Source organism: Cupressus sempervirens, chromosome 9, assembly GCF_028749045.1.
Source record: "Cupressus sempervirens isolate cs-2001-9-10 chromosome 9, ASM2874904v1, whole genome shotgun sequence".
Taxonomy (NCBI): domain Eukaryota; kingdom Viridiplantae; phylum Streptophyta; class Pinopsida; order Cupressales; family Cupressaceae; genus Cupressus; species Cupressus sempervirens.
This window is the reverse complement of record NC_143126.1, coordinates 510,597,833-510,669,921: the sequence shown is the minus strand read 5'-3', so window position 1 is coordinate 510,669,921 and position 72,089 is coordinate 510,597,833. Positions and strand designations below refer to the sequence as shown.

At 32.4% G+C, this 72,089-nt stretch overlaps 1 pseudogene; it reads left to right on the top strand.

Annotated features, from left to right (window-relative positions):
• The first annotated feature begins 30,833 nt into the window (after positions 1-30,833).
• LOC149539592 (ubiquitin-activating enzyme E1 2-like) lies at positions 30,834-67,998 on the top strand (annotated as a pseudogene).
• Positions 67,999-72,089: the final 4,091 nt, after the last annotated feature.

Genomic DNA, 72,089 nt, shown 5'->3' with positions numbered 1-72,089 from the left:
TAATCACATATTTAGTTGTATATTTGACAGTTGATTTAGTCACATATTTAGTAGGATATTTAGTAGCATATTCAATCATATATTTGGTCACATATTTAGTATATTTAGTCACATGTTTAGTGGTATATTTAGTAGCATATCTAGTAGTGTGTTTGATCAAATATTTAGCAGTATATTTAATAGTGTATTTGGTCATAATAGGGCATGATGGAATTGAACCACCATCCATCTACTTGTAAATCAGGTTCTCTTCCATTGAACTAGCACCCCTTAAAGAATAAACATACAATGTGTGAGTTTCTGAATTGTCTTGGTTTTTATCTTTTGAGTTAATCTCAATCATTTCTTTAGTGATTTATACCTAGTTTCTATATATAATTAGTGTACCTTTATCTTATTTCTATTTATCACCCTAACATAAACCAAGCCCTCTTTAATAATGGTTAGATGCAATAATAAAGTCACATCACTATTTGGGAATAGATAGAAGTTCCTAAAATATAATGAGGGATGTTATAACATGAGATATATGAAGAAATATTTAATAAATTGAGGTCAACTTGTAAGAATTTTCCTTAGGGAAAAATGACCCAAGATTAAGAAGCTCAAGCACAAGCACAATATGTAACAATAAAGTATGATCAGAATAACAATATGAAATTGAATTGATGTACATACACACTAGGAGTGTTTGTATATAAAGGCCTCTAGAATGACAGCTAGGAGTTAGCAAAGTGATAAGTCTCACAACTAAGCACATGTCCACCAAGAGTGGATTATCCTCCATTGAGCACAGAATTTAGTGCAATGATGAGAGGATAAGCTTACATAGGTGTTTCATGTAAAAAAATGTTGTAGATACCATGTGCTTAATTAGAGTGTGAACAACTATGTTGTCTACATGACAACTTAGTTGATTATGCAAACTCCTATTTTGTAGACACCATGTGCTAAAATGAGTTGCTAACTCCTATGTTGTAAACAAGACAACTCATATGAGTATGCATACTCCTAGGTGTCTAATCTAATAAATAATAACATAATGCATTAACCAAAGTAAATTTAATTAAAGTCTAATAATAATTAATTATTTACACTAACACCCCCCCTTAAGTGCAACTTAGGGGAATGCACTTAAGCTCACGAAAGCTATAATGAAAATGCATGATGGTCCCAACTACTAGGCCATGTTAGGTACCCATGTAAAAATGTAATGCAATCTCTTTGAAAATGGAGAAAGAGGGAAAACCTCATGGGAAAAGCCCTCCCCCAAAAAGACAGATGAAAAAACAAGATGCATGGATGAATGGAGTAATTAAGACCCCCCATTACAACATACATCATGTATATACAATAGAGAAGTATGAGAAGAACACAATCCCATAAGAGGAAAAGGTTCCCCCCCCCCACATAAGGGAGAAGAAGCGGAAGAAGAAAGGAGACAAGGTAGTCACCCCCCCCCCCCCAACAAATGTAGAATGTTGATCAGTGATAGCAGCTCCAAGATGAATGTAGAAGTTGATCCATGATTGTTGAATAATGTTCCTACCTTTAGGAAGAAACAATGTCATAGTTACATATGAGATGCTTCCCTAATGTATAGAAAGAATCCTGAAGATGAATGATGTCTCTGAAAACTGTTCAACTATCCTTGTGTTGATATTGATAGTCACCCCTTCCAACACTACTGAAAAAGAACAAGTTTAGATCTAGCAAGGATGGATGTAGAACATATCTCAAAGAACCAACTTTCTCCTCAAATGATAAAGAGACCTCCTGCAACTTCTGTAAATAAGGATCCACAATCATATCAACCTTGTAAGACTGATCATGTAGAGAATGAACAAGAGGGTTAGAGTTTTCTCTTGCAACAAATGAAGAAGGATCTTCTTCATCAAAGAGAAGATGTATATCATCAATAATGTCTTCCAAATCTACTATGCAGGACTCCACAAACAAGCTTAAAATATATGTCATGTAGTCATCCCCTGATGCTAGAATCAAAAGACAAGGTGTACCCAACTATACTAAATTACATGGACCTATCACTATATCAATGTATGCATGTGGAATGTGTTGATGTTGTGACCTAGTTATGCATCTATCAATAGGATCCCCCATATCTAAACCTATTGAATCACTATCACTATTGTCACTATCGATTTTCACAATGTAAGAAGTATGGAGAGGATTAGAGGATAAGTTAGGTGAACTTTCCTCAAAGTGAGCATTCCTCTCTATGAATATCTCATGAGTCTCAGGATCCATAAGTCTACATGCCTTAACACTATCATCATATCCAATGAAAGTACAAGACTTTGGTGGTGGTGCCTTGCATTCCCTTGAAGATATGTTTGCCCATGTTGGACAACCAAAAACTTTGAAATGTTTCACAACTATTTTTCTTCCACAACATGCCTCAAAAGGATTCATTTCATCTAAGACATTATGAGGAGACCTATTAAGGATGTGATTGGCACTGCTTATACCTTCAACTTCAAGTGATGGATCAAGAGACTTAGCTTAAATCATGCAACTTGCCATTGACTTAAAAGTTCTAATCCTCATTGCTTTAACACTTGTCTTTTGTGCACTAAATGCTATAGGATTCTGAAGATCAATACCCTTAAGTTCAAAAAAGTCTTTAAGTCTTGAGTTCACATATCTACTTTCATTTTCCATACAAAGAACCTTGATGGCTTTACTTGATTGCTTCTCAACATGACTCTTGAAGGCTAGAAACTTATCAAACACTTCATTCTTGTGATTAAGAAAGTAGACCAATGTGTAGCATGAAAAGTCATCAATGAAAGTGAGGACATATCAACCCTTGCTAACTGATGTCACTAAAAAGGCTTAGTGAAGGCACTTCCCATGGTCAACTTATGACTGTTGTAACTTGAAACAAAAGATGCATACTCTAAAGGTAGCCTCTTCAAGATGTGATGAATCAATCTATCATCCTTCATGGGATTACCATAATCATTAAGCAGTGCTCTCAACTCATTGGCTTTGTTGACATAGTCTTGAATTGTGTCAAAATTCTTAGGATCCAATAGAAGTATATCATCCTCAATTTGAAATCCCTTTTCCTCGTCCACCTTACCATACAAACCTTCAAGTTTTTCCCAAGCACCCTTGGCATCCTTAAAGCTATAAATGTGGAAGAAGAGATCTCTATGAACACAACTCCTAATAATTCCTAAAGCCTAGTTGTCTTTATGTTTCCAATCAACTTATGCATTAGCAATAATGGGTTTTACAATCGTACCATCAACATACATATTTAAACATTTTTCTCCATACAATATCTTTCCATGTAGTATAATTGTGTAAAGTTAGAAGTGGATTTTTAGGTGAACCCATGATGCAAAAAATTAAAAGAGCACAAGAGAGAAAGAGAGACACAAGAACACAAGACACCCTCCCTTATTCACTCAATCAAAGAACCCCCCCAAAAATGATGGTATTGGCACTTTGTATGTAGTGTATTTATAATAGGCCACTTGTCAAAATAGACAAAAGTGGACTTCTGGTTTTGCTATTTACAACCTCCTTGTGGAGTTGAAATTTGGTACTTGGCAATGTAACTTAGATAAACAAAAAATTTGAAGTTTAATCAAAGTAATATAAGGCAAAAAATGACTCATTTCTGAAAGTGGTATTTCTATCCACACAAGCCTATAATCTGATTGCTGATCTAGAAAGTAGACAAAAAATTATTCACTTTCAAAAAAATAGAACCTAAAAATGTGTCCATATGAGCTTGTACGGAGTGATTGAATTTGAAAAATGTAGGATTAGATAGGTACAATCACCAAAAACTAAAAATTTTGACAAATCCATGCACCAAAACCAAAAAAAATTGCACCATTAAAAAGTTTAGGAAATTCTAGCCAAAATGAATATTAAAAAATGACACCTAATTTGGAGTCTAGATGATTGAGATATGGCCTCCTAAAGTTGAACTGTCAAATCAAAATTGAATATGGTAAGAGGTTTGATCAACAAAACACTATGCTAAATTTGATGTCCAAATGACCATCACTGAAGTGCAATTTGGCCTACAAGTGATGGTCAAATGGTCATCAAATTTAGGCTTGTGATTAGATGACATCAATGAAAAAGGGCTTGCCTAATGATGTGGTAGGCCGTACTAGTGATGTTAGCTCTTGATTGGTAGTACTATGGTGACATGGTGTATGGATGTGTTGATGTGGCAGTGCATAGTCGGCATCTACATGGCGAGTATAGTTTTCTAAACTGTCATAGTGACTAGGCATATCGACATGGACTGGGTTTCTGCATGGATTTGTAGAGCTGACATGCTATACTACAGTCGTGGCTAGTGTTTTGTGGCAATGACTTGGCTGTAGAGCCGGCAGGATTTATGTGGCATCAGTGATCAGTAGCGAACAGTGCCAGAGAGGGAGATTGGTGGTTGATGCCAATGATTGTCATCATTGGGAAGAAGGGGTCAGCGAGAGGCGGTGAAGGTTGGCATTGAGATTTAAAAGGCCGACGGGTGTGGGATTAATCCCACATCCATTGTGTTGGTGAATGCAAAGGGAGTCAAATGCACAAAGCCACTAGGGTTGTATTGGCTTTGAGGCCACCAATTTTTGTAAATATTGCTCAACGGGTGTGAAATATGGTCAATCATGGAGTTATAACCGTTGTGATGTTGTGTCATTGTCAGAATATGCAAGAGTATGGAATATTTGTCGAGTTGTAAGACAGTTTGCTAGTTGTGGAAATTCCAGCTATGGGAGCCAGGATTTGATCACATGGTTCCTACAAAAAAAAATTCTTCTATGGACCTGATAGCAGAAAAAAAAAATTTAAAAAATAATCCAAAAACTATAGACAAAAATTACTAAGAAAAAATAGATCTGAAAATAAATTGAATAGATCTAAAAATGCTCATACCAAATTTGCAAATTGGGCCTTCGTGTTTCGGTTTGCAAAAAAAATTTGCCTCAATTTTGACTATTGCCTAGGGTAGGCAACATTATAGTCAAAATTTACTGAATCGATGCTCTGGACATAATGGTGAGGTTCGCTTTAGCTCTAGATGCTCCCAATGATTGTGACAGTTTGGATCTAAATCGAGGTCCTCTAAGAGGTGAAGCAAGGTCTCTAATGACTATGTGAAGAGATGCTCCCTCAACTTTGATACCATGTAAGAATTTTCCTTAGGGAAAAATCACTCAAGATCAAGAAGCTCAAGCACAAGCACAATATGGACCAATAAAGTATGATCAAAATAACAATATGAAATTGAATTGATGTACATACACACTAGGAGTGTTTGTATATAAAGGCCCTTAGAATGACTAGAAGTCAGCAAAGTGATAAGTCTCACAACTAAGCACATGTCCACCAAGAGTGGATTATCCTCCATTGAGCATAGAAGTTAGTGTGATGATGAGAGGATAAGCTTACATAGGTTTTTCATGTGAAAAGATGTTGTAGACACCATGTGCTTAATTAGAGTGTGAACAACTATGTTGTCTACATAACAACTCAGTTGATTATGCAAACTCTTATGTTGTAGACACCATGTGCTAAAATGAGTTGCTAACTCTTGTGTTTTCAACAAGACAACTCATATGAGTACGCATACTCCTAGGTGTCTAATCTAATAAATAATAAAATAATGCATTAACCTAAGTAAACTTAAGTAAATTGTAATAATAATTAATTACTTACACTAACACAACTTAGGTGCCTAAGAATCTTAGAATGGGAATGAAAAATGGGGGTGTGCCACAACAATGTTAAGAGGATCCAATATCATCTTGAGAATAGTTGGATTTCTTTCTTGGATTCCAGAGACAATAGTGGGGCATTTTATACCCAATTCACTTGAAAAATTAAATGATGCACTAGCCAGTTACAGAAGTTCAGCTCATCCTTAATCATTTCCATAACAATGCTTTACCTTGACTTTCTAGGTGTTTAGCCACTCTAGATGTATCAAAAAAGGCTTAACTATTTGGTAGTTCAAGCCTTCCTTATTATCTTTAGCCATATGTTATATAGAAAATTGAATATAAATTTGTATGGTTCATCAATTGACAAATATTCTATGCTACTAAAACTCAATTTTTTTTGGAAGTCTCAAAGTCCTTTCATGTGCCTTCTCTTTTTTTGGGGCTCTATTAGGGATAGCATATTAGCATTCACACTTCTGCACCCCAACACCAAGGAAAAGATAGAGAATCTTAACATTTACATTCAAGGTTTGCATCATTTCCCACATTTTTTCACTCTTTGATGCATAAACAACAATTAAAATCTAAATATTTTGTGATGTAAGTTAAGGGAAACACAATGAGAAGCTAGGCAATATTGTAGGTTCATTTTACATGTCAAAAGTGCTCTTTGCATTAGAGTTCCAGACTTTCAAAATATTTCCAAAAAATAAACCAAAAATCTAGCTTGTGGCCACAAACTAGAATTCCATACCATTGAGTAATTTTCTGCATTTGATTCAGTTTTACATGCACAAGAAAAATTTAGAATAGAATCTTCCATCACTTTATGGGCTATTTCACCAACACTAATTGTTATTGCTAGCAAACTTGCAAGAATTTATAAAATTCTTTTGTCTCCCGAATTAGAAAATCTTGTTGAATAGCAATAGAGCTACTATGTAAAACATTTTATAGCAATAAGCTAAAAAGTAATTTACCTATAGCATGTGCAACAAGAGCCACCCTAGAAGAAGACCCTTCTTTCTTCAATTTCATAAACATATCGAGAAAAGTTCCATTCCTACAAGAAAGTTGATGGTTTAGGTGAGTATCCAATTTACATAACAATTATCCATAATTTTAAATATGTTGTATTTTTTAAGTCCATTTTAAATGCTTACAATATTTTTGAAAATCACTTATTTGTAATGTTGTAGTACTGAAATTTAGATTATTTTCTCAATTTAACATTTTTGGTCTATTTTGTCCAATTTTGATTGTTTTAAACCCTTGTATGTCATGGAAAATAATAATTTTGACGATGTTCATAAATATATCAATGGGCATAAAACATAGAAGTAGAAGATTAGTCAAATAAAGACAAACATAAGAATCAAACATGTGTCATATTTGACAAAGATGATATTCTTACTTGCTTTCTACAAATTTATACTACAAATCATTCATGAAAGCATTGATAAACTTTTAGACCATTTTCTCTAGTTGATGCCCTGAAAAACACCAATAAATATTGTCAACGAGTTAATTATTCATTTCATGCATGAAAGCTCTAAATTCCTAATTAGCCACAATAAAACTATTTAAGTTAAACTCTATTTTTGCAATGAACATTCAAGAATATCAAGTGTTAACTAGAGAATAGACTATATTATTTTTAATCCCCTCAATCCAAGATGAGCAACTTAAGCCAATAAGTTAGCCTAAATTCTACTCCATCAACTTCTAGATCTACTGCAGAAACAATTGCTACTACATCAAATAGAATTCAATGATGAATCAAATGTTTATCTAGTGGCCTATTTAAAAATCCTTAGCTCACCCCTATCTCCAAAAAACTATAAGCACCAATAAATAATTGGTTCTTGCATGTTGGGGAGTCATTCTTCATCAATTAAAACTAGTTTAATCCAATAATATAAAGGTTTTGATTCATTGAATTTAATGAAAAACACTCCACTTCAAATCTTCTAGAAGGTGATGATATGAAGACACTCATAAAAATAAAGTATAGGATGTTATAAATTATTCTAAGGAGAATCCAAATATTGACAAAAGGGAAGAATAATGGTACTAGGCAAAATATTATGAAATCAAGTCATGGATGGGCTCAAGGTGAAGCCTTAGAAGTTAGTGATGGTTTGCAATGCCAAGGAGAATAGAATTATAATGTAATGAAAATAGATGTCTCACAGGAAGAAGAGACAAGCAATGAGATGGAAAATATCATGAAGAGTCAAGAGGAGGCTCAAGTGATAGGGTGCTCTCTAATCACAGAGGAAGAGTTGAAAGAGACGGAAGAGTGTTTGGAAGGAACATTGGGTAAAGTTGCAAAGGTATACAATAACATATATGTTGAACAAGATGGTTATGAGGTTGATGGGAAGTTGTGAATTGTATTTATTCTATATGTTACTAATGCAAGGAAAATTAAAAGTCAAGATGAAGGGGATATGGAAGATACAATTAAGCAAGATACAAGTCACAAGAAGAAGACACATGGAGGACCTATTCAAACCAAGTGTTAGGATAAAAAAAAAATTCTAATGCTTGTTGTTGCATGTACTTCCATGAGGACTTAGAAAATCCTCAAAGTTGGGGAGTATGGTGCTAGATCACCTAGCACTTGGAAGGATACCAGAAGGGTCATATTTTTTATCTTGAACACTTACAGGATAAAAAAGATCAAAAGGATATTGAAGCATTGTAATTGAAGCCATTAGTGCTTCTTTTCAATACCAAAGATTCCTCTTATCATGTCACTGCCAACAATTGTGTCTCCACAATTGTCCAAACCTAGAATCTATTTAAGCACATAGATTTTAAGGTCGAGTCTGTGATATACAACTAAGTTGATCTAAAATCACAAAATTTGTCACTAGACATACCTTGAGAATGTAATCAGTCTGAAGGCTACTTTCAACATGTTCCATTGTTTTTTCCTACAAGAAGTATGTAATAATACACACTAAGAATTGGAATGATATTAACAATGATAAAAGTCCTTTCTACTCTAGGTAATGCTTTATAACCTATGAAGGCTTTGAGTATTCTCTGAGGAAGTAGGAATCACTAAATTTTTCCAAAGCTAGGAATCAAAGCTTACTTTCATAAAAAGATCCATTTCAACCTCTAGGAAGATTCCAGCATCCTTCACCCTTCTAACAATCTCCAAAAGAAGCTTTACATTAAGATATACCAAGTTTCCAATAAACAAGCCAATTCATATACATGTGTTTTATAATACAATAATAATGCTCACCATATCTATGTTAACATCTTGGCACCTAGCAGAGAAATCTATTATTTCTCTGATTGTCACCTCTCCCACATGTAAGTCATGTTTACTTATGGAAGTAGATATTTTCCTAGGGAAGAACTCCTCCAACTTATGGCCATTGTAAGTGATTTCTCACTTTACTTGATCATTCAAAGTCAATTCAGTAAACAAATTTTATGAAACAACATAAAATTCAAACACAAAGATAGCATCAAGCTCTCACTTGCAATTTGGGGTGTCATCCAAAGCAAGCAGCAATGATGTTTTTCTAGACCTAGGGGAACCCAACAACAAATTCATCCTTTTAGAAAGAAACACACAAGAATACATAGAATAAAACCCACTGTTCTCAAAAAAAAATCAAATTACACTGCAAATTTTATTTGAATACTTGAAAGAAGACAATGGCCATGATAGTGTTGAAATTTCAAGACTGTTGGCATGGGTTAAAACATATGTCATTGATGTCAAAATATAAAGTGTAATAATGAAATAATAAATTATATGTTTGAATGTATTAAACATCTTTAGTTTTTTGTAGACAAAGAGATGTTAAGAACACTTCCAAAAATAATATATTCAAGCATACTTGTAGTAGCATCCATTGCACAAATCTGATTGTAATTATAGAACTATGAAGCACAAACCTCCAATAATGATGAAACTGGAAATTTTGTTCTGAGGGGCTCTATATTCTATAGATTTAATTCAAAAAATGGTAAATTTATATACAAACTAGGAAGTGATTCTCATGTCTCTACAATAATCATATTAGATGTCCATTTGCCACCTATATTATTGAAATAGTCTTGCAACTCAACTTCTATAAATAGAGGTTTGACTTTCCTTTTGAAATGAGGAACCTAAGGTTCATTTGAAGTATGTGGTGAGCCAAAACTACTACTAGCATTGCTAGTAGGAGCACCAATGTCTTCATTTGTTGCTTTATCATCACTACTTTCATGTATTTTACTAGAATTATGAGTAGGGTAGCCTATGTTCTCTAATGCATTACCACCTACTATTTTAAGAAGCATCTAGTTATTTCCTATCTCATTAGATGTCATAAATTGATAAATTTCTTTCATCTAGCACCCTCTTGTTTCAATCCTCTTTTAGCTTTGTCTAAGCTAGTATTGGTGATAGCCATGCTACCATCACAATCCACTTTACTATTTTCCAATTTTGCATCATCTATGGTCTCCATGGTTGGATCTGCTAGTAACAAAAAAGAGTTACATGTTTCCAAGTTTGAATTTCCCCGACCAGTAGCCAAATTATGCCCTCCAAAAGCTATGTTTGAATTAGAAACACTTGATACTAAATAATTTTGATATTCCTTAATGAGTTATAGTATCCAACAAACTTATTTCTTTTCATTTTTAGTTAATGTTGTTGGAAATTATTGATTAATTTTGTATTTTCTTTGATGTTACACAAAATATCATATCATTACCAATCAGTGTATGTCGAACTCACTCGAGCATTGAAGACAATTTCCTAAGTCTATTGAGCATTCTAGAATTTGCCTAGTTTAGAAGACAGTGTCTACCGAGTTCACTTGGACAATAAATTAAAGCTTACAAAAGTTGAGTATTAACTGAGCTCACTCAGTTAATGAAGGTAATGTTGGATTGAACAAGTGTTAATTGAGCTCACTCAATTACTAGAGGAACTTTGTGAATATGCAGTGTTAACTGGGTTCACTTGGTTAACACGAGAAAATCACTTTGAGTTAGTATGTACCAAGCAAGGTCGGCTAACGAAGGATTTTCATGTTTTGGCATACTGAATTCAATTGAATTGTCTATTGGTTCTAGTTGACTAAGAAGATGAATATAAATTATTCTAAGTTTTATTCAAATCGACTCTACAATGTGTAAGATATATAAGGTTGAGTTGAGGATTGAAAGTGTGAAACATATTTTGAAGATTTGATGATGCTTAGAGGAAGTGAATTAGTAGGATAAGTAGAATATCCTTGTTGAGATGAAAAGATACATTTGATCAAGAAGGATCAAGTATACAAGCCAGAATTGAGATCTGTAATCAGCAATTCAGGTGCATTAGGAATCAAGTCATCTCATTGTTACTCTCTAACCATTGTAGTAGTGATCTAAATCTCTTAATAGAGTTGGCTTAACAGTCATTTGTAAATCCTCTAACAAGGTGGAATTTCTATTGAATTGTCAAAAGACCTCTAACAAGTCCATGCCTAATAGAGTGATTAAATTTTCTAACAGGGTCACACCTAACAGTGTGTTGTGTAACCTTTAACTGGGTTGGCTCCTAACAGGGCTCACTTCAAAAGAGTGAAAACCAGTAACTAGTTGCAATTGGTGGTTTTTTCCAAATTGGGTTTCCATGTTAAAATATTTTGTTCATTCTATTTCTCTTATGTATTTGCAACTAAGTTAAAGTAATCACAAATAATATCTTAATATTTTCACATTAAACATTTACTGAGCTATTTCAATGTCTATCGAGTTAGAACATTTTTCTTATATGTTTACTAAGTTTCAACAGAGTTCAGTTTCTTGGAATTCTTTTAGAATAACTGAGAGGGGGTGTGAATCAATTATTCAAGGTCCAGATGTACAAATAAAACTTTTCACAATTTAATGAACCCATAAAATATTCTTAACCATGCATGCATTCATTGTCTATTAACCAAAACTGATATGTTACTATTAAATCGAAATGCAAAAATTTAAAGCATAAACACAACATATCCATCGGCACATTTGACACAATGATTTAACGTGGAAACCTAATTTGGGAAAAATCACTAGTAACATGCTACTCCTTTTTCACTCTTTTGAAGTGATGCCCTGTTAAAGGCCAACCCTGTTAAAGGTTACAACACACACTATTAAATGTGACCTTGTTAGGGGATTTCAATCACCCCGCTAAAAGTGAAACTTGTTAGATGACTTTAGGCCATTCACTTGGAATTCCACCTTGTTAAAGGATTTTCCAATGATTGTTAAGTCAACCTTACTCTAAAGGATTTACTCTAGGCTAATACAATTGTTAGAAAGTAATAGTAGAGCTTTGATCTGATACAACTTACAACCTTATTTGTAGATTATAGATCACTATTCAGTCCTCAACTCTACTTGGCTTCCAATCTTTGTAGCTCTTATGGCTTGTTCCCCCTTCAAACATTCATCCTCTTTTAGCCTTCTTTCTTAGTACACCATTACAAATTTCTTCACTTGGGTCACTTGATGAAGCAAACCCCTTTCCTTCTCCTTGTTAGATTTTGGCATCAAAACTCTCTAACCTCTAACATCTTTGCTTCATAACTAGACATCCCTACATATAGGAAATTAGAACACTTTTCCCGCTCATTATCCATCACAAAAATTAGGGTTTTCAATGGATTAGGTAGGATACAATGTATCTACCACATATCTTGTCTTTTCTAGAAACTTTTCCTAGAATCCATTTGAATTCACCTCCAAAATGGTTTTAAGATTTTGTGCCTCTAGCTCATCAATCTTATCTTCCTCCTGATTCACAAGTTCCAAGGAAACAAACTTTTTGGCTTTTTAATTGGTGAATCTTTGATCTTTTCATAATGCAATAGCTTGACATTATCAATTTATTGATGCTCGGCACATACTGTGTTACTCAGCATCTACTATAAAATCACTCAGCATCAATTGAATTTTACTAGTGCTCGGCATCAACTAAAAATCACTTGGCATCAACTAACTTGCTTGGCATCTACTAACTTACTCGGCATCCACTAGAAATTGCTTTCACTCAGCTCCAACTGACTTTTTGCTCAGCTTGCACTAACTTTGCTCGACACCTTCTATCAACTTAGTCAAGCTTAGCAAATGAACTTTGTTCAACTTTATTCTTCTAAACTTTCTAAGCGTAGCCAGTCATTTTGTAACCTCAAGTAGATCATCAATACATTATGTTATCATTGTCTTAACTGATTCTTACACTTCAATACATAATCATAACTCAACCTTTCCTCTGGGTAATTTTTTAATATCTAATTCATCAAATCCTCCTCATCAATCACCTGAGTGATAGTGCTTGAAACATATAAGCAATTGTCTTACCAGCATGTAGTAGGTTTGACATTAGTGACAAAGTAATGATTGAAACACATAGTCTTCTTCAACAATCTTTCTACACAAATGATCTTTTCAATCATATATCAACAATCTCCCTCTTTCGCATTGATGGCAAACCAAACTAATCAACTAGTCAAACAAATGATAAAAATCGTGTTCCATCAAACTAACTAGGTTTAAACAATAAGGCAATACCAAAAAGAAAGCTTGTGAATAAAACTTCTCCCTCTGTCAATAACTCCCTCTTCTGGTTAGGTTACAAAATTAAACTCCCTCTTCTTGTTATGATCCTTCCTCTGATTTTTTTCTACTTTCTCCCTCTTTCTTTCTTACCAAACTAATCATCTAATGTACTTTCTCCCTTGATGATCTCCCTTGATCAGTTTAATGTTCTTTCTCCCTCTTTGACAACAATGCCAAAGACATATACTCAACACTTGGCATCTTTGATATATGCAATCATAGGCTTTTGTAGGCTCTTCAATTTTCTCCCTCTATGATTGATTGTAATTCCAGCTCTATAATTACTTAAGGTAGTTCCTAAAGTAAGATTAACTACATCAATTTGTATGAAATGAATGTCAGCTTGTTTGATGCAAGGTATTCCCTCTATCGTTTACATAGCCTTTAATAGGGGTATCACCCCTAGTTTACCTCTTAGATACTCATAAGCATCCTTAGGTAATGCTTTTGTGAAGATATCAACAATTTTCTCCTTTGCGTTGATATATTCCATCTTCACCTCTTTGTCTTGAACCAATTCCCTTACATAATGATACTTTATTACAATGTGCTTTGTCTTTATATGAATTATAGGATTCTTTGATATATTGATAACACTTGTATTATCACAATAAAGTGTCACTGGTTCTGTAATTTCTTCCTTCATTCCCTTAAGTAGTTGTTTAATCCATACAATGTTTGTGTAGTTAATAGCAATAGCAACATACTCTGCTTCAACAGTAGATTGGGAAGTACAACTCGTCTTCTTGCTAGTCCATGTAACAAGTCTTTTGCCTAAGAAGAATGCTCCTCCACTGGTGCTCTTTCTGTCATCAATATTTCCAGCCCAATCAACATTAGTGTAGGCTTTCAATTCAAACTTTTCATTCTTCTTATAGTATATACCATACTCTTCTGTTCCTTTCAAGTATCTCATTATTTTTTTCACAACCATCAAATGATTCTCTTTCGAATTAGTAGAGAACCTTGAAACTATACCTACAGCTAATGCAATATTAGGTCTATTGTGTACTACATATTTCAATTTTCCAATCATGGATCTATATAATGTTTGATTGACCTCAGCTAAATCATCATTCTTTGATAACTTGAGTGTTGCCACCATAGGTGTATTTACTTGTTTTGAATCCTCAAGTCCAAATGTCTTCAATATCTCTTTGACATATTTTGATTGAGTGATATATACACCATATTTCATTTGATAGACATGTAATCCCATAAAGAATTTGACCTCCCCAAACATTGACATTTCAAATTCTTACTTCATCTGATTTGCAAAATCTTCACACAAAGCATCTTGTCCTCAAAATATGATGTCATCAACAAATATTTTAGATAACAATATACCTTTCTCTTTATATGTCTTCATTTACAAGTTGTTGTTATCATGTATCCTTTCGAATCCAATCTTAACAAGATAAGTATGAAGTCTTTCCTACCAGGCTCTTGGTGCTTGTTTCAATCCATATAGGGCTTTCTATAGTCTACATACCATCTTCTTATTATTCTTATCAACAAAACCTTCTAGTTGTTCTATGTAGACTTCTTCTAATATGCCATTCAAAAATGTAGACTTAACATCCATCTAATAAACTTTGAAACCTTTATAAGCAGCATAAGCAAGTAGAATTCTTACTCCTTCCATTCTTGCAACAAGGGGAAATGTTTCACCATAGTCAATTCCTTCTTCTTGTGTATACCCTTTGCAAACTAGTCTTGCTTTTCTTCTTGTCACTTCACCATTCTCATCTAACTTGTTTCTAAATACTCATTTTGTGCCAATCACATTCTTGTCTTCTAGTCTAGGAACTAGACTCCAAGTCTTATTCTTTTCTATCTACTGAATTTCTTCTTCCATAGCCCTTTACTAGTCATCATCTTCCAATGAATCTCTCACTATCTTAGGTTCCTTCATGTTTAACAAACATGATTCACTTCTCAACCTATTTCTTTTCATTGGCCTTGCATCTTTATCTCCAATGATTTGATTTGCAGGGTGGTGTCTTTTGACATATTTCGATAGTTTAGGCTTAGTTCTTGTGGCTGCATTCTATCTATCAGCTCCAATATCATTGTGTGCATATTTGTCATGTGTTTCAGCATCTCTTTCATGTGTGCTAATCTTAGAGTCAAATTGTGCATTTTTCTCATTCTGTAACTTGGCATCTGAATGCAACTTGACATTCATAGGATGTGACTTGGTAGTTGTTGAGACTTGCTATTGGTTTGCTACATGATTTGTAGAATCTTCTTCAATAGGCATTCATTCATAATAGTATACAAATGACTTGTATTCTTCTACTTCTTTTGTAGGTTCAGCTTCATGTGCTTCTGTAAACTCATCAAAATTCACAATTGCACTTTCCACAATTTTGTTAGTGTTAGTATTTAAACACTTGTAAGCTTTACTTCTTGTGGAGTAACTAAAGAATATTCCTTCTTTGCTCTTTGCATCAAAATTTCCACTCCTAATATCTTTAAGAATATAGCATTTTCTTCCAAATACCTTAAAGTATTTTACATTAGGTGGATGACCATACCATAATTCAAAAAGTGTTGAGTGAGTACTTTTCTTGACTTGCACACGATTCAAGGTGTATACAATAGTACTTACAGCTTCTCTCCAATATTTTAGAGCAACATTTTCTCCATCATGAGTGTTTTGGCACAGTCCATTATTGACCTATTTCTTCTTTCAGCAATTCCATTTTGTGGAGGGGTCCTAGGTGCAAATGTCTGTGTCTTGATTACTCTGTTATTGCAAAACATCTCAAACTCATGTAAAGTGAATTCTTCTCCTCTATTTGATCTCAAACATTTTAGACTCTTACCTATTTATTTTTTCACTCTTGCCAAGTACCATTTAAACATTTGAAATGCATCTGATTTTTCTTTTAGAAACATGACTATCATCACTCCAGAGTAATCATCAACAAATAGCATTATATACTTATCTCCTTTGTAGCTTTGCACTTCAATAGGTCCACACAAGTCCGTATAAATAATTTCAAGTATTTCCTTAAAGGTATAGGCTTTACTTTTAAACCTTGACTTTGTCATCTTGCCTAGTTGACATTGTTTGCACATTATGTTTTTTGGTTTTTTCAACTTAGGAAAACCTTTAACTCTTTTCATGTTACTGATACTAATCAGATTATCAAAGTTAACATGACATAATCTCTTGTGCCAAATCCATACATCATCAAATTTTGCAATAAGATAAGTAGCATCTTCTATATCCAAATAGAATAGATTACTCCTAGTTTGATCACATTTTCCAATTAAGTTTCCATTTGTATCATATATCTTGGCTGATTTATTTTCAAACTCAAATTTGCACTCCAAATTATTCAATTGTGACACACTTAACAAGTTATAATTTAATCCTTCAACATAATAAGCATTGTCACATGAAATCTTGTTTGTGAGTTTGATAGACCCTTTTCCTTTTATTAAACATGGTGCATCATTACCAAATCTTACACTATTTCCATCATAATAGGTTAAGGTAATGAACTTACTTTTGTCTCTAGTCATGTGATGTAAGCATCCACTATCAATGATCCACTTTTCATTCTTGTTCACACAAGTCATAAATGCAGTTGCCTGATCCTCATCTGATTCATCCTTCATAGCAACATATACCACTTCATCATCATTTTCATCAAAGTCATGTTCATCAACAATGTAGCATGACTTCTTGCCTTTGTCTTTGTAGTCTCTTCCATCATCTTCTCTTCTGGTTTTGTGCTTGTTCCCTTCTCTGAAGTTCTTCATTTGTGTACATCTTGCTGCAATATGACCAACTTCATTGCAATTAAAACAAATGATAGGTACCTTACCTTTGAATTTACCTTTGCCTCTATGAAATCTTCTTGCCAGTAATGCTTCCAATAGTTCAATGTCTTCCTCATCTTTACTACTGTCATTGGATGCATACTTTATCTTTCTTTTCTTCTTCTTTGGCTTTACCTCCTTAGAATCCTTCAGTAACAACTTTTCTTTGAAAGCTGATTCAATACTCTCTTGTCTATAATTGTCAAAATTAGATAGCTCAAAAGTAGTGAGTCTTCCTATCAGACCTTCAAGGGTTAGATCATTTCCTGGTGTACATCTTAACTCTTGGATTGTAGACACTCTAATAGCATACATAGGAAACAATGTTCTCGAGACTTTACTTAGCACAATATCATCATCTACTTTACCAGTAGCACCTTTTATTGCACTGACAACTTCTTTTATTCTAGAAACATATTAAGCAATATTCTCACCTTCTTCCACTCTCATGTCATCAAAATTACCTTTGAGGCTCTCTGACTTGGCTCTTTGAACATTTTTGTCTCCTCCATAGATGGTTTCTATGGCATACCACATCTACTTTGCATTCTTAAGGCCTTTGATATCATCAAATTCAGCATAGCTTAGGGTGGAGTCAATCTCCAACATCGCCTGATTATGTTCTTTCTTTTTCTTCAAATTTGCAGCAATTAGGGCTCCTGTTGGATCAACATTTTATACAAAAATGCAAGATTATGCATAATCTCCAAGTCCTCCAAGGTGTAGGTTCATCAAACTTTGCCATGCAAAAAAGTTTCACTGTTGAGCGTGGGTACCTCTCTTTTTGACATCTTGATCTTTGTGCTTTTAGTACCTTAAAACTAATCCTCTTAAGCAAATGTGCTCTAATACCAATTTTTGGAATTCTTTTAAAATAAATAAGAGGGGGGGTGAACTAGTTATTCAAGGTCCAAATGTACAAATAAAACTTTTCACAATTCAGTGAACCCATAAAACATTCTTAACCATGCATGCATTCATTGTGTGTTAACCAAAATTGATATGTTACTGTTAAATCAACATGCATAAATGTAAAGCATAAAACACAACATAACCATCAACACATTTGACACAATGATTTAACGTGGAAACCCAATTTGGGAAAAACCACTAGTAACATGCTACTCCTTTTTCACTCTTCTGAAGTGATCCTCTATTAAAGGCCAACCTTGTTAAAGGTTACAACACACAATTTTAAATGTGACCTTATTAAGGGATTTTAATCACCTTGTTAAAAGTGAGCCTTATTAGAGGACTTTAGGTCATTCACTTGGAATGCCACCATGTTAAAGGATTTTCCATTGACTATTAAGTCAACCTTACTCCAAAGGATTTACCCTAGGCTGATACAATTTTTAGAAAGTACTAGTAGAGCTTTGATCTAATACAACTTACAACCTTACTTACAGATTACAAATCACTATTTAGTCCTCAACTCTACTTGGCTTCCAATCTTTGTAGCTCTGACAGCTTATTCACCCTTCCAGCATTCATCCTCTTTTAGCCTTCTTGCTTAGTATGCCATTGCAGACTTACTTCACTTGGGTCACTTGATGAAGCAAACCCCTTTCCTTCTCCTTGTCAGATTTTTGCATCAAAACTCTCTAACCTCTAACTTCTTTGCTTCATGACCAGACATCCCTATATATAGGAAATTAGAACACTTTTTGTGCTCATTATCCATCACCAAAATTAGGGTTTTTGATGGATTAGGTAGGATAGTATTGGAATTTACAAGTGGGAAGATTTACTTCTGAGAGGGTGGGTGAATTAGAAGTAACTAACTTTAACCATTTTAAAAATTCTTTTAGTTGATAACATTCACATGCATCTAATTCATCTAGTGAACATAAAAGTAAAGACATGCATAAAAATAGATAACACAAGATTTGGTAACCCAGAAACCCTCCAAAATGAGAAGGTAAAACTGGGGTGGAGATGACACCCACAAAGTATCGTTGCAAAAATATGTAACTATTCAAGGTTACAAAGTTTGACCACTTCCAATGGTTTGCCTTGTGAAAGGCCTGTCATGTTAAAGACTTTACACCCTGTTAAAAGTAACCTGGTTAAAGGATTTAACTACCCTACTAAAAGTAGGCATGGTTAAAAGACTTTAGTACATTCACTTGGAATGCCACCCTATTAAAGGATTCACAAATGGTTGCTAAGCCAACCTAAGTCCATAGGATTTTCATTCCTAATACAATTGCTAGAGAGTATTAGAAAGTCTTGACCTGATCACTTGCAATCCTCAATTGTTGATTCAAGATCTTTGTTCTACTCTATCTGCTTTGATCCTTGCTTGATCTGATATGTCACTCTTCGAAGTTCTGATACTTTATTCTTGATCAACTAGATTCTGCAATGCTGCTCTGTTCTTCACTAAGTCTTTTCACCCTTCTACACTTTGTTATAATTCACCCATACACTTCTCTCGGGTGCATACACAATGAGGTTTCATCCTCCTTTTAAATATTTTGAAGACTTAGGGTTAGGTATGAATCTACAATCAATATCAAATCTTCATTTCCCACTCAATTCTTGCACTTTTCTTATTGGTTGCATGCCTTATCCATTTTTCTTATTGGTTGCATGTTGATTACATAGGTAATGCAAAAGATTCAATCTTATCTTCAAGATTCTTCGAGATCCATCCTATGTCGGCTTTAAAATGGTTTACATCTGAGTTTGTGAAGATACAAACTCATATGTTGATTCTGTGTTACTTAGTACTTACTAATTTTTGATGCTCGGCACATATAGGAATTTTGTTTCACTGGGCATCTATATTCTACTTGGCACCCATAATGACTTGGCATCACTTATCACTTGGCACTTGAACTTCACTCGGCACCTAAAGATCACTTAGCACTTGAAATTTACTCGGCACCTATTGAATTCTCTAGCTCGGCACACACTATAGCTTGGCTTATGTATTATACTCAACATTAACTTGAGAATTGGTTAAGTGTGCTGACACTCAAATGTCAAAACCAATTTGAGACCAATAGATATAATATATCTACCTCATGTCTTGTCTTTTCTAGAAACTTCTCCTATAATCCATTTGAATTCACATCCAAAATAGTTTACATAAGATTCTATGCTTCGAGCTCATCAATCTTATCTTCCTCTTGATTCATAATTTCCAAAGAAACAAACTTGTTGGCTTTGTAATTGGTGAATCTTCAATCTTTTCATAATGTAGCAACTCAACATTATCAATTTACTAATGCTCGTCACATACTATGTTACTCGGCATCTATTGTAAAATCACTCGGCATCAACTAGATTTTACTAGTGCTCAACATCAACTGAAAATCACTCGGCATCAACTAGATTTTACTGGTGCTCAGCATCAACTAAAAATCACTTAACACCAACTAACTTGTTTGGCCTCTACTAACTTACTTGGCATCGACTAGAAATTGTTTTCGCTCAGCTACAACTGACTTTTTGCTCGGCTTGCACTAACTTTTCTCAGCACCTTCTATGAACTTGGTCAAGCTTAGCAAATGAACTTTATTAAACTTTAGTCTTCTAAAACTTTTAAGTGTAGCCAATCATTTTGTAACCTCAAGTAGATCATCAATACATTATGTTATCATTGTCTTAACTAATTCTTAAACTTCAATACGTAATCATAACTCAACCTTTCCTCTAGGTACTTTTGTTACATCTAGTTGATCAAATCCTCCTCATCAATCAACTAAGTGATAGTGCTTGAAACACATAAATGAGAAATTGTCTTACCAACATGTAGCAGGTTTGACATCAGTGACAAAAAAATGATTGAAACACATAGTCTTCTTCAACAATCTATCTACACAAACGATTTACTCAATCATATATCAACACAGTTTTGATCTATATTGGCATCTAAAGGATCTAGGATTTATTTTTATGGTAATTGATTCACCCCTCCCCTCTTAGTTACTCCTCTTATACATCCAAAAAATGTATTATGTCACTTTGAGACTGAAAGATAGCCAACCCTCCACCTAGCATGGCCTACAAGTTCATCTCTAAACAACAATAGGATTTGATTTGAGTATGTTCAATTGCTTCTTCCAGTACTCATGTTATGTATAGAATTATTAAAATTTGGTATTACAAGATCATCAAAAGAGTACACTTTTGAACTTTGGGCTTTTGTGTTGATCTTGTCTTGAGAAAATTATTGCATATCTATGACTGGGATTTTTCCAAACTCCAACATGTTTCAATTTTGTCCACTACAACAGCCATTACTGCAAAAGAAATAAAAAAATTGAGGGATAAGGCTTGGAGAAATAAAAGGCACAAAATATGCATGTAGTCATTTTTCTTTTAAACAAAATCATATCCAAAAACTGGATTAACTTCATAAGAAAAATTTTGAAGCTTAATGTAATAGCTAAAATTATGATAGGATACTCTTGCTAAGCATGGAAATGATAAATTATATGCACAAACCTAAATGGAATGATCTTTAAAAGAAACACTACTAAAATTCATTAGAGAAATAAAAACTAGAATGATTACAACAAGAAACACTTTCACAGCTTTACAATTTTGCTCACGTAAGTTAAATGGGAAATAATTATCCACTATCACTATTCTATTTCCTACAAATTACAATCTCACTCCCTATCATTTCTCTTTTGCACAAAAAAAAACTTGTAAATGAAATAGAAACCCGAAATATTACTATAGAAACATAATACTATAATAAACCAACATAAACTAATACAAACAAAAAATTATGATTCCAAATGCTTCTGATGTTTGTCCTTTAGAAAATTAGCATTGGTTTTTTTCTTATCATTTCTATTCTACCCCTCCCCTAAGCCAAATCAAGAGTTTATAACAAGGTTTTGACCTATGAAAAAGACTTAGTATGTGATAAGGAACTTAAATGAAAAAGTGACATGGATTCTACTAGTGTAATTTCTTTTGGTAAAGGTTCAATGTTTTTTCATCCCTAGAGAACAAGTTATCTATAGAAGGTTAGGTATCTCTAGTACTGGCTGGAAATAATGACTTTTCTCAAGGCCATTTCGAATAGCCTATGATGCCACTATGGCTAGGCTAGGCTCGATAACACATGTATAGTTTTTGATCTTATGGTGAGTGGAATATGTAACTATGAAAATAACATTTAACTTCCTTATCATATATATAACCTATTAACTCTTTTTCATAGGTCAAACCACCAATGAAAAGTTCAAGTTTCAACATAAATCAAAAATCAAAAAAGACCCTTCAGGGAAGCATGACACACCAGTTAATGCCAACAACATGATCCACTTTAAATTTTGTCAACTTCTTAAGATTGTTAATAAGCCACATTACTCAGATTGTTGGGATTTTAAGTGCTTTTAACCTACATAAAGTCATTTTGTTTGTAAATTACATTGCAAATATGTTGTGAGTTTTTAGCATTGTTGTATGACATTTGTTGACTAACATTTGATGTTGAGGCAATAAGTGTGGTGCATAATACTTGATTTAATGCTTAATAACAATTGCAAGATTAAGTGAATCAAAAGTGTGATTATAAATGCTACAAACATTAAGAAAATCACATGCACCTTTATTGTGGTACTTAACAAATGAGCTCACTTATGGTATGGAGCTATGTCATCAAGGTCGACTCAATTTGACACAAACTTTATCACGTTGCCAAGTATTACAAGGGCACTAACTTCTCTCAAATTTATGTTTTGACATGATCAACATAGTTGGATTTTTCATATTCCAAAAAGGATGAAGGGAAGTTCATCAAATAGTGTTTGATGTGGTAAGAAATAAACTTAACTTTTAGAAAAACTTTTTATTCATTATAATTTTTGTTCATTGTTCCTAATTTTTATTTTTTTGTTAATGTAAATTATTTATTTTTAAGCTTTTAGATGGCAATCCTTCGGTCAATGATCTGCATTTGGTTGATGTGGATAAATTTGTAATGGGGATTAAACAATCTAGTACTATATAGATTGTAGATGAATGAACCAAGTCTAACAGTCAATAAATGATGGGATACTACTTAAATCCCAATATTTCTTCTCAATTTCCCTTAAGCCTAATAGTGAAGTTGTAGTGCCTGCCCCTAATTTGCATTTCGTTATTATTGCCGAACTCTTTTAGGCCAATTTTATGCTTGATGATTAGTAGCATTATCTTCAGATTATTAGATATTGTTTCATATTAAGTTGATTTTATGATGAGATTACTTGGTACTCTATACTTCATGTATGTATGATGATTTTTATAGTGATTTCAGTTATGTGATGATTATTAGTTAGGTGGATTATAATATGTATTTTCTTATGGATACTTACCCCATACTACATGTGTATGGTGTGCATGTATATTTTCTTTATGTATGACATTTTTGATGTGGTTAAGGAAGGGAGTCATAGTCACCTACTAGTTGAGATGTACACAATGCACCACTTCCTGCCATTGTCTATTTAGCTTAGTATATGTGTGTGTGTATATGCATGGATTTTATGCAAATTGTAGGTAACAAGTATCAACTTCCCTGAATTGCCAAGATGAGCATACCTTATTGCATTATCTCAATGGTAAGAGAGGGAAGATAAATTCTTAAGTCCAAATCCTAACCTTTAAACCCATTTTTCCTAGAAAATTAGGACTAGTATTTGAGTTGACTACCTTTTGAATGCATCATATGACATAAATTCATCATTATAACCATTTAGTTTGATCTTGTATATGATTTTCTATGATGGGTTTTTTGTATTTCATCCTATAAGTCTTTGGTGATTTTTCTATTAATTAAGTCTAATTTAAAGATTAAATTAATTATTTAATTTAATGGAAAATTATTATGATATTTTTAATATTTAATTATATTTAATTAATTAGGAAATTAATTAAATAAAAAATTAAATTTAAAGATAAAATTATAAGTTTAATTTTAGAGCATAATAATATTAATTTAATTTAATAATAATATATTTAGGAGATCTTTTTAAATAAATGCTAAATATTATTATTACTTAAGTTAATAAATATTTTATCAATTAATGCTTTGAATTTAAATTAAAGAATGAAAAATATATTAATTTATTAAAGATATTTTAATTGCATAAAGTATGCATGAGATTAAAATATAAATTAATTAAAAAGATAAAGCAAGTAAATTTAATAAAGATATTTTAACTACATAAAGCATGCATGAAAACATAAAAGAAAAGTTAATAAAGAGTTAAAGAGTGGTGAGCAAGGAGTCCTCTCAGGTGATCACACAATTAGTGCCTCAAATTTAGGAGAGAATTCCTTAGCAGCATTAGAGAGTTTATTTTTCAAGGAACTGAAGTTTTGGGAAGGACGACGAATTTTTGGAGAAGGAATTTTGAATGGAGAAGGTTTTAAGAGAAGAAATTTCCCTCACAAATCTTTTTGGTGTGTGCGATTTTAGCATTAGAATCTAGGTAGATTCTTGTGTTTTGATTTGCATAGTTAATTACATTATTTTCTCTTTCCTATCTTCTTTGTGACTATGAAATATTTATCTGAAATTCCTTGTGATGAGTATTTCAATATTGTGAATTTCTAGTATGCATGTTGATTCTTTAGTATACGTAGGGATTAAAATACTGTAAAATCCTCATTTAGTAATTTTACAAATTGAAAATTAAACTGGGAAGGTTATTGGAATGAAATGGAATTTTTAAATTAAAAATTTGATTGGTTCGTTGTAATTTTTCTATCAGAGTACTGATAAGAATTCTATATATATATATATATATATATAACAAGTTAGAGGGGATTTAAATTCATTTATTTAAAAACAAATTTTATATGTATATATATATATATTTATTTATTTATTTTATTTTTTATTTTTTATTTTTTATTTTAATTTAAAAAAATTAATGAAGGGAGGCGGGTTTTTTCCCCACTCCCCCCCACTTACCTGTCGGTAGTTTAAACTTGCTGCTGACCACATGGTACTGCAACAATGGTAGTACAAAGTACTATCCGGCTGTAGGCCCCTGCGACAACTACAGGGTGGCCACATGCCATTTAAAGGCTAGTGCGCCTTTTAAAAATAACACGATATGTTTATTTGTTAATTTTTTTTTTTTTTAATAATTAATTTAATTAATAATTTAATTTATTAATTATTAATAAATTTTTAAGTATATTTAAATTTAGCTAATTTTAATCAATGAATTTATTAATAAATTTGTTAATTATTAATAATTAATAAGATATTAGTTTAGTTAAGTATTTTTAATTTAATTAAAATTAGTTTAATTAATCTTAATTAATGATGAATATTGTTTAAAGAATATATAGAATTATTTTATTATTAATAATAAAATTGATTTTAATAAAGTGGTAATTTTTTTATTTAAACATCAATGATTATTATTTTAATAATTTAATAAATGATTAACCTTAGATTATTTTGAGAAAATTTACTTAAAATCAAATAGGGGTAACTGTGCATTTATTCGAATATAAGAAAGGGTTAATTTGTAAGGGTAATTTGTGAATTTTATCAACTTGAAACATATATTAAAATGGAAACTAAAAACCTTACTGATTAACTCAAAACTAAGTACTTTCAAAATTAAACCAAACTACAAACTACACTATTTTGTAAGTTGTCTATGCTTTGAGTTTGGGTTGACTAGAGTGTTGACTAGTTCTAGGACGTCTACCGAAGGCTTGGGAGTCCTGTGATTATCATGTTATGATGATTTGAACTTGATCTTTTAAACCCAACCATTGTAATTTGTTGGTATGCTCTATGATGAGTTGTATTTATTCTTCATTATTGCTTTCAGTGTCCTTGTGGGATAACAACATGGATGTTATGACTTAACCTTTTTGAGTCTTTGATCAGTATTTGGGATGCTCTCAAGTTGGTCATAGAGAACTAATGTGTTATTGTGACTATCTTTCGATGCTTTCCAGTCACTTTTATAGGACTGAGGCGATATACTATGATTTTTTGATTTGTACTTTTATAAGCCTGGGGTAGGTAATCTTTATGTTAACTTGAGAAATGGCTTGCAATGGAGGCTGAGGCCCAAAGTGGTTGCCAGGGTAACCCATTGTAAGTAGTTTAATAAGTGATAACATTTCATTAAATGGGTTTTAAATGAATTAATAAGATATTGGTACCACAAAAAGTCACTAAGGGGCCAAAGAATTAAAAGACTAGTTGGGTAACCTTAGAGTTGACTCATTAGTATGCCTTGTCTATACAAAAGGATACTAGTGTTGCATAGAGTCACTAGGGGGCTAGAGGATTAAAAGACTAGCTGGGTAACCCTAGAGTTGGTTTGTGTGATGACACTTTCCCACTTGTAGTATAGATTTCCTACATGTCTATGTTTGCCTCTAGGTCTAGATGTTGATTTATCTTGGAACCTTTGAGTTACATTACTTTTAGGGTTTCCTAGACTTAGATATTACTTTTTGTATTTTTGGATTGATATCTTGTTTGGGACTTGAGACTATCTCCTTAGTGCAATGGGAGTGGGTTGTTTTGGGTTACCACAAGGTCAGGTGGTAGTGCTTTTTACACTTACCATTGAGATCCGTCTATTAATACCATGGTTGGAGTTTCCTTATCTGCATTTCCTTTTATTTTATTCTTGCATATTATGATGGATGGTTTCACTTATTATATTATACTTTGTTTCATGGATCCGAAAGGGACAATGTAGTCTATTTTTATAAATGTATATTCTTTCAGCCTTTCATACCCTATGACATGTACAATGGATGATTGTGCATTCCAAATTTTATTGCCAAGTGGCATTCAGAACATATATATATATATATAATTTAAATTGACTTGGACTTATAAGTATTCTTTCATGTGGATATGGTATTTGTTAAACATAGTATTAATTAAAATTTAAATGTGACTCAATGTCTTGGGATCCTTTAGGAATGTAATCTATGATGTTTACTTAATTATGATTCTATTTTATTTCTTCCACTACTTTATGTTTGATTTGTATGTTATTCTTTCTTTAAAAAAAAATGTTTGGCAAACTTAGTAAAACTTTAGGTTAATTCTTTTGGATCTCTTGGTGGGGCGTTACATTTGGTATTAGAGACTAAGTTCTACATTGGGAGCTTTGGGCATATTGGAATGCCACTAGTTGTTAACTGGTTGAACTAAAATGAAACTTAAACTGTTATGTACCTCTATTACAAATTGAAACTTAAACTAGTTGAATTGAAATAGAACATGAACTTTTAGTAGTATATTCTCAAACTTCAAAATTTAGACTTCAAAATTGAATAATATACTTAAACCTAAAAATAGGTAAAACTAAAAATTGAACTTATACTATTTTCAAAACATGTGTCTTTTATATATGCTTTATAGTGGTATGTTTTATGGTTATTATAGCATCTTGTATCTTGGATATTATTGTCGGATGGTATCTAGGACGAGATCTTTATTTAGAGGGCATGGCCTAGGCTATGGAAGACATCATGGACGAGGTAGAAACATCATTGTACATGATTTTGTCCAAGAAGGCCTTAATCAAGAAGAGGGTAGTGAAGAGCATATTAGTGAGCATCAAGAAGTACACCATAGAGAGCAGCAAGTTGACTCTGAGGAGGTTGATCTGAGGCAAATGATGAAAACCATCATTTATTGCCTACCCCCTATTCATGGTCAGGATGGAGCACATTAGGTAGGACATGGGCATAGACCTAGGTCTAGGAGCCCATAGAGGGATCAATAGAGATCCATTGTAACTACTCAGATGAAGTAACTTCAGAGGTCCAAGGTCAAGCCCTATAATGGGATGGGTTTAGGTTGTATACCTAAGCAGTGGCTTATTTCTCTTGACAAGGTATTTGTTATTCAAGACTTTGATAATAATTTCAAAGCTAGGTTTGTTATTGCCAACCTTGAACTCTTTGGAGCCACTTGGTGGGCTATCAAAGAGAAGAAGTTGGGCATTAACATGAACAATGTCACATGGGATTTATTCCTAGAAAACTTTCATGAGAGATTCCTACCAGAGGAATGGAACCAACATAGGGCAGATGAATTCCACAACCTAAGATAGTTCACTATGACCGTATGGGCACAAATTATATGAGCTCATGCCCTATTTAGGAATTAGTGATAACCCAACACAGTTCGCACAAGATTTCATCAGAGGCTTGAACAACTATCTAGTTGGGGGTGTTAAAGTTTTTAAACCTAAAACCCTCAAAGATGTAGTACATTGAGCTATTCTTGTAGAGTAGAGTGTTAACCTAGGACATGGAGGTTTTGTGGGAGCACCTATAGTATTAGGATCCAAGAGTAATCAAGGTGCAAGTGGTAGTAGGAAACCTTCTTCTGGAGGTAATCAACAGCAGGGAGGAACTCATCCTCCAACACAGAGTGGTGGCGGTGGTCCCAACACTAGGAGCTATCGTAACGCTCAGCACAACACACAAAATTTGTACACTCAGCCTGTGCAGAGCAACCAGTCTTATGCTAGTGGGGGTAGCATTCAGAAGTCTAGTGCACCTAGAGTGCAAAGGAGTTTCGAAAGAGAGTATTTCTCATGTGGACAATGTGGACATAATTCATCTTATTACCCTCAATGGGAATAACAATTCTCAGACCATAGACCTTCAACTTCAGAACCTATGATTGGAGACATGGGTAGGTCCCAAAGAGTGTTCTCAATGGAGTCATATCCTCCTATAGGGGGAAATGGTCCAATGGGACCCACATGGTGAGTTCTTTAGTTTTACCTTTCTTGTAGTCTTCTAGGAGTAAGCCTAAGTCTAGGGGGGGTGGATGTAGTGTCTGCCCCTAGTTTGTATTTTGTTATTATTGCCGAACTCTTTTAGGCAAGTTTTATGCTTGATGATTAGTAGCATTATCTTCAAATTTTTAGATATTGTTTCATATTATATTAATTTTATGATGAGATTACTTGGTACTCTATACTTCAAGTATGCATGATGATTGTTATAATGATTTTAGTTATGTGATGATAATTACTCAGATGGATTATCATATGTGTTTTCTTATGGATACTTACACCATATTGCATGTGTATGGTGTGTGTGTGTATATTTTCTTCATGTATGGCATTTCTGATGTGGTTAAGGAAGGGAGTCATAGTCACCTGCTAGTCGGGATCTACACAATGCACCACTTTCATCCATGGTCTATTTAGCTTAGTATATAGGTGTTTGTACATGCATGGATTTTATGAAAATTGTAGGTACCAGGTATTGACTTCCCTGAATTTCCAAGATGAGCATACCCTACCGCATTATCTCAATGGTAAGAGAGGGAAGATAAATTCTTAAGTCCAAATCCTAACCTTTAAATCCATTTGTCACCTTTTGAATGTATCGTATGATGTAAGTTCATGATTATAACCCTTTAGTTTGATCTTGTATATGATTTTCTATGATGGGTTTTCATATTTCATCCTATAGATCTTTGGTGGTTTTTCTATTAATTAATTCTAATTAAAAGATTAAATTAATGATTTAATTTAATGGAAAATTATTACAATATTTTTAATATTTAATTGTATTTAATTAATTGGAAAATTAATTAAATAAAAAGAATTAAATTTAAAGATAAAATTATAAGTTTAATTTTAGAGCTTAATAATATTTATTTAATTTAATAATAATATATTTAGGAGATCATTTTTAAATAGATGCTAAATATTATTATTACTTAAGTTAATAAATTTTTTATCAATTAACGCTTTGAAAATAAATTAAAGAATGAAAAATATATTAATTTATTAAAGATGTTTTAATTGCATAAAGTAAGCACGAGATTAAAATAGAATAAATTAATTAAAAAGATAAAGCAAGTAAATTTAATAAAGATATTTTAACTACATAAAGTGTGCATGGAAACATAAAAAAAAAAGTTAATAAAAAGTTAAAGAGTGGTGAGCAAGGAGTCCTCTCGGGTGATCACACAATTAGTGCCCTGAATTTAGGAGAGAACCCCTTATCAACATTAGAGGGTTCATTTTTCAAAGAATTGAAGTTTTGGGAAGGACGACGAATTTTTGGAGAAGGAATTTTGAACAAAGAAGGTTTTAAGAGAAGAAATTTTTTTCACAAATCTTTTTGGTGTGTGTGATTTTAGCATCAGAATCCAGGTAGATTTTTGTGTTTTGATTTGCATAGTTAATTACGTTATTTCCTCTTTCATGTCTTCTTCGTGACTATGAAATGTTTATCTAAAAAAATTTGTGATGAATATTTCAATATTGTGAATTTCTGGTATGCATTTTGATTCTTTTGTATACGTAGGGATTAAAATATTGTAGAATCCTCATTTAGTAATTTTACAAATTGAAAAATAAACTAGGAAGGGTGTCAGAATGAAATGAAATTTTTTAATTAAAAATTTGATTGGTTCATTGTAATTTTTCTATCAGAGTACTGATAAGAATTCTATATATATATATATATATATATATATATATATATATATATAACAAGTTAGAGGGGATATAAAATTATTTATTAAAAATGAATATGTGTGTGTGTGTGTGTGTGTGTGTGTGTGTGTGAAAATTTTTTAAAAAAATATTGATGAAGGGAGGCATGTTTTTCTCCAACTCCCTCCTCCCCCCCCACTTACCTATTTGTCACTAACTACAGGGTACTGTGACAATGGCAGTACAAAGTACTCCCACTGCTGCAGGCACCTGCGGTAACCACAGGGTGGTCGTGTGCCATTTACTGGCTGGCAGGCCTTTTAAAAATAATACAGTATATTTATTTGTTAATTTTTTTATAAATTTGTTTTTATAATTAATTTAATTAATAATTATTATTAATAAGTTAATTTATTAATTATTAATTTAATTATTAATAAAAAAATTAATATTTTTGAATTTATTTAGTTTTAATTAATGAATTTATTATAAAATTTGTTAATTATTATTAATTAATAAGATATTAGTTAAGTATTAATTAATTTAATTAAAATTAGTTTAATTAAGCTTAATTAATGATGAATATTGTTTAAAGAAGATATAGAGTTATTCTATTATTATTATTAATAAAATTGATTTGAATAAAGTGGTAATTATTTTATTTAAGCATCAATGATTATTATTTTAATAATTTAATAAATGATTACCTTTATATTATTTTGGAAAAAATTATTTAAACTCAAATAGGGGTAACTATGTATTTATTTGATTATAAGAATGGGTTAATTTGTAAGGGTAATTTGTGAATTTTATCTACTTGAAACATACATTAAAACGGAAACTGAAAACCTTACTGATTAACTCAAAACTAACTGCTTTCAAAATCAAACCAAACTACAAACTACACTATTTTGTATGTTGTCTATGCTTCGGATTTGGGTTGACTAGAGTGTTGACCAGTTCTAGGATGTCTACCAGAGGCTTGAGAGTTTTGTGATTGTGGTGTTATGATGATTTGATCTTGATCTATTAAACTTAACCATGGTAATGTGTTGCTAAGCTCTATGATGAGTTGTATTTATTGTTCATTATTGCTTTCAGTGTCTCTGTGGGATAATGAGATGGATGTTATGACTTAACCTTTTTCAGTCTTTGATCAATATTTTTGGGATGCTTTCCAGTTGCTCATAGAGAACTGATGTGTTATTGTGATTATCTTTTGATGCTTTCTAGTCACTTGTATAGGACTGAGGTGATATACTATGATTCTTTGATTTGTACTTTTATATTGAGCCTAGGATAGGTAATACGTATGTTAAGTTGGGAAGTGGCTTGCAATGGGAGGTCAAGGTAGTAGTTCAATAAGTGATAACATTTCATTAAATGGGTTTAAAATGAAAATAAGATATTGGTACCACAGAAAGTCACTAAGGGGCTGGAGGATTAAAAGACAAGCTGGGTAACCTTAGAGTTGACTCATTAGTATGACTTGTCCATACTTATACTAGTGCCGCATAAAGTCACTAGGTGACCAGAGGATTAAAAGACTAGTCAGCTAACCCTAGAGTTGGTTCGTGTGATGACACTTTCCCACTAGCAGTATAGACTTCCTACATGTTTGTGTTTGCCTCTTGGTCTAGATGTCGATTTATCTTGGAACCTTTGAGTTAGATTACTTTGAGGGTTTCTTAGACTTAGATATTACTTTTGATTTTTTGATTGATATCCTATTTGGGACTTGAGACTATGTCCTTAGCACAATGGGAGTGGGCCTTTTTGGGTTACTACGTGGTCCGGTGGTAGTGCTTTATACTCTTACCATTGAGATCCATCCGTTGATATTGTGGTTGGAGTTTCCTTGTCTACATTTCCTTTCATTTTATTATTGTGTATTATGATGGATGGTTATATCTTTATGATAGATAGTTATATCTTTATAATGGATGGTTTTATTTATTATATTGTACTTTTTTTCATGGATCCGAAAGGGATGATGTAATCTATTTTTATAAATGTATATTATTTCACCCTTTCATACCTTGTGACATGTACAGTGGATGATTGTGCATTTCGAATTTTGTTGCCTAGTAGAATTCGAAAAAAATGTATATTATTTAAATAACTTGGACTTCTAATTATTCTTTCATGTGGATGTGATATTTGTTAGTCTTACTATTAATTAAAATTTTAATGTGACTTAATGTCTTGGGATCCTTAAGGAATGTAATATGCAATGTTTTCTTAATTATGATTGTATGTTATTGCTTCCGCTACTTTATGTTTGACGTGTATGTTATTCTTTCTTTCAAAAAAAATGTTTGGCAAACTTAGCAAAACTTTAGGTTAATTTTTTTGGATCCCTTGGCAGGGTGTTACATTTGTTATCAGAGCCCGAGTTCTACATTGGGAGCTCTGGGCATATTCGAATGCCACTAGTTATTAACTAGTTGAACTAAAATGAAACTTAAACTATTATGCACATCTATTACAAACTAAAACTTGAACTAGTTTAACTAAAATAGAACTTGAATTTTTAGTAGTATATTCTCAAACTTGAACATTTAGACTTCAAAACTAAATAATATACTTAAACCTCAAAATAGGAAAAACTAAAAATTGAACTTATGCTATTTTCAAAACATGTGTCTTTTATATATGCTTTATAGTGGTATGTTTTATGGTTATTATAACATCTTGTATCTTGGATATTATTGTAGGATGGTATTTGGGATGAGATCTTTAGCTAGAGGTCGTAGCCTAGGCTGTGGTAGAGGCCATGGACAAGGTAAAAACATCAATGTACATGAGTCTATCCACGAAGGCCTTAATCAGGAAGAGGGTAGGGAGAGCATGTTAGTGAGTATTAGGAAGAGAACCATAGAGAGCAGTAGGCTAACTCTGAGGAGGTTTATTTCAGGCAAATGATTAAAACCATCATTTATTGCCTACCTCCTCTTCATGGTCAGGATGGAGCACATCAGGGAGGACATGAGCATAGACCTAGGTCTAGGAGCCCTCAAAGTTATCAACAGAGATCCATTGTAGCTGCTCAGATGAAGGACCTTCAAAGGTCCAAGGTCAAGCCCTTTAATGGGATGGGTTCAGGTTATGTAGTTGAGCAGTGGCTTATTGCTCTTGACATGGTATTTTATATTCAAGACTTTGACAGTAATGTCAAAGCTAGGTTTGCTATTGCCAATCTCGAACTCTTTGGAGCCACTTGGTCGACTATCGAAGAGAAGAAGTTGGGCATTAACATGAACAATGTCACATGGGAGTTATTCTTGGAAAAGGAAAGGAACTAGCATAAGGAAGATGAATTCTACAACCTAAGATAGTAGTAGAGTATGAGTGCAAATTTTATGAGCTCATGTCATATTCAGGAATTAGTGATAACCCAGTACAGTTGGCACAACATGTCATTAGAGGCTTAAACAACTATCTAGTTGGGGGTGTTTATGTGTTTGAACCTAAAACCCTTAAAGATGCGGTACATCGAGCCATTCTTGTAGAGCATAGTGTTAACCTAGCACATGGAGGTTTTGTGGGAGCACCTATAGTATTAAGATCCAAGAGTAATTAGAGAGCATGTGGTAGAGGGAAACCTCCCTCTAGAGGTAGTTAACAGTAGGGAGGAACTCATCCTCCAACACAGAGTAGTAGTGGTGGTTCTAATGCTAGGAGCTATCATAATGCTTAGCACAACAAGCAAAATCAATACACTTAGCCTGCGCATAGCAACCAGTCTTATGCTAGTGGGGGTAGTGTTCAATAGTCTAGTACACCTAGAGTGCAAAGGAGTTTCGACAAAGAGTGTTTCTCATGTGGACAATGTGGACACAATTCATCTTATTGCCCTTAATGAAAATCATAATTCTCATACTAGAGACCTTCAACTTCAGAACCTACGATTAGAGACATGGGTAGGTCCCAAAGAGTGTTCTCAGTGGAGGCCTATCCTCCTACAGGGGTAAAGGGTCCAACAGGACCCACAATGAGTTCTTTAGTTTTACCTTTCTTGTAGGCTTCTAAGAGTAAGCCTAAGTCTAGGGGGGTTGGATGTAGTGTTTGCCCCTAGTTTGCATTTTGTTATTATTGTTGAACTCTTTTAGGCCAACTTTATGCTTGATGATTAGTAGCATTATCTTCAAATTATCAGATATTGTTTCATATTCAGTTGATTTTATGATGAGATTACTTGGTACTCTATACTTCATGTATGCATGATGATTGTTACAGTGATTTCAGTTATGTGATGATGATTAGTTAGATGGATTATCCCATACTGCATGTGTATGGTGTGCATGTATATTTTCTTTATGTATGGCATTTCTGACGTGGTGAAGGAAAATAGTCATTGTCACCTGTCAGTCGAGATCTACACGATGCACCACTTCCTGCCATTGCCTATTTAGCTTAGTATATATGTGTTTGTACATGCGTGGATTTTATGTAGATTGTAGGTATTGGGTATCAACTTCCCTAAATTGTTAGGATTAGCGTACTCTATCGCATTATCTCAAGGGTAAGAGAGGGAAGATAAATTCTTAAGTCCAAGTCCTAACCTTTACACCCATTTGTCCCAAAAAATTAGGACAAGTATCTGAGTTGACTACCTTATGAATGCATTGTATAATGTAAATTCCTAATTATAACCCTTAGTTTGATCTTGTATGTGGTTTTCTATGATGGGTTTTCGTATTTCGTCCTATAGGTCTTTGGTGATTTTTCTATTAATTAAGTCTAATGAAAAGATTAAATTAACGATTTAATTTAATGAAAAATTATTATGATATTTTTAATATTTAATTATATTTAATTAATTGAGAAATTAATTAAATTTAAAGATAAAATTATAAGTTTAATTTTAGAGTGTAATGATATTTATTTAATTTAATATTAATATATTTAGGAGATCATTTTTAAATAAATTCTAAATATTATTATTACTTAAGTTAGTAAATATTTTATCAATTAACGCTTCAAAAATAAATTAAAGAATGAAAAAATATTAATTTATCAAAGATATTTTAATTGCATAAAATATGCACGAGATTAAAATATAGTAAATTAATTAAAAAGATAAAGCAAGTAAATTTAATAAAGATATTTTAACTACATAAAGTGTGCATATAAACATAAAAGAAAAGTTAATAAAGAGTTAAAGAGTGATGAGCAAGGAGTCCTCTTGGGTAATCTCACAATTAGTGCCCCAAATTTAGAAGAGAACTACTTATCATCATTAAAGGGTTCATTTTTCAGAGAACCGAAGTTTTGGGAAGGATGACGAATTTTTGGAGAAGGAATTTTGAAGAGAGAAAATTTTGAGAGAAGAAATTTCTCTCACAAATCTTTTTGGTGTGTGCAATTTTAGCATTAGAATCTAGGTAGATTCTTGTGTTTTGATTCACATAGTTAATTATGTTATTTCCTCTTTCCTATCTTCTTCTTGACTATGAAATGTTTATCTAAAAATTCCTTGTGATGAGTATTTCAATATCGTGAATTTCTGGTATGCATGTTGATTCTTCTATCTACATAGGGATTAAAATATCATAGAATCCTCATTTAGTAATTTTACAAATTGAAAATTAATTAGGAAGGGTATCGGCATGAAATGAAACTTTTTAATTAAAAATTTGATTTGTTCGTTGTAATTTTTCTATCAAAGTACTGATAATAATTCTGTAATATATATATATATATATATATATATATATATATATATAACACATTAGAGGAGATTTAAATTCATTTATTTAATAATAAATTAATTAATTATATATATATTACTGAAGGGAGGCGGGTTTTTTCCCCCACCCCCCCCACGCCCCTGCCCCCACTTACCTGTTGATGGTTTAAACTTGTCGCTGACCGCAGAGTACTGTAACAGTGGCAATACAAAGTACTAGCATGGCCGCAGGCCCCTACGATAGTTGTAAGGTGGTTGCATGCCATTTAAAGGCTGGTTGGCCTTTTAAAAACAATACGATATGTTTATTTGTTAATTTTTTTTATAAATTTGTTTTTTATAATTAATTTAATTAATTATTATTGTTAATAAGTAAGTTTATTAATTATTAGTTTAATTAATTATTATTATTAATAAGTTAGTTTATTAATTATTAATTTAATTATTAAAAAAAAATTAATATATTTAAATTTAGTTCTAAAAAATTGATTGGTAAGAGACTGGAAAAGATTTGAACCCAAGACCTCTTCGATAAGAGGCTCACAATTTACCGTTGTGTTGTAGGCCCTTGCCTAGAGTTAGTTAATTTTAATTAATGAATTTACTAATAAATTTGTTAATTATTATTAATGAATAAGATATTAGTTTAGTTAAGTATTAATTAATTTAATTAAAATTAGTTTAATTAAGCTTTATTAATGATGAATATTGTTTAAAGAAGATATAGAGTTATTTTACTATTATTATTAATAAAATTTATTTTAATAAAGTAGTAATTAATGCCGATAGGCATTCTACAATAGCAAAATGGGTGGAGTGGGATGGTGTGAGCGTGTCAATGTTAACTTTTATTCTTCTAGGTTAAATTTGACAACCATCTACATGTCAAAACTTTAAATCTTATTATAAATAGAATATTATAAATTTTTCAAATTATAATATTTGGAGATATAAATCATCTGATTTTTTAGAAATTCAAATTAAAAGCTTAAGTTAGTTAAAAACTAAATAAATGGAGATAAAGGAAATATAAATAATTTTAGATGTATTAAAATAAATTTTGTAGTGGATATCTATCAGCATTTTTTAGATAGATTTAGTTATTTTATTTAAACATCAATGATTATTATTTTAATAAATTAATAAATGATTACCCTTAGATTATTTTGGAAAAATTTACTTAAATTTAAATCGGGGTAACTGTGCATTTATTTGAATATAAGAATGGGTTAATTTGTAAGAGTAATTTGTGAATTTTATCTAGTTAAAACATATGTTAAAATGGAAATTGAAAATCTTACTAATTAAGTCAAAACTAAATGCTTTTAGAATCAAACCAAACTACAAACTACACTATTTTGTATGTTTTCTCTAATTTGGGGTTGGGTCGACTGGAGTGTTGACCAGTTCTAGGACATCTACCAGGGGCTTGGGAGTTATGTGATTGTGTTGTTATGATGATTTGATCTTAATCTTTTAAACTCAACCATGGTAATGTGTTGGTATGCTCTATGATGAGTTGTATTTATTGTTCATCATTTCTTTTAATGTCCTTGTGGGATAACAAGATGCATGTTATGACTTAACCTTTTTTAGTCTTCAATCATTATTTTTGGGATGCTTTCTAGTTGCTCGTATAGAACAGATGTGTTATTGTGATTATCTTTTGATGCTTTCCAGTCACTTGTATAAGACTGAGGTAATATACTATGATTCTTTGATTTGTACTTTTATGAGCCAAGGGTACGTAATTTGTATGTTAAGTTGGGAAGTGGCTTGCAATGGAAGCCGGGGCCCAAATCGGCTACCAAGATAACCCATTGTAAGTAGTTTAATAAGTGATAACATTTCATTAAATGGGTTTAAAATGAATTAATAAGATATTGGTACCACAAAAATTCACTAAGGGGTCGGAGGATTAAAAGACTAGCCGCATAACCTTAGAGTTGACTTGTTAATATGCCTTGTCCATACTAAAGGATACTAGTGCCCCATAGAGTTACTAAGGGGGGTGGAGAATTAAAAGACTAGTCGAGTAACCCTAGAGTTGGTTCATGTGATGACACTTTCCCACTAGCAGTATAGATTTCCTATGTGTCTGCGTTTTCCTCAAGGTCTAGATGTCGATTTATCTTGGAACCTTTGAGTTAGATTACTTTAAGGTTTTCTTAGACTTAGATATTACTTTTTATTTTGGATTGATATCTTGTTTGGGACTTGAGACTATCTCCTTAGCACAATAGGAGTGGGCCTTTTTGGGTTACCATGCAGTCGGGTGGTAGTGCTTTTTACTCTTACCATTGAGATCCATTTGTTGATACTGTGGCTAGAGTTTCCATATTTGCATTTCCTTTCATTCCATTCTTGCATATTATAATGGATGGTTATATCTTTATGATGGATAGTTATATCTTTACGATAGATCATTTCACTTATTATATTGTACTTTTTTTAATGGATCTGAAAGGGATGATGTAATCTATTTTTATAAATGTATATTCTTTCAGCACTTCATACCCTATGACATGTACAGTGGATGATTGTGCATTCTGAATTTTATTGCCAAGTGGCATTTAGAACAAATGTAAATTATTTAAATGGACTTGGACTTATAATTATTCTTTCATGTGGATGTGGTATTTGTTAGACTTAGTATTAATTAAAATTTAAATGTGACTCAACGTCTTGGCATCCTTAAGGAATGTAATCTGTGATGTTTGCTTAATTATGATTGTAAGCTATTGCTTCCGCTACTTTATGTTTGATGTGTATGTTATTCTTTCTTTAAAAAAAATGTTTGGAAAACTTATTAAAACTTTAAGTTAATTCTTTTGGATCCCTTGGTGGGCTGTTACATCTGGTATCAAAGCTCGAGTTCTACATTGGGAGCTCTGGGCATATTGGAACGCCACTAGTTGTTAACTAGTTGAACTAAAATGAAACTAAATTGTTATGTACATCTATTACAAACTGAAATTTGAACTAGTTGAACTAAAATAGAACTTGAACTTTTAGTAGTATATTCTCAAACTTGAACATTTAGAATTCAAAACTGAATAATATAGCTAAACCTAAAAATAGGCAAAACTGAAAAATTGAACTTATATTGTTTTCAAAACATGTGTCTTTTATATATTCTTTATAGTGGTATGTTTTATGGTTATTATATCATCTTGTATCTTGGATATTATTGTAGGATGGGATCTGGGATGAGATCTTCAGTTAGAGGTCATAGCCTAGGTCATGGTAGAGGTCATGGATGAGGCAGAAACATCAATGTACATGAGTTTGTCCATGAAGGCTTTAATCAGGAAGAGGGTAGGGAAGAGCATGTTAGTGAGCATCAAGAAAAGAATCATAGAAAGCAGTAGGCTTACTCTAAGGAGGTTGATCTAAGGCAAATGATGAAAACCATCATTGATTGCCTACCTCCTATTCATGGTCAAGATGGAGCACATCAGGTAGGATATGAGCATAGAACTAGGTTTAGGAGCCCTCAGAGGGATCGACAGAGATCCATTGTGGCTGCTCAGATGAAGGGCCTTTAGAGGTCCAAGGTTAATCCCTTTAATGGGATGGGTTTAGGTTATGTAGCTGAGTAGTAGCTTATTGCTCTTGACAGGGTATTTTCTATTCAAGACTTTGACAGTAATGTCAAAGCTAGGTTTGCTATTGCCAATCTCAAACTCTTTGCAACCACTTGGTGGACTATTGAAGAGAAGTTGGGCATTAACATGAACAATGTCACATGGGAGTTATTCCTGGAAAACTTCTATGAGAGATTCCTACCAGAGGAATGGAACCAACATAGGGCAAATGAATTCCACAACCTGAGACAGTTCACTATGACTGTAGTAGAGTATGAGTGCAAATTCTATGAGCTCATTCCCTATTCAAGAATTAGTGATAACCCAACACAGTTGACACAATATTTCCTTAGAGGCTTGAACAACTATTTAGTTGGGGGTGTTAAGATGTTTGAACCTAAAACCCTCAAAGATGCAATACATCAAGCTATTCTTGTAGAGGACAGTGTTAACCTAGGACATGGAGGTTTTGTGGGAGCACCTATAGTATCAGGACCCAAGAGTAATCAGGGAGCAGGTGGTAGTAGGAAACCTCCTTCTAGAGGTAATCAGCTACAGGGAGGAACTCATCCTCCAACATAGAGTGGTGGTGGTGGTTCCAATGCTAGGAGCTATCATAACACTCACCACAACAAGTGAAATCAGTACACTCAGCTTGCACAGAGCAACCAATCTAATGCTGGTGGTGGTAGCATTCAGCAGTCTAGTGAACCTAGAATATAGAAGAGTTTCGATGGAGAATGTTTCTCATGCGGATAGCATGGACACAATTTGTCCTATTGCCCTTAATGAAAATCACAATTCTCTGACCAGAGACCTTCAGCTTCAAAACCTATGGTTGGATACATGGGTAGGTCCCAGAGAGTGTTCTCAGTGTAGTCATATCCTCCTACAGGGGGAAAGGGTCCAATTGGACCCACACAGTGAGTTCTTTAGTTTTACCTTTCTTGTAGGCTTCTAGGAGTAAGCCTAAGTCTAGGGGGGTTGGATGTAGTGCCTGCTCCTAGTTTGCATTCTGTTATTATTGCCGAACTCTTTTAGGCCAACTTTATGCTTGATGATTAGTAGCATTATCTTCAAATTATCAGATATTGTTTCATATTCAATTGATTTTATGATTAGATTACTTTGTACTCTATACATCATGTATGCATGATGATTTTTACAGTGATTTCAATTATGTGATGATGATTAGTTAGATGGATTATCCCATACTACATGTATATGGTGTGCCTGTACGTTTTCTTTATGTATGGTGTTTCTGATGTGGTTAAAGAAAGGAGTCATAGTCACCTGCCAGTCGAGATCTACACAATGCACCACTTCCTGCCATTGCCTATTTAGTTTAGTATATATGTGTTTGTACATGTGTAGATTTTATACAGATTACAGGTACTGGGTATCGACTTCCCTTAATTATCAAGATGAGCGTACCCTATCGCATTATCTCAATGGTAAGAGAGGGGAGATAAACTCTTAAGTCCAAATCCTAAACTTTAAACCCATTTGTCCTAGAAAATTAGGACAAGTATTTGAGTTGACTACCTTCTAAATGTGTCATATGACATAAATTCCTAATTATAACCCTTTAGTTTGACCTTGTATGTGGTTTTCTATGATGGGTTTTCATATTTCGTCCTGTAGGTCTTTGGTGATTTTTCTTTTAATTAAGTCTAATTAAAAGATTAAATTAATGATTTTCTTTAATAAAAAATTATTATGATATTTTTAATATTTAATTATATTTAATTAATTGGAAAATTAATTAAATTTAAAGAATTAAATTTAAAGAATTAAATTCTAAGATAAAATTATAAGTTTGATTTTAGAGTGTAATAATATTCATTTCATTTAATAATAATATATTTAGGAGATCATTTTTAAATAAATGCTAAATATTATTATTGCTTAAGTTAATAAATAGTTTATCAATTAACGCTTCGAAAATAAATTAAAGAATGAAAAAAATATTAATTTATGAAAGATATTTTAATTGCATAAAGTATGCATGAGATTAAAATATAATTAATTAATTAAAAAGATAAAGCAAGTAAATTTAATAAAGATATTTTAACTGCATAAAGCGTGCATGAAAACATAAAAGAAAAGTTAATAAAGAGTTAAAGAGTGGTGAGCAAGGAGTCCTCTCAGGTGATCACACAATAAGTGCCCCGAATTTAGGAGAGAACTCCTTATCAGCATTAGAGGGTTCATTTTTCAAGGAACCGAAATTTTGGGAAGGATGGCAAATTTTTGGAGAAGGAATTTTGAAGAGAGAAAATTTTGAGAAAATAAATTTCTCTCACAAATCTTTTTGGTGTGTGTGATTTTAGCATCAGAATCTAGGTAGATTCTTTTGTTTTGATTCCCATAGTTAATTACATTATTTCCTCTTTCCTATCTTCTTTGTGACTATGAAATATTTATCTAAAAATTTCTTTTGACAAGTATTTCAATATTGTAAATTTCTGGTATGCATGTTGATTCTTCTATATACGTAGGGATTAAAATATCATAGAATCCTCATTTAGTAATTTTACAAATTGAAAATTAAACTAGGAAGGGTATCGAAATCAAAATGAATTTTTAAATTAAAAATTTGACTGGTTTGTTGTAATTTTTCTATCAAAGTACTGATAGGAATTTTTTGATATATATATAACAAGTTAGAGGGGATTTAAATTCATTTATTTAAAAATGAATTTTATATCTATATATATATAATTTAAAAATATTAATGAAGGAAGGTGGGTTTTTTCCCCACCACCCCCCCCCCCCCCCCCCCCAAATTACCTATCAGCAGTTTAAACCTAGCACTAACCGCAGGGTACTATGACAATGGTAATACAAAGTACTATTGTGACTATGTACCATTTAAAGGCTGGCAGGCCTTTTAAAAACAATACGCTATGTTTATTTGTTAATTTTTTTATAAATTTGTTTTTTATAATTAATTTAATTAATTATTAATTTAATTATTAATAAAAAATTTAATATATTTATATTTAGTTAATATAAGAAATAATATTGAGAAAGGAACGAGAAACAATCCAAGTAAGTTAAGTGTGAAACAATGTTACCATAAGATAAGCAAACTCCAAGAGCACACACCAAGATGGTTCAACAATGGAGACAAGGATTTATAAGGGGAAAGCAAAGAAAACCCCTTGTGAGTATTATGAATGAAGGCAAATACCTAGAGAAGAGAGAGAGAGAGTGTTGGAGCAAAAGTAGCTCAATACAATAACATCAAGTGCTAAGAGTGAAGAAGAAAGAAGGAGGAGCATCTCTTATATAGAGATGAGAAAGGAGTTGCATTTGTAACTCCCATTTCTATGAATGCCACATTCATAATAGGTGTGTGCAAAGTGTCACAATCCTCTTAAGGAGGATAAACTAAGTAAAGAAATAAACAAGAGTTGTCCTTACATGTGGAATAAAGGACAAACAATGACATGTCCTCCACATGTGTACAAGAGGACAAACTATATTTAGGGACCCTTGGAATATCCCAATTAATATATCCAAGGAAAGATTAACCTTTCTAACAGTTAATTTTAATTAATGAATTTATTAATAAATTTGTTATTTATTGTTAATTAATAAGATATTGGTTTAGTTAAGTATTAATTAATTTAATTAAATTTAGACTAATTAAGCTTAATTAATGATGAATATTGTTTAAAGAAGATACAGAGTTATTTAAGTATTATTATTAATAAAATTGATTTTAATAAAGTAGTAATTATTTTATTTAAACATCAATGATTATTATTTTAATAATTTAATAAATGATTACCCTTAGATTATTTTGGAAAAATTTACTTAAAACCAAATAGGGATAACTATGCATTTATTTGAATATAAGAATGGGTTAATTTGTAAGGGTAATTTGTGAATTATATCTACTTGAAACATACGTTAAAATGAAAATTGAAAACCTTACTAATTAACTCAAAACTAAGTGCTTTCAAAATCAAACCAAACTACAAACTACATTGTTTTATATGTTGTTTGTGCTTTGGGTTTGGGTTGACTAGAGTGTTGATCAATTCTAAGACGTCTACTAGAGGCTTGGGAGTTTTGTGATAGTGGTGTTATGATGATTTGATCTTGATCTTTTAAACTCAACCATGGTAATGTATTGGTATGCTCTATGATGAGTTGTATTTATTGTTCATTATTGCTTTCAATGTCCTTGTGGGATAATAAGATGGATGTTATGACTTAACCTTTTTGAGTCTTTGATTAGTATTTTTGGGATGTTTTCTAGTTGCTCGTAGAGAACTGATGTGTTATTGTGATTATATTTTGATGCTTTATAGTCACTTGTATAGGACTAAGGTGATAAACTATGATTCTTTGATTTATATTTTTATGAGCTTGGGGTAGGTAATCTGTATGTTAAGTTGGAAAGTGGCTTGCAATGGGGGTCGGGGCCCAAAGTGGCTACCAAGGTAATGCATTCTAAGTAGTTTAATAAGTGATAACATTTCATTAAATGGGTTTAAAATGAATTAATAAGATATTGGTACCATAGAAAGCTACTAAGGGGTCGGAGGATTAAAAGACTAGTCGGGTAACCTTAGAGTTGACTCATTGGTATGCCTTGTCTGTACGAAAGGATACTAGTGCCACATAGAGTCACTAGGGGGCCGAAGGATTGAAAGACTAGCCAGGTAACCCTAGAGTTGGTTCCTGTGATTACACTTTCCCACTAGAAGTATAGATTTCCTACGTGTATGTGTTTGCCTCTGGGTCTAGATGTTGATTTATCTTGGAACCTTTGAGTTAGATTACTTTTAGGGTTTCCTAGACTTAGATATTACTTTTGATTTTTGGATTGATATCCTATTTGGGACTTGAGACTATCTCCTTAGCATGGTGTGAGTGGGCCTTTTTGGGTTACCATGCAGTTGGGTGGTAGTGCTTTTTACTATTACCATTGAGATATGTTCGTTGATACCGTGGCTGGAGTTTCCTTTTTTGCATTTCCTTTCATTCAATTCTTGTGTATTATGATGGATGGTTATATCTTTATGATGGATGGTTTCACTTATTATATTGTACTTTGTTTCATGGATCCGAAAGGGATGATGTAATCTATTTTTATAAATGTATATTATTTCAACCTTTCATACCCTGTGACATGTACAGTGGATGATTGTGCATTCTGAATTTTATTGCCAAGTGGCATTCAGAACAAATGTATATTATTTAAATGGACTTGGACTTATAATTATTCTTTCATGTGGATGTGGTATTTGTTAGACTTAGTAGTAATTAAAATTTAAATGTGACTCAACGTCTTGAGATTCTTAAGGAATGTAATATGTGATGTTTGCTTAATTATGATTGTATGTTATTGCTTCTACTACTTTATGTTTGACATGTATGTTATTCTTTCATTAAAAAAAATGGCAAACTTAGTAAAACTTTAGGTTAATTCTTTTGGATCCCTTGCCGGGGCATTACAAAAGTCATGGAAAACCTAAGCACAATCATATAGAGGATGATACCTAACAAAGACTTTTAAAAAAAAATCTAAATTAGTTGTTGGTCTAGATGATTGTAGAGGCTAAGCTATTTTCTTCATCTTTATAGATTCAAGGATGGAAAATCTAGCTACTAACTAAAAACATGAGTCTTTCAAGCATACTTCTTTGATATAAGCAATTTTGACTCAAAACTACGAAGTTATACTTAACAAAAAAATTATTAAATTACTTTTTCGAAAATTTGTAGTGGGAATATTATGGTGTTAAAAACCTAAACATCAAAGGCTAGTCATTCATGTTTTTTGTCAACCTTGTATTGCTTGTGAGTGTTAATTGTAGCCTATTTAAGAGCATTCACACCGAGAAGATTGTATACTTGAGGATCACTCCTAAGGATGATTCAATTATGCATTCTAACTCATGGCTAGATACTAGGGAGAAGAGTAGAAGATTATGTGTGTAGTTTATAGTTGTATAGCATTTGAAATTTTCATTTATGGACCTTTCAAAGTCATTTGACATATACAATCATTGATATATAACAAAGTGATGAAAAAACTTAACTTGTGCTCTCGAAATTCATTTTGTATTTGTCTCATTCATTATTTAAGTTTATTTTTGTATACTTATATAAAACAAAATATTTGCTAGTACAAATTTGAGACAAATTTTGATTGCTAAGATTTTTAACTACAATAGTGATTATTCATCATCATGTTTTTCCCTATAGAACAAACTTTACATCCTTTTTTTATAAAACAATAAAAAAATCCCCAATGAGTAGGTGACAATGGCATAGTTAACACACAATATTACCATGTGTAACTTTGTCATTCTCAGTTGATCAAGATCAAGCAGTATACATGTATAATTTAATGTGTCTTTTTGGCAATTAACACTTCATATCTGCTCACCCAAGATAAATATTGTCTCTATTGTCATTTTATTGTTATTGAGTATGGTAAAAAAAAAATCACTTTTAGTTGAAGTAACAATCTACAATAGGGAATTATAAAAGAACATATTTTAGCTCATAATTTCTATAGTTAACTGAGCTTTGTCTCTAACCCAAGGATTTATGTCTTAATTCCGTGTAAAAAGGCACTATCATGAATAACTTTTCTTTGAGATAATATGCGTAATCAAATTGGTTGAGCTCATTTCACTAAGTTTTGTCACAATTAAATAACCATCAAAATCACAAAGTTGAAACTTTATATTTACACAAATAACACAAGAGTTATCATTCAACAATCAAGCAAGCCAACTGCCATGGCTTATTCCTTCCATCCTTCAATCCTATTTGGAGGAACAAACAACCACATGCCATAAATCACATCCATGCTATGAAAAATGTTATCTACCCAAAATTTAAAAATATCATATAAAATGTCCTCAATATTTTGAAAATAGAATGTTGTGAATTGAGTTTGACTGCACTCTACCGCTTCTAGCCAAACCATTGATAATGCCACTTGAAAAATAATATAGTCAAGAACAATGTTCACGGCTAAAGATGGACATATTACACTAATTATAAGGCCAATTAGGTTCAACAGAAACATACAGACAATCTATCGGGTTCTATAACAAGCCATTGGAACATTAGAAATACTAAAAAATGTAGAGACGTGTCATCACACAAATTCAAAGCATGAGGAACCTTTCTCTCCAACTCAACAAGATAGCCCTCAAAGAGTTCCTCTCATCTGCATGAAACCTTGCATCACTCTCAAATAAAGTGACAACCTTATTGCACAGTGGAAGTTAAAAGTATTAGTTTAACTAATCATAACCTATGCCACAACTACTATGGACTCCAAACATGAAAAAAATCCCAAAATATACTAGAATGTTAATCAAATGAACCAACCTCCATCATTTTGCTGATGTAAGTTCCTTACTTTCCCGAGAATAATATATCAAGCCAATATTCAATGGAATTTTCATTTTTTGTTGAATTCTACTGATTCAATCCTCCAAATCCATATTTAAGTAAATTATTTTTATTTTATGAACAATATAGCACAAACATTACCTCCAACATAATGATAAACTCTTCCTGAACCATTTTCTTCCATATGCATCTTTCTTTAGCCTCATGCTTCTTACACCAGGCTAAGTACTAATACACCAGAATTGTAGAGTAAATGAATAACATTAGTATTAGCAATCCATCCTTAACCATATTTGTATTAACTAGTAATTTAAATATATTTTTTATTTATTTAACATTAAATTGAATTTCTTAAGCAAAAAATTGTTATCATACTTCATTGAAAGCTTGTTTCCTCTCCCCAAGGATTTTGAGAGCTCCATATCGCTTATCGTTGATGATTATCTGCATAGCCTATAAAATAATATTTTCATTTTTCTCTTTCTTTAAAAAAAGGAAAAGGAAAAAAAGATCAATTGAATAAAAAGAAAATATGCAACCTAGGACATTTTGTACAACCTGCTCCCATGTCCAAACAGATTCAACATAGGAAAACTCAAGGAGTTCCTTAAAAGCATTTTTTGACTACTGAGAAAGGAATAAACCATGTAATAATCCCATCATGATTAAAATAGAAACACAATGACTAAACTAAATGTTAGATCCACCCATTCCTTTTGATAGAATGAATTTATATTACAAGCTAAAATCACCAGGCAATATACTAATCAATATATCTTGTGAATCGCCCACATACAATAATGGCTATCAAAGATAATATCACATACTATTTTATTTGCATAAGTCAAAGGCTCCTCATTAACAACTTTTTCTTCTAATGGGGGAATTGCATTAACCTTTCCAGTTACTAGTATTATTTTTTCAGCCTCTAACATTTGACACCAAATATAGTATCTAACATTAAAAGGGAGTAAATAAATAGTCCTTTTTACATAATCAACCACTGTATTGTACTAGAAATGGAATAGTGTGAAATCCATAATAAAGTTGGTTGGCAACATGCATTAGATACTCTTAGCTAGCAATTTTCAAGGTAGATGCTACAAAATGTTGTTAGCAATATGTACCAAGGATAATATTTGTAGATCTAACTTTAAAAGCTTCAGGAAAAAAGAAAAAAGCCACTTAGCCTAAATATTTCTTACTAAAATAATAGTAATTAACTTGAGGACTGAATACTAGTGATCAATTGTAGTATTTATAAATCCACATAAAACATTCATAACAAAGTTGCATTGCCCTAAAATTCAGCCTGGTTTTCCTAGCTAAGATGCATGTAATATTTAAGGTTCCAAAGATTTATATTAAAAATTGTGAGCCTTAAATCACACATTGAACATTTTTTAAAAAGGAAGCACAGAAAACCATACTTGATGTATCATAGAACAATTTTTATACATTAATTTTGAAGTTTAACCATAGATGTTAATAAAAGAAACAATCTTAAAGTTGAGAGGTGATGACAAGCTTTGTTTCAAATGAAGATATAACAAAATTTAAATCAGACAAGCTTAAAAGAAGCATTGTGTTATAAGATACTATACTAATCTAAATAGATAAAAGCAATAAAATAATTATTTGCATTTGTTGTTCTTTGAAAACAATCTAAATAAGTAGATATTTAAAAAATATGTCCTACCTCCTAATCTTGGGCAGAAGTCCCATACACTCCTCCTTCCTTTGAATCACCAATTTTTTACCTAAAGAAATATAAATATATAGTAGATTAGAAATTTTCAGCTAAAACTGTTACCTCTTTCATGCATTACATCCTTTTACAAACCCAACAATAAAATTTGTAGTAAACAAAGATTTTGACTTGCTAGATAGAATATTCATACAATATTCTGTCAATTGTGGCAGTTGTAGCTTCTATAGTCATGATAGGAACTACAGTAGAGGTAGCTAATGTCGTAGCTAGAGGGACAACAATATTTGATGGGATTGAAACAAGTGGAGTGGCAATGGATGCTGACACCACCATGGTTATTGGCATGACACCAACTGTTAGAGTAACTATGGGAATAGATGCAACCAAAGCAGGTGTGACAACTCCAATCAAAGTTGTAATAGTGTGAATGATAGAAGACATTAAAGTAGCTAGATTTGTTGGCATGAGAGGCATAACTAATGCCAAAGTTGTTGAAGGCCTTGTTGGAGCTAAAACCATGGGAGTGATAGTGATGTTGGAAAAAGACATATTTGGGGATGCTTTTGCTAGAGAAGAAACTACTCCAATAGGAATAGGTGACAGAGCCATAGATAACAATCCTTTAGAGTTTGTGAATGGATTTGCATCTTTTTTTTCCTACTCTCAAGCAGTCTAAAGAGTCCAAAGACAAAATGAAAGATGAAATCGTCAAAACAAAAATGACTCCCTAGTTATTATAGAAGTTAGAAATCATCAAATGACTTGAATTTTCTACATATGGAATAGAATAGCTATAAAAACCCTTAGATCATTTGGAATTGTCTACTTGGAAAGTTTTGTGGCCTTATTGTAATAATACATGTAAAGAAAACAACATAAATCCAAATAGTTAGATATCTAATAATATTAGAGCTCAAAGCAATTGAAATTGTCCAAAAATTGAGAGCATTTTAGGCAAGGATGAGGTTACTACTTTCTTCCTTCTAGGGTTGTGAATTATTTATAGACAGTGGATGCATTTGTATGCTATTACAGAGTGAATAACAATAACTAATTATTGTTAAAAAGAACAAATGATATTAAACAAATTGACAAGTCCCAATTGCATCTCAATAAAGCTACCAGACCATAATTTCACTCCTCTGAAATATCTTAATTTCTAATTTTCATATATCCAAAATATTTGAGAAATAAGACAAACAACTACCAAGAAACTAAATGTCACTTGAATGTAATACAAAGAGAATATTGAGCAAAACTAGAACGAAGTGGCGAGAAATTTGTAAATAAGCCCATCACTAAAGAATCAAACTCTTAATTAGGACATCAACTTTAATAGATCACTTAACTCTTAGTAACAATATTTTAAAATTATCTACATTGATGTTTGAAGGTTATAGAGACAACTATAAAGATATCTTAATCCAAGCAATCTAGCCAAGTTGATATAGAAAAATGAGAAGAATTAGGCAAAACAAATGCTCAACATGATAGGGTAACTATTAACCTACAACACTACCGCCACTGATAAATAAAATATTGTATTTATCAATAATCAATAATTTCCAATATAAAATTGGCAATAAAATAAATTAACAACGTGGTATTTTCTTAGACCATTACATAGAATTAGTGAGCAAATTTTGTATCAATGTTTTAGATCACACTTTGTAGAATGACAAAAGTCAGTTCAAAATGTTTTTGAAATGTGACCTAATGGTCAAACAAGTCTCTCTTTGATGATATCTAAAATTATACCAAGTACACACAATGCTATCTCCATGACACCTAGCTAGTTTAATGTTTTTGAATTGATATCATCCTGCTTTCAAACCATATTTCATTCTTAAAAATCTACTGGATTGTCTAGTTTTGACATTACTTAAGTTGACATAAAATATTAAATATGAATAAAGCAACTTAGCCAAAGTGTGTAGGATGGTAAACTATGAATAAACCCAAAACACTTTTCAGTTTTGTAATCATATCAAATATAAAAAGAGATATTAGCAAATAGAAACCACTGTTGTAATTTTGGAAAACCAAAAATGCTTCAGAGGGGGGACGAAGGTATGGTTGTCCAGAGGCTGAGAGATGGGTAGAGTAGAAGTATAAAAGTAGAAGAAAGGAAGAGGGGGGAGAGGGGGAGAGATAATAGGAGAGTGGGAGAGGAAGAGAGAGGGGCAGAGGGGGGAGAGAGTGAAGGGGAAGGAAGAGAGGGGGAGAAATAATAGGGGATGGGGAGAGGAAGGGGGAGGGCAGGGAGAGAAGGAATAGAGGGGGATATTAGGGAGACAAACATGGGGAGGAGAAAGAGAGGGAGAGCATAGGTAGGGAGATGAGGGAGGAGGAAGAGGGGGGTAGTAGGGAGGGAGGCAGGGGGGTGAGAAAGAGAGGGGAAGAGTAGGGAGGGAGGAAAGGGGAGAGGAAGAGAGGGGAATAGTAGGGAGGGAGATAGGGAGATGAGGAAGAGAGGAGAAGACTAGGGAGGGAAACATGGGAGGAGGAAGAGAGGGGGGTTAGTATGAGGGAGATATGGGATGAGGAAGAGAGTAGGGAGGGGGAAGGGGAGGGAGGGAATGAGAAGAGGGGAGGAGGTATAAAGGGGGAGGGGGATAAAGAAGGAGAGAGATGGAAGAAGTGGGAAAGTAGGAGAAAGGGAGAGAGGAAGAGAGGAAGATAGGAAGAGCAAGGAAGAGGGGGGAGGAAGAGAGATGTGCAGAGTAGGAGTGTAAAAGTGCTAAAAGAGAGGAACATGAAGAGAGGGGGTGAGATTGAGAGAGGAACACAGTTTCTAATATCATAGACTGTAAATAATTTTCAGTAGTAAGATTTAGTGCATAAAAATATAATAGTCAATAAAACAATACATATTCTTCCTTTCTACAACTCCAACTATGCATATCTTTTTTTTTTTTTAAATTAAGAAAATGCACTGGAACTACTATTCTTCTTGGTTGTTTTCCTAGAAAAAGACTTGTTTGTGTAGTTATTATGTGTCAATATTGGAACACAAAATAGAAAAATCAAGAAAAGGATGAGCCTGATTCCATAGTTAGTCAAGTCAATAAGAATGGAGATTATTCTTCTAGCTCTAGTAGAGTTGGTTGGTTGTCCTTAGAAAGATTAAATATATGTTGGAATAGATAAGCTTAGATAATGAAGATCAACAATAAGGAATTTTGTCGTCACTAGATGGGGATCTCAACTTGGACCTTGATAAACTAATTTGAGCTTCTTCTTATATATGGGTACCATTGGATACACTGTAGTGCCTGCCCCTAGTTCGCATTTTTGTTATCATTGCTGAACTCTTTTAGGCTAGTTTATGCTTATGATTAGTGGTATTGTTTTAAGATTATCATATATTGTTTTACATTCAGTTGATTATATGATGAGATTACTTGATACTCTAAACTTCATGTATGCCTGATGATTATTACAGTGTTTTCAGTTATTGATGATGATTAGTTAGATGGATTATCATATGTGTTTTCTTATGGATACTTACCCCATACTACATGTGTATGGTGTGCATGTTTTTTTTCTTTATGTATGCCATTCTTGATGTGGTTAAGGGAGGAAGTCATAGTCACCTACTAGTTGAGATCTACACGATGCACCACTTCCTACCATTGCCTGTTTAGCTTAGAATATTATGTCTGTACATGCATAGATTTTATGCAAGTTGCAGGTACTGGGTATCGACTTCTCTGAATTGCCAGGATGAGTGTACCCTATTGCATTATCTCAATGGTAAGAGAGGGGAGATAAATTCTTATGTCCAAATCTCAAACCTTTAAGCCATTTGTCCTAGAAAATTAGGACAAGTATCTGAGTTGACTTCCCTCTGAATGCATCAAATGATGTTAATTCATGATTATAACCCTTTAGTTTGATTTTGTATGTGTTTTTCTTTGATGGGTTTTCGTATGTTATTTTATGAGTCTTTGGTGAATTTTCTATTAATTAAGTATAATTAAAAGATTAAATTAATGATTTAATTTAATAGAAAATTATTATGATATTTTAATATTTAATTAAATTTAATTAATTTGGAAATTAATTAAACAAAAAGAATTAAATTTGAAGATAAAAGTTATAAGAATAAATCGAGAACGTGATAATATTTATTTACTTTAATAATAATATATATAGAGTTCATTTTTAAATAAATGCTAAATAATATTATTATTTAAGTTAATAAATATTTTATCAATTAAGTTTTGAAAATAAATTAAAAAGTAAAATGATATTAATTTATTAAAATATGTTAGATCACATGATGTACGCATGAGATGAAAATATAAGAAATTAATTAAAAAGATAAAACAAGTGAAATTAATAGAGATATTTTAATTACATTAAGTGCGCACGAGATTAAAATTCAATAAATTAATTAAAAGAGAAGTCAAGTAAAAAGTAAATAAAGTCATTTAATAATTCAATAAACATGCATGGGAAGAGATAAAGAAAAGATAAAGGAAATTTAATAGGAGTTGAAGTCTGGTGAGCATGGAGTTCTCCCAAATGAACACACAATTAGTGCCTCGATTTAAGGAGAGAACTCTTTATCACAATTGGAGGGTTCATTTTTGGTGGACATGAATTTTGAGACGGTGAATTTTGGAGAAGGAAGAAATTTTTGGAAAGGAGAAGGTTCTGAGAGGAGGAATTTTCTCTACAAGTTTCTAGGGCATAGCAATTAGCATTAGTGTCCAAGTAGATGCTTGTGATTTTTGCATATTTTTAATACGTTCTTTTCTTTCCTGTCTTTATCATGCCTATTGAGTGGTTGTTTGAATATTTCTTGTGATGGGTGCTTTTAATTCCGTGAATTTTCAGTATGCATGTTAAATACTCTGTATACGTAGGGGTTGAAAATTCGTAGAAAACCTCATCCATTAATTTTGCAAATTAGATATTAAAGTCAGAGAGGGTTTGAGTTTTAAAAAGAAAATTTAGAATTTAGAAATTTGAATGGTTAATCGAATTTCTCCTATCAAGCTAGGATTGCAAACATTTATTAAAAAAATATATATATAAATAAAAAAATTTAAATTTATTAGTTAGGAAGTTAATTGTTGAATTTGATTTTATAAATTTTAATAAATTAAAAATAAATAATAATAATAATAATAAAATATAATGGGGGGAGGTGGGACCACCACCCCCCACCTCCCATTCTCCTTCGTGGTCGCTTGCAGCTTTTCCAAGGCTGTGGCAGCAATTAATACTACTACCGGCGGTGACAGTAAGACCTACCATCGCAAGCCAAGCCGTGTGGGCCTTTAGAAACACATGCTTTTTAAAAATATATATATATAAAATTTTGAATTATGTTATGATTTAATTTATAATAAAATTTAGTTATTAATAATTTTTTAAAATAGCTTTTTTTTTTTTTTTTTGGTCAGTAAAAATAGGTTGTTTATTATTAATTATTATAAATTAATAAATATTTTTATTAATAATTAATTAAAACATAGTTATTTTTATATATTAAGTATTAATTAATTTAACATAATATGATTTAATATAATTTAATTAATTTAGTTAATAATGAAGGCTATTGATAAGGTTGTGGAATTTTGACTTTAATACAATTGTAAATTATATTAGTTTAAATCAATGCAATTATTTTAATAATTTAAAAATATATATATAACTATCCCCTAATTATTTTTATAAAATTGATTTAAAATATAATAGGGTGGGGGGGTAATTCAATAAATGAATAGGATAACTTGTAGGGTAAACTAAGGATCTTACATACTTGAAACATACATTAAACTAGGAACTTAAATTGTACTATATAACTCAACTACATGTTTTCTAATCAAACTAAATTATGGAACCTATTATGTTTTCTATGTGTTGTTTATGTTTGGGGTTTGCGGTTGACTAGAGTGTTGACTAGTTTAAGATGTTTACCAGAGGCTTGGGAGTTATGTGAATGTGATGCTATGTTTTGATCTCGATCTTTTTAACCCAACTATGGTAATGTGATGGTATGCTCTATGATATGTTTGTATTTATTATTTGTTATTGCTTTCTAGTGATCTTGTGTGACACTGAGGTGAATGTATGACTTACTTGACTTAACCATTTATGAGTCCTCGGTTAGTTATATTTGAATTGCTTTCCAGTCACTTTGATAGGACTAAAGTGTTTGTTTTCTTGTTCTTGGTGATGTCATGTTGTGACATGTTGGACTTAACCATTTTGAGTCATTGATCAGTATTATTGGGATACTTTTTGGTTGCTCATTGAGAACTAATGGGTATTGTGATTTATCTTGGATGCTTTCCAGTTGCTCGTAGAGAATTGATGTGATTATTATGATTATCTTTTGATGCTTTCCAATCACTTGTATAGGACTAAGGTGATTTTTAAATGATTATTTATTTGTGCTTTTATGAGCCTAGGGTAGGTAATCCATATGTAGTGTTGGGAAGTGGCTTGCAATGGGGGTCGAGGCCCTAAGTGGTTCCTAGGGTAACTCATTGTAAGTTGTTTAATAAGTGAAAACATTACACTAAATGGGGATAAAATGAACCTAATAAGAGTAGTTGTATGGTCTCACCCATGCCTCGAGTGCTAGTACAAACTAAGATGGGAGTAGAGATAATGCTTGGTTGCAACCTTGCATTCCGTAGTATGCCTTGTCAGTGCAAGAGAATACTAGTGGCTACATAGGGATCACTTGGGACCCGAGGGTCCTAAGAGACTGCCAGGGTAACTCTAGCATATTCGTGTGATGACACTTACCCACTTACATAGTAGGTTTCCTATGTGTCTTGTGTGCCTTTGGGAATTAGACGTCGACCTATCTTAGAACCTTTGAGTTAGATTTCTTTTAGGATTTCCTGGACTTAGAGAGTACTTTTGATATGTGGTTTGATATCCTATTTGGGACTTGAGACTATCTCCTTAGCGCGGTGGGAGTGGGCCATTTAGGTTCTATGCAGTCAGGTGGTAGTGCTTTTTACTCTTACCATTGAGGTTCATCCAAGTCACTATGGCTAGAGCTTCCTTGTCTGCATTTACTTTCATTCTATCTGCGTATTATTATGGATGGTTATATTTCATGATGGTTGTTATATCTTTTATGATAGATGGATGTATCATGTATGGTGGATGGTTTCATTTATTTTTATTGTATTTTGTATCATGGATCCAAGGAGTATGATGTGTTTTTATTTCTACATATGTATATGCTTTTAGCCTTTCATACCCTGTGACATGTATAGTGGATGATTGAGCATTATGAATTTCATTTGCCAAGAGGAATTTAGAACAAATGTATATTATTTAAATGGACATTGGACTTTACAATTATTCTTTCATATGGATATGGTATTTGATGGACCTAGTATTAATTAAATTTAAATGTAATTCAACATCATGGGATCCTTAAGGAATGTAACCTGTTACGTATGCATTTAGTTGATTGTATGTTATTTCTTCCGCTACTATGTGTTTGATGTGTATGTTATTCTTCTTGTTCAAAAAAAAAAAAAAATGTTTGACAAACTTAGTAAAACTTTAGGTTATTTCTTTTGGACCCCTTGGCGGGGTGTTGCATACACTATATTGTATAAGGAGGTTCTAGAAGATGGCATGATATTTATAGTGAGAAGGCATGGTGAGAGTGGCTTGAGATGTTACATGGATATTATAGTGGGTTCTTCACTCTTTTTCTATTCTTTATTATGTGTCTCTTTCTTTTCTGAGTTATGCTAATAGGAGATTTGGTCCATGTAACATATTAAGTTAGTTCTGCATAAGATTTGAGATGCTTGATATAGTGTTGAGTTTCCATTTCCCATTATCACATGGGGTCCATAAGCTCTTCAATTATGAAGTTAATGAAATTCAATCCATCACTAGATTCATAGGGACACAGATTCACTTTATGGATTGAACTTCTTATGAATGTCTTGTTGAACTAGATTATGAAGAGTATTTTTTTATCAGTCAAACTAATCTAGGTGATAGCATGACAACCTTTGGTTTTAAATGGGTATAATATTTAATGTTTCAAGTCTTGCATCTTATTAGCATGTGATGCAATCAGTTTTCAAAATCTTGTATAGATGTTGAGAAATATATTACCTTAGCATTGTAGAGGTGTTGATATAATCACAAGCATGTAAAGTGCACATCCAAGGGTCCATGTATGGGTTAAGTGAGCAAGGAGAAATTTATTGGTGCATGATACTTTTGGGACTTTGAGGCTCTACATTAATATGGGATTTCCAAAGTGTTGACAAAGAGAGTTTGTAGGCCTGAGGATTTGCTAATGACAAAATCTCTATGAGTGAAAGATAGAGACTCGATAGGATCAATAGGGGTGTAGGATCCTAATGAGCTATCATATACCCAATATAGTACTTTGGGGTAGCACATAGCCAAGGGGTGTAATCAGTAATCCTTAAGGCTATAGTTAGATTAAGGGAGATCAGTGTTTGATCAAGGGTTTAGAATAGTGTGTGATCAGTCCAAGGTGTGGACATGGGGTGAGGACATAATGTCTCAAGGTGAGTGTGTGATCAAAATTTGTGGTTGTGATCAGAAGTAGGACTATGAGATGTGATCAACAAACATGACGTCTAATTAGGGTTAGGAGTTTGAATGCTTGAGTGGATTAGAGTTTGGTCCTTAAAGTTTGTGGGCTTGGTGACTCCTTGTCATTGAGATAAGAGGCTTACTCTTGGATATATTCTAAATAAAGGATAATAAAATATACCAAAACCATTGATTCATGATAGTGATGTTGGAAATCTGATTGAAAAGCTCATTTTTGAAGATCAAAGAGGGAGATTGTTGCAAAGGAGGAAGATTGTTGTAAATAGAATGTTTTCAATCATTGTTTTGTCATTGATGTCAAACCTTCTATTTGTAGGGATGATATTTGCTTATAAGATCCAAGTACTATCACTTAGTTGATTGATGAAGAGGATTTGATCAACAAGATGTAACAAGAGCACCTAAGGGAAAGGTTGAGTAATAATATTGTAATGAAGTGCAAGGATTAGTTAAGACAATGGTTAAATGATGTATTGATAATATACTCAAAGATACAGAGGTTGGTCACACTTAGAAACATTGGAGGAAGAAGTTGTAACAAGGTTGACTACAAAGCTTAAACTAAGATCGTTAGTGGGTGCTGAGAAAATTCTCAGTAGGAGCCGAGTAAAAGAAAATTCTAGTGTGTGCCAAGTGAAGATCAAGTGTTGAGCATCAAAAAATTCTTAGTTGGTGCCGAGTGATATTCAGGTGCCAAGCATCAAGAAAAACACAGTTGATGCTGAGTAACACAGTATGTGTCGAGCACTAGTATTTCAATAGTATTGAGCTGCTACATTATTTCAAGTGATGAAGATTCGCCAAATCTGAGCCAACATAGTGGTTACATTGAATTTTGTGAACAAGTTGGAAGATAACGATGATAAGCTGGTGGCACGAAATCTTATGTAAACCATTTTTGGGTGAATTCTAAAGGATTATTCAACAAGTTTCTATAGGAAACAAAATATGGATTAGATGCAATGAATCCTACTTAATCCATGCAAATTGAAATCAAAGAATGAAAGAATCGAGCGGGAAAAAAAACTCCAAGACGTCTATTTAAGGAGTCATAGACCAAGAAGCAAAGAGCTACTGATACTATTGCTACTGAAGAACCAAATATGTGAAGTAGTTAGAAGGGTGTCAAGGAGGAGACATCTAGGAGAAGGAAGAGCACAGAGGCTCTACTTCTCTAAGTGGTCATGAAGAGATGATTGCACTGGTACATTGAGCATGGAGACTCAAGGGGACTAAGCTTGAAAGGAGGGCAAGCTATTAGAGTTGCAGAGATTGAAGGCCAGGCAAGGGTATGAGTTGAGAAGTGATCTGAGATCTACAAGTTAAGTTGTATGTTGTAGTCAGGTCAAATATTTTCTAATACTCTCTAGAAATTGTATTAGATCTAAAAATTCTATGGACTTAGGTTGGTTTAATAGCCATTTGTAAATCCTTTAATAGGGTGGCATTCCAAGTGAATGTTCTAAAGTCCTCTAACCAAGCCCACTTCTAACAAGGTGGTTAAATCCTCTAACACGATCACATTTGACAGTGTGTTGTAAGCCTTTAACAAATTAGGCCTTTCACAGAGCATCACTTCGAAAGAGTGAAAATTAAGTAGCATGTTACTGGTGGTTTTTCCCAAATTGGGTTTCCACATAAATCATTGTGTTATGTGTTGATTTATTATGTGTTATGCTTGCATGTTGATTTACAGTAACTTGTTGATTAATAAAGTTAAAGCTTGGATGAATGAATGGTTGATGAAAAGTTTGAATAGGACATTTGGACCTTGAATAATTGATTCACCCCCCCTCCCTCAATTATTCTAAAGAAATCTTAAAAATTGGTATCAGAGTCATCTACTGATTTAGTTTCAAGGTACTAGAAGTAGGAAGATCAAGATGTCCAAGAGAGAAGTTCTCAAGCTCAACAAAGACAACTTTGTTGCATGGAAAAGTTTGATGAAATTGTGTCTTGGATCAATAGGTGACTATGCACAAACCTCAATTGGAATAGAACATGTAAATCCAGTAGGACCCCTTACTGCAGATGATTTGAACAAAAAGAAAGAGCATAATCAAGAAATGTTAGAGATTGCCTCTGCACTTAATTATGCAAAATATGATGACATCAAAGATTGTGACACTACATTCAAGATGTGGAAAGCCTTATCGAACATCTATGGAGGAGATTAGAATGTCAAGAGAGCAAAGAGAGAAAGCCTAAGAGGAAAGTTAGATGACATGAAAATGGAGGAAGGTAAAAATGTTGCTCAGTACGCTGCAAGAATGAAAGAAGTGGTAAGTGCAATAAGAATAAGAAATTGTCATCAGCAAATACTTAAGAACTCTGCTCCCTATCTATGCTATTAGAGTTTCAACCATCCAAGAGCTAAGGTGTGTACAAGGAAACACACTAACCTTTGAAGGAATAGTGGGAAGACTTACTGCATTTGAATTGTCAAATTTTGATAACTACAAACCTAAGAACCTTGAATATTCTTTCAAGGCCAAGATGACAATAAAAGACACTAAGGAGGAGACATCAAGCAAGAAGAGAAGAAAAGGAAAATATGCATCTAGTGATAGTAGTGTAAATGAGGAAGATGTGGAATAGTTAGAAGCACTACTGGCTAGGAGATTCCATAGAGGCAAAGGTAAATTCAAAGGTAAGCTCCTTATCATATGTTTCAATTGAAATGAAGTAGGTCATATTGCTGCAAGATGTACACAGAAGAAGAACTACAAAGAAGGAAACAAGTACAGGAACAAGAGGGAAGATGATAGCAAAGACTACAAGGAGAAAGGAGAGAGATGTTACATTGTTGAAGAAGATTCTGATGAGAATGATGATGAAGTAGTCTATGTAGCCATGAAGGATGAATCAGATAATGATGAGGATGAAGCAACAGCATTGGTTACTTGTGTAAATAAGAATGACAAGTGGATCATAGACAATGGATGCTCACATCATATGACAGGAGATAAAAGTAAGTTCATTACCTTTACTTAATATGATGGAAATAGTGTTAGATTTGGTAATGATGCTCTATGTCAAATCAAAGGAAAAGGTTCCATTAAGCTCACAGAGAAAATTTCATGTGATAATGCATAATATGTTGAAGGATTGAACCACAACTTGTTGAGTGTATCACAGTTAGGCAATGTAGGTTGCAAAGTTTAATTTGGAAACAAAACTGCTAAGATCTATGACACTGATGGAAATTTGATAGGAAAAGGTGAAAAAACTTGGAGTAATCTATTTTACCTAGATGTGGAAGATGCAACATGTCTTGTTGTTAGATTTGATGATGTATGGTTGTGGCATAAAATGTTGTGTCATGTTAATTTTGATAATCTGATTAGCATCAGCAAGAAAAAGAAAGTCAGAGGGCTACCCAAGTTGAAGAAACCTGAAAACATAATGTGCAAACAATGTCAACTAGGGAAGATTACTAAGTCTAGTTTCAAAGGCAAAACATACACTTCCAAAGAAGTACTAGAGTTAGTCCATACAGAATTATGTGGTCCAATAGAAGTACAAAGCTACCTAGGAGATAGATACATAATGTTATTTGTAGATGACTATTCCAAGATGATGACTGCTATATTTTTAAAGCAAAAATCTGATGCATTTTAAATGTTTAAGTGGTATTTGGCCAGAGTTGAGAAGGAAATAGGAAAGAACCTAAAATGCCTAAGATTAGACAGAGGAGGTGAGTTCACATCAAAAGAGTTTGAAATATTCTATAATGACAAAGGTATCAAAAGGAAAACATCAACACCAAAAACTCCAACACATAATGGTATTGCTGAAAGGAGGAATAGATCAGTGATTGACTATGCTAGAACCATGATGATGGAGAAAAATGTTGCACTAAAGTATTGGAGAGAAGCTATAAGTATTGTAGTCTACACACTGAATAGAGTTCAAGTCAAAAAAGGTACAAATGCAACACCTTTTGAATTGTGGTATGGTCATTCACCTAATGTTAAACATTTTAAAGTATTTGTAAATGCTATATTCTTAAAGATACTAGAAATGAAAAGTTTGATGCAAAAAGTGATGATGGCATATTCCTTGGATAGTCCACTAGAAGCAAAGCATACAGGTGTTTGAATACTAACACTAACAAAATTGTGGAGAGTGCAAATGTAAATTTTGATGAGCATGTAGAAGTTCAAGTTGATGAGTCCAAGAAAACAGAGGATTATAGATCCTTTGTATATTTCTATGAAGGAATTACTATAGAAGACAATGCTGCAAACCAAGTTGGGAATCAGCAACAAACTTTAGTATCTGCTGAGTCTCAGCCTGTGAATGTCGAGCTGCATTCAGAAGCCGAGTTGCTGAATGTAAAAAATGCACATTCTGATTCTGAAAATAGTATACAAGAAAGGAATGATGAAATGTCAAATAAAGAAGAAAAAAATGACTCTGAAGTTGAAGGATCAAACATAGAAAGAAGGACAGAACCCAGATTAGCCAAGTATGTGAGAAGACATCACCTTGCAGATCAAATCATTGGTGACAAGGATGCTAGACCAATGACAAGGAATAGACTGAGGAATGAATCATGTCCGTTGAGAAATGTTGAACCTAAAATAGTGAAAGATGCACTACAAGATGATAACTGGTATAAAGCCATGGAAGAGGAGATAGATCAAATTGAGAAGAATAAAACATGGTCACTAGTTCTTAGACCAGCTGATAAGAATGTGATTAGTACCAAATGGGTGTTTAGAAACAAACTTGATGAGAATGGTGAGATAACAAGAAACAATGCCAGACTAGTTTGGAAAGGCTATGCACAAGAAGAAGGACTGGATTATGGGAAAATATTTGCCCATGTTGCAAGAATGGAAGGAGTAAGAACATTACTTGCATATGTTGCATATAAAGGTTTTAAAGTGTACCAAATGGATGTGAAGTTTGCTTTTCTAAATAGTATACTTGAAGAGGAAGTCTACATAGAACAACCAAAGGGATTTATAGATGAGAAGAACAAGGACATGGTCTGCAAACTACACAAGGCACTTTATGGATTGAAGCAAGCACCTAGAGCATGGTATGAGAGATTGCACAAATATCTTATGAAGATAGGATTTGAGAGAACAGATGACAACAACAACTTGTACATCAAAGCTGAAGAAGATAAAGACATTTTGATATCAGAAATCTTTGTTGATGATATAATATTTGGAGGAAAAGATGTTCTTTGCAAAGATTTTTCTGATCAAACAAAACATGAATTTGAGATGTCAATGTTTGGAGAAATCAAATTCTTTGTTGGATTACAAGTACATCAATTGAAGCATGGAATATTTGTGACCCAATCTAAATATATCAAGGAAGTACTCAAAACATTTGGGTTAGAAGACTCAAAACTAGTCAGCACTCCCATGGCAATTGGGCATAAGCTATCCAAGAATGATGAGTCTGAAGAAGTGAATCAAACATTGTATAGATCAATGATTGAAAAGCTACAATATGTTGTACATAGTAGACTAGACATTGCATTAGCTATTAGAATAGTGGCAAGATTTTTTGCAAATCTAAGAGAAAATCACTTAATGACAGTAAAAGAATATTGAGGTACCTGAAAGGGACTGATGACTTTGGTTTGTGCTACAAGAGGAGTGAAAATTTTGAACTGAGAGCCTATACTGATGTTGGGGAGGTAACATTGATGATAGAAAAAGCACCAGTGGAGGAGCACTTTTCTTGGAAAAGAGGTTAATTACATGGACCAGTAAAAAGCAAAGTTGCACCTCACAATCCACTACTGAAGCTGAATATGTGGCAGCTGCTATAAATTACACCAATATTATATGGATCAAACATTTGTTGCAAGGTATGAAGGAAGAGGTAACTGAGCCTATGATACTTTATTGTAATAATACAAGTGCAATTAACATATCAAAAAATCTAGTAATGCATGCTAAAACCAAGCATATTGCAATCAAGTATCACTATGTAAGAGAGTTGGTGGAAGACAAACAAGTGAAGATGGAATATGTTAGCTCAAAGGAATAGATTGTTGATATCTTCACAAAAGCACTACCTAAAGATACTTTTGAGTATCTTAGAAGTAAGTTAGGGGTGATACCCCTAGCAAAGGCTACCTAAAGCCAAAGCAAGAATTCCCTGCATCAAATGAGTTGATTATTGAAGATTTTACACATTGATGCAGAGGATGCTTACTTTAGGATTCATGCCTAAAGTAGTAGATGTGTTGAAGATCCAAATCAGTCACAAGCAATGTGACAAAGGGAGAAATTGAATGAACCTGCAAAAGCTACACTTGCATACTAAAATGTTAATATGTCTTTGGCATTGTTGTCAAAGAGGGAGAAATAGCATAAAACTGATCAACAAGAGAATTTGTGAGATATTGATCAAATGAAGATAGAGGGAGATTTTGATCAGAACAGTAGAAGATGAGAAATACAGAGGGAGATAGACAAAGAACAAGGAAGTAGTGGCAAAGAGAGAGAAGCAAAAATAAAGAAATCAGAATAGTAGAAGAAAATGTGAAGTTACAATTTACTTTTTGGCATTTGACTTACTGTTCTAACCTAGTAAGCTTGTGGTTGAATAGTCTAGTTTGATGGTTGATCAGTTTGGTTTGCCATCAATGCCAAAGAGGAAGATCGTTGGAAATCTGATTAAAAAGTTGATCGTTGAAGATCAAAGAGGGAGATTGTTGCAAAGGAGGAAGATTGTTGTTAAAAGAATGTTTTCAATCATTATTTTGTCATTAATGTCAAACTTGCTATTTTTAGGGATGATATTTGCTTATAAGATCCAAGTACTATCACTTAGTTGATTGATGAAGAGGATTTGATCAACAAGATATAACAAGAGCACCTAAGGGAAAGGTTGAGTTATCATGTTGTAATGAAGTGCAAGGATCAGTTAAGACAATGGTTAAATGATGTATTGATCACATACTCAAAGATACAGAGGTTGGCCACACTTAGAAACATTGGAGGAAGAAGTTGTAACAAGGTTGACTGCAAAGCTTAAACTAAGATCATTAGTGGGTGCTGAGCAAATTAGTTGAAGCCAAGCAAATTCTCAATAGGAGCCGAGTAAAAAAAAATTCTAGTGTGCGCCAAGTGATTTTCACATGTCAAGTGAAGATCAGGTGTTGAGCATTAGAAAATTCTTAGTTGGTGCCAAGTGATCTTCAGGTGCCGAGCATCAGGAAAAACACAGTTGATGTCGAGTAACACAATATGTGTCGAGCCCCAATATTTCAATAGTGTCGAGCTACTACATTATTTCAAGTGATGAAGGTTCTCCAAATCTAAGCCAACATAGTGGTTACATTGAATTTTATGAATGAGTTGGAAGATAAGGATTATGAGCTGGTGGCATAGAATCCTATGTAAACTGCTTTTGGGTGAATTCTAAAGGATTATTCAAGAAGTTTCTAGAGGAAACAAAATATGGGGTAGATGAAATCAATCCTACCTGATCCATGCAAATTAAAATCAAAGAATAGAAGAATCAAGTGAGAAGAAGAACTCCAAGACTTATATTTAAGGATTCATAGACCAAGAAGCAAAGAGCTGCTAATACTATTGTTGCTAAAGAGCCAAATTTGTGAAGTAGTTAGACAGGTGTCAAGGAGGAGACATCTAGGAGAAGGAAGAGCACAAAGGCTCTACTTCTATAAGTGGTCATGAACAGATGATTGCACTGGTACATTGAGCATGGAGACTTTGCAAGGAGACTAAGCTTGAAAGGAGGGCAAGCTATTAGAGTTGTAGAGATTGAAGACCAAGCAAGTGTATGAGTTGAGAAGTGATCTAAGATCTCCAAGTTAAGTTGTATGTTGTAGTCAGGTCAAAGAATTTCAAATACTCTCTAGCAATTGTATTAGATCTGAAAATCCTATGGACTTAGGTTGGTTTAATAACCATTTGTAAATCCTTTAATAGGGTGGCATTCCAAGTGAATGTTCTAAAGTCCTCTAACCAAGCCCACTTCTAATAGGGTGATTAAATCTTCTAACAAGGTCACATTTGACAGTGTGTTGTAAGCCTTTAATAGGGTAGGCCTTTCATAGGACATCACTTCAGAAGAGTGAAAATTGAGTAGCATGTTACTGGTGGTGTTTCCCAAATTGGGTTTCCACGTAAATCAATGTGTTATGTGTTGATTTCTTATGTGTTATGCTTGCATGTTGATTTATAGTAACTTTCTGATTAGTAAAATTTAATCTTGGATGAATGAATGGTTGAATGGGCTCACTACACTTAGTGAAAAGTTCAAATAGGACATTTAGACCTTGAATAACTGATTCACCCCCCTCCCCCCCTCAGTTATTCTAAAGAAATTCTAACAAGTGATATGTTAAATCATTAAGAGATTAAGTGATTAATAAGCAATGTTATCAAGACATGCAAAAATAGTACAAATGTAACCAAACTAGTGAAATGATTAATATAGGTTAAAGACATTGATCAATGAGTGTTGAGGAGATCAAATGATGTATTAAATGATTTAAAATATAGAGACCAACAATGTTTTCATTAAAAAGAGAAGATCATTATTCCATGGATAATAAACATTAAATAGATCATAAAAGATACATGTTGAAACTAAGAGTTGATAAAATAATATTATGGAAACTAAGCCACTGTGAGCAACTTTGCAAGTTATATGATGAAGAATTATCAAAGGCTATGGGAATTAGTTCCACAACTAAAAGTGGATACACTAGTCATATGAATTCACATCTTAATATAGCCATTTGAGAGATGTGAATTCAAATGATTGTAAATACCTAACATTTAAATTAATATATGTATTCACATTTATAGAGTTTTTCTTCTCTCAAATGTAAGAAGATATATAGAGACTAAGGACATATGCATGTTATTGAAGTAACTGAAGGCCGGGGGACATTAGTTCCTTAGCATTACTAGGAAAACCAAACAAAAATATTGTCCTGGCCCTTAATATCTAAAGTAACACTTTGGTTCTCTTGTTTTTTCCCAACATTCTATTGAATCATGGTGAGCTTAAAAATTCAAACTTGGCGAAGTTTCAAATAGGCACAAACATATTGCATTTGTTTTGTAATATAAATCATGTTTTGTGTGTTCATTTTATGAATATAAAATAAATGAATGCTTGAGCATTAATCAATTAGTGTTTTTAAAGAGCAAAAAGTGCTTTGCTCTCTTATTGTATTTCTTTTGTAGTATAAATCTTGATAAGTATAGTGATTGGCCCTTTTTTTTTAAATCTTTTAGGGTAGTTGTCTTTGCAGACATTAGCCTTGGGAAAGCTATTTAGTATAATGAGTTATGTCATAACCATAACCCACCAATTTCATTTACCAAATTAGAAAACAAAGGGTTGTTTGGAAGCATCTTCTATGACTTTGGACCTAAATTTATTGTATTTGATGTTGATGGGGAGGAACCACAAACTGGTATTGTAGCTTCTATTTCTAATGATAAGCCAGATGTGGTTTCATGTGTTGGTGATGAGAGGTTAGAGTTTTAGGATGGCGACCTAATTTTTTTTACTGAAGTAGAAGGTGTGTCAGAATTAAATAATGGAAAGCTAAGAAAGATAAAAAGTGCATGTCCATATTCTATTTTTCTGGATGAAGAGGAACCACAAACATGTTAAACTTTAAGCCACTAGGAGAGGCACTAAAATATCTTTGGGACTTTATTTTAAGTTATTTTTCCAAATTTTATTGTCCTCTACTACTACATTTGGCTTTCCAAGTGCTTGATAAATTTGTAAATGAATTTGGGCATTTTCCATATGTTTCTTTTGAAGAAGATGCAGGTATTTTTGTTGAGATATTGAAGACTGCTAATGAAGTATCTTCTATTAATGAGAAGGTGGATGCTATTGATAAAAATGTTTTGAAGCATTTTGCTAGTGGTTCATGAGCACTATTGAATCCAATGGCATCTATGTTTGGTGGAATTGTTAGATAGGAGGTTTCCAAAGCATGTTCTATAAAGTTTCACCCACTTTTTTAGGTGTTTATTCTAAACTATAAAATTTTGATCAGCATAAATCTAGTTAGTAATAGATTTTGATCTTGTAAATTAAATAGATAATTATTTTCTCACATGTTACCTGAATTGGCTTGTAGCTATTCTATTTTGATTCATTGGAATCCCTTCTAGTTGACCCACTTTGTGCCAAGGATGTAGCACCTCTAAATTGTCATTATGATGCCCAAATATATGTATTTGGAAGAGATATGCAGAGAAATATAGAGGATGCTAAAGTGTTTGTGGTTGGTGCAGGAGCCATTGGGTGTGAGCTTCTAAAAAACTTAGCCGACATGGCGATCTCCTATGGCAAAGGAGGAAAGTTGACAATAACAAATGATGATATTATTGAGAAGAGTAATCTTAGTAGGCGATTTCTCCTTAGGGATTGGAACATTGGCTAGGGAAAATCAATAGTGGCAACATTTGAAAAAAGGGCAATTAATTGAACTACAAAATGCATAATAGAGATCTCCATAAGTAAAAAATAGACAATGCAGTGTGCTAAAGACTTACTATGTTTAGCGAATTCTACAATAGAATGAACATGTCTAAGGGTGACGCTACTAGGCCTCCTTCAATGAAAAGATGGGATTGAACCTTCTTAAACTTTTTAATCCTATGACAACATATTGGGGTTACTCCTTATTCTCCTTCTTGTAGTTCTCCAATAATGCACATATGTAACGCCCTGCTTGAGAACCCAAAAGAAATAAACCCTATATGTTACAAAGTTTACTAAACTTTTTTTTAAAGTTTAAACAACATCAAAGTAACAATAATGCGAAAGAAATATATACATACACACCAAGAACATGTAATCAATTACAAATATAGTTTCAATTCTTCAAGGGTTCCTTCATGTTGAATCACATTTTAAAAAGTTATATTAATAAGTTTAAGTCTCAATTACAATGTCCATAATCATAAAATGAATAAAGACATACATAGTCATATAAGCAAATGCATAAGTACAACTAATAATATGAAAGCACATTTAATGAATAACACCCATTGCACATGTCACAGGGCATGTGAAAATAGATACAAGTACATCAATATACAATACAATATCTCATAGGATCTCAAAACACATGATACAAAGATACATCAAATGAATAGAAGTCTTCAAGATAAGAGGAAGAATCATAATGGTACCACTGTATCAAGGAGCATCCAACATCTATCAATATGAGAGGGAGCCAAATGGTAAGAATATACTACCTCTCGACTACGTGGTCACCTAATTAGGCTCCCACTCCCACCGTACAAGAGAGATAATGTATGATCCATACATATATAATCAATTTATAAAATAATCCTAGGCAAGGAATTCTAATAGCCAAAATTACCTCAAGAGTAACACAAACTACTCAAGAAGAAGAGATAATCAAAATCGAAAGGACACTCATTCCACTACTAACATCTCATACCAAGTCAACATACAAATACCAAAATCAAAAATATGCAACCACCTCAAAATCAATGTCAAGCATCACAAGCACAATGGTCAAAAAATAACAACTATCATCAATAAAAATAAACTACGAATCGCTAACTCCAACAATAAAAACACCACCAATGAATAACTAATCATTCATCAATAAAATTCAATTGTTAACAATAAGTGACATCCAATCAATGAGTAACAACTCATAATAAATATAGCATCAAAAGTAATATCCAACAAGTATATCACAAGAGGAAAATATTTAAAAAATCATGAAGAAGACTCGGGCTACATAGTATGGAGTGTCATCACATGAGCTAACTCTAAGGTTACCCTAGCAATCTCTCAAGACCCCAGCCCCCTAGTGACTTTATGTGAAACCAGAATACTCTCTCATAATGATGAGAAAACTAGTCATACCTCTCAAGGTATCATCTCCATTTCATCCTTAATCTTTACAAACTCAAGGCATGAATGAGGAAAAATCTCTAACTTATTTTTTTAATGTATCTCAAGGAAAAGGGTTAGGCAAGATATTTTAATTACTACGTTATCACTTATTACACAACTTACAATGAGTTACTCTGGTAGCCACTTTGGGCCCCAGCCCCCACTGCAAGCCAGTCCCATAGACATGCACCTAGACTAACTTTTCAAAAATCACAAACCACAATAGTGTCCCATACCATAAGAGTAATATTGATCGAATTTGGTTCCTTAACGGACAACCCAAAAAATAACATTAGTTCTCGAAACCCAAGTTCTCATAAATGCCCAATAGTATAAAGCTCATAAAACATAAATCTCAATTTAATTCATAAAGCTCATCATGACATCTAGTCAAATAATCATGAAAGAAATCTCAAAAACACCTCTAGTTCACATCCTAACTTGGCCAACAAAACAACCCACAAAGAAAATATATTAAGAAAATAAACATCACAAGACTATAAATAGAATATTAAAAAATACATAAAATTCAGCCACATGATTTAATTCCACCAATTTCTCTTGTTTAGTTTGGGTCATAAGGATGTGTTTAGAAATAAAGTAAGCATATACATGTTAATATAAATTGTTATGCTAATATATTTATTCAAAATAATAAGTATTTAAATATCCAATCTTTTTGTGCATATAAAATATCACGAAATATTATAATGTTATTATTTTAAATAATTTTAAATCATAAATGATTTAATTAATAACATAAATGTATATTATTAGATTATATACTAATGTCAATTTCATTTCTAAAATATTAATTTGACTTCTATTTAAATTATGTATTAATATTTACTTTTCCTTTAATTTATAATGCAACTAGAAATAAAATTATAAATTTAATTTAATTATTTATAATTTCTCTCATAAAGTCAAATAGTTATTAACCAAATGATTACAAAGTGAACTCTACCACAACTTCTCTTAAAATATAATAAAATTTTAAATATGTATTTATTAACTTCCTTCTTGCATTAATAATTATAAAATCATTTATATGCAACTAAAACTTTAATTAGACTTAAATAATCACTAATACTAACATTCACTTTATAATTAAATGGATAATATTTATTTCATTTAGAAATTAATAAAATATTATTAAATAAATAAATCTAAAAATTAAATCATATTTTTATAAAATTAAAATAAACATACAATTAGTATTTTTGCATTTCTTGATCTCTCAAATCATGCAAGCATACTATACTTAGTTTTCTATTTTTACCATATTTGTTTTCACATGCATGTAACTTTACTATATTTAGCTTTCTATTTTTAACATATTTGTTTTCACATGCATATAACCATACTATACTTAGCTTTCTATTTTTAACATATTTATTTGCACATGCATGTAACTTTACTATACTTGTATTTTTAACATGTTTGTTTTCATATACATGCAACCATATTATACTTAGTTTCTATTTTTAGTATATTTATTTTCACATATATGTATATGTTTAATTACAATGTGTTTTCTTCTTCATTAATCTTTTACTTTCCAAATAAATATTGCAATTAAATTATTTTAGATGTAAGAAAAATATTCATCTAGATTGAGAAAATTCATGATAATCACATAGTTCTAATGACAAATTTAAAATTGAAACCCTAACTATTTGATTTATTGTTATCTTCCAATTTTTTATAATCAAATTTTTCGTTATATTAGATAAGGGGTTTATAAGAATACAGTCACAATAATTTTCTATAGTTTTTCTATAATTTTTCTCAGTCAAGTTTTCTTGATTAATAAGTTTTCCTTTTTCAAAATTTACAACATAATTCTTTATTCAACAATCAATACAATAAATTAATAAGCAATATGCAAAAACTCAGGAAGACAAAAAGTAGACAAATCTTTCAATAAAATTCTACTATGAGTTTTCAAACCCTACCTCAAAATCATAGCTAAAATCTAAGACAATCTGTGAATGCATACAAATCTAAACCCTCTGAAACTTTTAACAATTCTTTTGATTCAATTTTAAATTTTGCTCCTCAAAACCTGTGTAATTACAAAATGAGCTCTCAATCTCTGATAAAGAGTTGTCCCCTAAATTGGGGTTCTAACTGTGCAATCATGAGAGGTAACTCACTGATCAATTATTGTTTATTACTTTGTTACCTTTTACCTTTTCATGCACAACTATTTTAGATATTTAATTACAAAATATATTAATTTAGATAATTAGCTTTCTCTCTTTAATTAATTTTTGAAGCATTTTTTTATAATGTATTTATTAATTTAATTAATAACATTATTTAAAATTTATTATTAAAATAAAACTCTTAAATAATTATCATTAAATTAAATAAATATAACTACGCTACAATTAGAACTGACTTTATCTTTAAATTTCATTCTTTTATATTTTATTTTCCTCTAGTTTATTAACTAGTGTAAGCACTAATTAAAACATAATTTATAATTAAAATTAAAAATATAATCAAAGCACATTATTTAAATGCAACTCTAATTTAATTATTATTAAATAATTAATTATAATAAAGAAATATTAAATTTTTAATATT